This window comes from Seriola dumerili, unplaced genomic scaffold, assembly GCF_002260705.1.
Source record: "Seriola dumerili isolate Sdu_G_001 unplaced genomic scaffold, Sdu_1.0 BDQW01000242.1, whole genome shotgun sequence".
In the NCBI taxonomy this organism is placed as follows: domain Eukaryota; kingdom Metazoa; phylum Chordata; class Actinopteri; order Carangiformes; family Carangidae; genus Seriola; species Seriola dumerili.
The window spans coordinates 6,873,496-6,935,251 of record NW_019174497.1 but is presented as its reverse complement, the minus strand read 5'-3'; the positions used below and the strand labels follow the sequence as shown (position 1 = coordinate 6,935,251).

General features: G+C 41.2%; 1 protein-coding gene and 2 long non-coding RNA genes across 4 annotated transcripts; all 3 read left to right on the top strand.

Annotated features, from left to right (window-relative positions):
* Positions 1-942: 942 nt before the first annotated feature.
* api5 (apoptosis inhibitor 5) lies at positions 943-10,561 on the top strand. 2 transcript variants are annotated; one of them, XM_022756009.1, is made up of 14 exons: positions 943-1,014; positions 2,529-2,690; positions 2,910-3,003; positions 3,810-3,875; positions 4,496-4,647; positions 5,155-5,361; positions 5,750-5,854; positions 7,265-7,354; positions 8,045-8,226; positions 8,371-8,464; positions 8,604-8,660; positions 9,133-9,212; positions 9,324-9,430; positions 9,889-10,561. In XM_022756009.1, exons 1-14 carry the CDS (start codon positions 943-945, stop codon positions 9,963-9,965), a joined length of 1,545 nt encoding a protein of 514 aa, XP_022611730.1. In that variant the 3' UTR covers positions 9,966-10,561. The 2 variants fall into 2 exon arrangements, with proteins under 2 accessions (XP_022611730.1, XP_022611729.1); XM_022756008.1 differs by having other exon boundaries at positions 9,324-9,466.
* Positions 10,562-26,296: 15,735 nt separating this feature from the next.
* LOC111229812 lies at positions 26,297-50,491 on the top strand. Its single transcript, XR_002665418.1, has 4 exons — positions 26,297-26,317; positions 26,747-26,869; positions 32,963-33,231; positions 50,387-50,491. It is a non-coding gene; the product is annotated as an uncharacterized LOC111229812 (long non-coding RNA).
* Positions 50,492-50,548: 57 nt separating this feature from the next.
* Positions 50,549-59,239, top strand: LOC111229811. The gene is made up of 3 exons (XR_002665417.1): positions 50,549-50,633; positions 52,796-52,865; positions 58,615-59,239. It is a non-coding gene; the product is annotated as an uncharacterized LOC111229811 (long non-coding RNA).
* Positions 59,240-61,756: the final 2,517 nt, after the last annotated feature.

Sequence of the window (61,756 nt, the reverse complement as noted above, 5' to 3'; positions counted from 1 at the left end):
GCAAAATCAATAACTGTAAATTTGTCATGCAGGCATACAGACATGCAGCAATGTGCAAATGTTTTAAGCACTTTAGATGTTTAGATTTAGCCATCATGCAATGCCATCAAGGTGTCTGATTAGTCCAGATCCAGAGTCATAAAGAACTATCACCTCATCCCTCATTGAAAGATAGATTGATAAATACATTAAAAACAGGTATAAAAAATTAAATAGAAAAAATCAACTGCACAGCAGCAAGTGTTACCAAGGTAGTGCCAATGTCAAAACACTGGTGTTGCTGGGAGATGTATAACTGTACAACTGTAATTGTGATGTCAGAATGACAAAATGAGCTTTCACATTTTCATGCTTTACAACTAAGCTTTAGGTGGGCATAGAGAAACTACACTTTCAACAGATGAACGTGTAAACAGCCTTCTGGTGACAAAGTATGAACATATGTCATTATGTTTGGTGAAGGTCAAACATCAAAGAGAAGCACAAAACGCATTTCTGAGTGGAGGGGACTCTGAATATGGCGCATAAATAAAGTAAACTGGGTTCTTCTGTCCATGCAAGCCTTGTTCCTGCATCTGTTTACATGTGACTCCTACATAAAGTGAGTGGATTTACTGCGCACTACATCTGAGCAAACTAGTGTCACATGTGGTCAGACTCTGCATGCGATTCGCCAATGTCGCGCATGCGCTGTCCTCATTGTTCCGTAGCATATTAGCCTTGGGAACATTGCTGGAACGCCGACGGTGGGGGGTGTTCATTCACGGGCTTCTCGAAATTTCATCTCCCCGTCCCCTTTCCGCAGAACATATTCCCTGGTAATACATCGTCGGTTTCGTTACGGGCGCCTAAAAGCGGAGAAAAAGTGAACCGAGAGGTGTTTTCATCTGCGGTTTAATCGGCGGTCTTATCTGTGAGCGGCAGGCACCCGGACGCACGCTGATGGCGGTCACTATCGAGGATCTCTACCGTAATTACGGGATCCTTGCTGACGCTAAGGACAACCTAAGCCAGGTAGATAAACCTCAAAATGTTCCCTTTTAAATACCGTCAAGTCGATAGTTTAGTTGCTTTACCACAGGATCTTGTTTTTCTCACATTGTTGATAACTTTGTTGACTTACATAACATTGTTATGTGCGTGCTAGGCTAATTGTAGCTAACGTAGTGACCGGGCTAATGTTAACAGCCTCGCCGTGGCGACCCGTAAGATACTCCGTAGTAACTTGACTATGGATATCCATTATATTTATATCATCCAGGTGGTCATTTACTCATTACTCAACTCGAGGATTGTTGGTTCAAGGTAATGACTTCCTGCAGGTTGATTGGAACTTTTTCCACCCTTGTCATTAGTTTTAATTTGTAAAGCATATAGTTGAAGTTTACAGGGTAGTGAACTGGCGGGTTTTGGTCTGTTGTGTTAGTCGAGCACCAATTGTGCCTCTGAGTGAATCAAACGTGCACACAGTTAGCAGTTTATTAGGTACACCAAGCTCAAACTAATACAGTCAAATACAACAGTCCTGCAATAAATCTTCCCTTCTGAATTTAGGACGTAGTTTGTGGTGCTGTTGTATTGTATTCCTTAATATAGACAGGTGTTTCTATAGTTTTGTACACCACATTTATTTGGTGAGGGTAAGCTAAGTAACAGAAACACCTCTATAATAATTACAGTTAAAAATCAAGGTGGTGCTGCGCTCAGTAAAGTATACCTAGTTGTACTACATGTGTATTTTGGCAAATCGGATTCCAACAGTTGCTTTTATGTTTTGTTTCTTCGGTTGATAAAAAAAAGTATCTTGTGCTTGACATGGCCGAGTCTTCATGCATACCAGAAGCTTAAATGCTCTATCTCTATTGTCCTTTGAGATATCGTGTTTTTAATGAGTAAAGAGGTTTCAGGGAGTACACCTATTTAATTAAGCATTTCCATATTGTTAGGGGACTCATAAAAGACAGAAGACAGAAAGCTCCAGAAAATGCTCAGTCCTACATTGATTACAGTGCAACATCAGTGTCTATTGTCCCTGTTAAAGCAGGGATAAGTGTGATGACACCACTAGGGTTATTTCCTCAGATTTCAGAAAGCTTCCTTCAGAATCGCACAGGATATGGCACGACTGTTTTATAGGGTGAGGGGTATACCCAATGATTTCTAAACTGAGCTTCTGAAAGTCAAAGGTCTGTAAAATCTTTTTAGTGCCCCTGACCATTCTGCCCTCAAACAAGCTAGTTTCAGAGCATTCCTACCTCACTGTAGTGACCATGCAAACACACAGGGGTTTCTAAACAACCAGGTGAACTGGTAACACCCAGGTACATTCAATGTCCAAAGCTAACACCCACTGTTTAGAGGCTCCGTTGTATGCACTCATTCAGGACAGTGCAATAGGACAGTGAGCTTTTGACCAAAGTCACCCCAATCTAGAACTCATGCCATATTATAATGTGAGGTTCACCACTGTCATATATATCTTGCACATGCTAATGGATGTTCTCTCTCTTTTTTTTTTTACTCTGCAGCACAAAGATGCCTACCAAGTAATCCTGGATGGTGTAAAGGGAGGCCCCAAGGAGAAGCGTCTGGCAGCACAGTTTATTCCCAAGTTCTTCAGCAGCTTTCCGGAGCTGGCCGATGCAGCCATTAATGCTCAGCTTGATCTTTGTGAAGATGAAGATGTGTCGGTAAGTATAAAAAGACACAGGTGTGCATGGGTACCTACTACAATTGGTAGTGGGTGCAGAGATTGTCTTGTTTATTAAGTAGTCCTTGAGTTAAATTGCAGGTTCTATATGTTCCTAGGTTGATGTGGGGTTTTCTCCCTTGGCACAGTGGATTTGCAATAGTTATTTTATTCTATCATAACAACTCTGTCTTGTCTATGTGCACTTGTCTTTGTCCAGATTCGGCGGCAGGCCATCAAGGAGCTCCCACGGTTTGCAACTGGAGAGAACATCCTCAGAGTTGCCGATATTCTCACCCAGCTCCTTCAGACAGGTATTGAATGCCTAAAGAAAAACACTTTGGGGCTGCAACTAATGATTATTTTCTTTACCAATTAATTTGTTGATTATTTTTGTGATTAATCAATTCATTTTTTTGCTGACAAATTTCACGAAATTGTGAAAAATATATTGTATAATATATGTGCTTATATTATCTCAAACAATCCAAAGTGACACATTTAAATTGCTTGTTTTGTTGGTTCAGTCAAAAACACGAAAATATTCAGTATTGTATCATACATTACAAAGAACATCAAATTCTCTTGTTTGAGAAGCTGGAAATGCCAATTAATTTTGTGTTGATTGACTAATTGATTTATCGAATAGTTGTTGAAGCTGTAAAACACCCAAGACCTCAAACAACAGGGGTGGTTTCTACTATAAATATAGTCATTTTACTTCAGTCATAGTTGTGATCCACTGTGAATATCATAATCTGTTTTTCAGTTAGTATAATTACCTGAATATCCTGCAAATCAGATTAGCTTTTCAGTCTGAACTGCAACTTGGTCTCTTGATTTTGACGTGATTCTGTGCTTATATTTAATACTCTGATATTGACAAGGGCCGGATGTTGGCTCTGATCTCCCAATACATTTTCAATTCACAAAGTCCAGAATCGATTAATTTCAATTCAATTCTTGATAAGTCAGTTGCATCAGACAAATACCAATGTTGGGTAAAGTGCCTCTTATCCTGGGAACTTCAATTTCTTTTACATTCAACAAGTGATCAACACTGTTGAACCATGAATATAAGAATGTGTAAAGTGCAATCCACATTTTTTTGTGCTTTCAGATGATACTGCAGAATTCAACCAAGTGAACGCAGCGCTAATTTCTATCTTCAAGATAGATGCTAAGGGTAAGTGCTGCTTCCCCCTATTGTTGAGCTAAATATGGCTACTGTATGCTTGTCACGTATTCAGCCTAGTTAAGAGCTGTGGTGAAAAAGGTTGTTTGTCCTCCTTCTCTGGAGTAATTCTAACTCCAGATTGAGATTACTTTCTACTTGTTGAGAAGACTTGTTGTAGCCTGTATTATCTTGTTAAAGGCTGTATCATGGGTCATGTGAAATGAACAATGTGGTTAGGCCCCTTTTTATTTATTTTTCTGTTTTTAAGTAACTGCCCACAGGACAATCCTTTGTACAGATACCTGTGTGATTTGCTGTGTGAACTAACTGCTTCATTATTCATCCATCACAGCCAGTAGATCTGAAGTAGTTTGGTCATTTCCAAAATGAAATAATCATAATATTTGGACTGTGTCTAGAATATCAAGTAGCCCTGTAAATCTTCAGGGTTTCTCAGTCTACTGAAAATGATGTTTGGGTTGTTTTGTTTTGTAAACATGTGATATCATCTTGCTGTGTGTTTAATGATCATTATGTCCCTCGTTCAGATTGGGGTCGGGGTCAGTTGAGTTTGTAATCATTCACTTGCACTGACACAATCCTGTCCGTTGATGTCGTTTGTGGCCCAGGTACACTCGGAGGCCTCTTCTCTCAGATCCTGCAGGGCGAGGACATAGTGCGGGAAAGGGCTATTAAGTTTCTGTCAACCAAACTGAAGACCCTGCCAGAGGACGTCACGACGAAGGAGGTGGAGGAGTACGTCTTTGCAGAGACAAAGAAGGTTAGCATATAATGTAGAATTGATTAGTAATCTTTGATCATTGATGAATGTTCTTTTTCTGTGTCAGTCTGAATGTAGCACATGTCATTTACATCCAACTGCATTACACCATATGGTGCACTGGAATCAGGATGTGTTAAGATTACAACAGACCAGTGCTGATTGTTTTGGCTGTGGCTGGTCATTTTGCTGATTTCTCCATGTAGGTGTAGCCTGAAAATTAGCTTTTGAATTTGTAGGTACATAACCACTCTATAATACATACAATAGATCTGATTTAAAGGCCGTGGATTGGGTTGTTGTTTAAAAAAAATGCTTAACTTGCTACTTTGGCTGAAACTTGGCCGACTTGTTGCCGACTTGTTGCTTCCTTGCGTGGAAAACAAATTTGTCCAGTTTTTATATTGACACTTTTAGAGGAAGTTCAAATAGTAATGTAGCATCCGGTCTTGACAAAGACACGTGTTGATAAAGAGCTTCTTGTCTTTAATTTGCTGCCTGTCTCAGGTGCTGGAGGATGTGACAGGAGAAGAGTTTGTGCTGTTGATGCGTGTGGTGTCAGGCCTGCGGGTGCTGCAGACGGTGCACGGCCGGCAGCAGCTGGTGGAGCTGGTGGTGGAGCAGGCTTTCCTGGAGCAGGCCCTAAACCCGGCCGACCCCGACACCGTTGACCGCCTGCTGCAGTGCACACGCCAGGCCCTGCCCCTGTTCTCTGTGAGTGGAACCAATACACACTTTACATCAACCAAGTTCACTTATCAAACATGTAATAAAAGGTGGTTTTAGTCTGTATCCCTGTTATTTTATTATGTAATTATTTTTTTTGTGCAAACTTGAGTGCAAAAATATTTTTAATAATGGGATTTTTAAATTTGTTAGTATTAAAACAAAGTAAGTATACACATTTCAGTGAATCTGGTTAAACCACTGCTGGATACATATTGGAAAAAAAAAGGATTGGTCTCATAGAATCCCAGGTAGCTTCTTAAAAACATAAAAATTCATATATTCAAACACATTCAAACATGTACATATTAATACAATTAGTCATGGTTTGCTGTATTTTAAGTGTGAATTAATTATAGTTTCTTTTTTCTTGTAGAAAAACGTCCATTCCACACGTTTTGTAACGTACTTCTGTGAACACGTGCTGCCAAACCTCAGCACCCTGACAAGTCCTGTGGCTGAGCTGGACATCCAGTTGGAGGTGAGTTCTTCTTTGTTGCCAAAGTGTAAATCAGCATTTAATTTTTTTTTTCCAATATTCATTGGTGCCTCCTGGATTGACATTATTTGGTTTCTGCACTATGGTGGAATTAGCCAGTTCAGAGTATTTCTTGACTGTCATTAGTACATGTAGTGTTGTGGGGTCGTCAAATAAATTTTATTTATATATCACAAATTTGCCTCAAGGGGCTTTACAATCTTAATAGCATATAACCCCCTCTGTCCTTTGACTTTGGATTTGGATAATGAAGAACTCCCCAAAAAACTTTAACAAGATCCCTTTTCAAGGATAGACACACAATGCTATATATGTCATATTTACAGTAGACCAACATAGTAAGATTGTATGCATGTACAACCAGGATGACAAAATTATAGATAGATTGCAGAACGTATATTAGAAGTCTAATCAAAAGGTAGATATGTAAATGTCCTCGGTCCGGAAGTGAGTTTAAAATAGTGTTGGTGATTTCATGTCATCATATCATATCCTGTTGACACTTGAGTTTTTGTCTATGTTAGATCATCATAACATCTTATCTGTTAGCTATAGCTGCAGAAAGAAACGTACTGGCAACACTTTGCTTTAAGTTCTAGTATAAAAGCATTTATTAAATGGTTTATTACAGATATAAAGACATTTTAAGTGTTTATTGATATGTCAGCATAGTATTTGTCAGCAAGTATAATCTTTCTTATGGAAACATATTTTGTATTATAACAATATATAACATATATTGTCATTCATTTTCTGTTGATATCCCAGTCTTACCTCATGGGTGCCCAATGGAGGAAGTATAGTGTTGACAAATACAGTTAATAAACACTTCAATCTGGGTGTAACACACTACATTATAGTTTATGAACCATTTATTCAATGTTTATATGCTGTTTTTTAAACCCTAAATACAGGCGCTTAGAGTAGTTTTGCCAATTTATTTTATTTGTTAATGACCACAAACCAAATTTCCTGATGAACCCCAGCTGCCTCGTCAGGTTGCAGCTTTAAAGTTTTGTTATATTTCTGCGCAGTTCCACTCTAAAAACGTATGTTTTTAACTGAGAGGGCTTAATCAGTGTTGCAGTTTACAAGCCAGTGTGGCTATTAGACCAAAAAAAGTAGCTACCTGACCTGTATTTATTAAGCCTGAAACAGCACTTCCATTCCTGAGAGTCCTGACAAATATGGCCACTGGTGTGAGGTCGATACTCCTAATGTCTGACATTTGGTGAGCGGTTGTAGTAGTAAACAGAGTCAGCGTGGCAGCCACCTGTCAGAGGTGTCAGCCAACTGCATGTTGTTAATGGGTCATTAGTCTGCACCACGCAACACTGTTTCTCATTAGCAATGCACATTACACTGTGTGTGTGTGTGTCTGTGTGTGTGTAGGTGCTGAAGCTGCTGGCTGAGATGAGTCCGTTCTGTGGAGACATGGAGAAGCTGGAGGCCAACCTCAACATGCTGTTTACCAAGCTGCTGGTGAGAACGGACTGTCCTGTTGTCGTTGGACGTTTAGGAATACAAGTGGAAATGCATTTAAAAATCAAAATACACAAAGAACACACTGGCAGTTTTCCCCCTCTGATCCATTCTGAGATTTCCTGCTCTTTCTTAGCATCACCTTGTTTTACATTCACATTGTTTCATGCACGCATCTGCGATACTGTTGATGACTGGTTCAATTCAGTATCTGCTGTTGTCCCCTTGCCAGCTGAGGATTCATTTAAATCAGAGGATACTTTCATGGTTGTTGTTGGGACCTTCGGGAGCATCACCTTTTTAATTTCCTTATCAAACAGGTGATTGTAATAAACTAGGGAAACTTTAAATAGTTGCCCTAATAGTAATTATAAGTAATAATAAAGAACAGGGTTAAAGTTTTTTCTTTCTTTCTTTCTGATTTATTCATTCAAATATGGTGGCCCATCATTCCTGAAGCGTGCCAATCCTTTCTGTGAATGCTGTATTTTATTTTTTAGATTTTTGTCGACTGTGCATTGTAGAAGTAGCTCCAGTGCAGGATCCACACTAATTGGAAAACCCAGTAGATAAAAGAATAATCCCATATATCCCTTTGTTCTGGTAAACCTTCATGTTCTGAGCTGTTTGTCACTAAAGTTAAAACAAAAAGGTTCCCATCATGATTGTTCATGTTTTCTTCATGTGTAGGAGTTTATGCCGCTGCCACCAGAGGAGGTGGAGAATGGAGAGAATTCGACGAGCGAAGAGCCCAAACTGCAGTTCAGCTACGTAGAGTGCCTCCTCTTCGGCTTCCACCAGCTCGGCAAGAAGCTGCCAGACTTCCTCCTTGACAAGGTGGATGCTGAGCGCCTCAAAGACTTCAAGATCAGGTGAGGGAGTGACAAGCAAACAAAGTCTCAGAGTACATTAAACTGAATTAATAAGCTGATAAGAAAGTGCAATGTTGGATTGTTTAGTACACATTGGTTGACTCTCGACTTTTTACTTTAAATCGACTGTCCTCTGTATTTCAGGTTACAATACTTTGCCAGAGGCCTGCAGGTTTACATCAGACAGCTGCGAGTCGCACTGCAAGGCAAGACGGGAGATGCTCTGAAGACAGAAGAGGTAACAACCACTGTCACTTTACATGAAACAGCTCGCAGAAACTTGATTACTCATCGTATACAGTCAACAAAAATATTCCATGTGCTGGAAGTCCTGTTGTAAAATATCAAAGTCTGACTTATCTTTTGTGTGTAACTAGAACAAGATCAAGGTGGTGGCCCTGAAGATCACAAACAACATCAACGTCCTCATCAAGGTAAGGTGTTGGCCAACTAAAAATACCTGCACAATGTCGTGCATTACAGTCCTGCATTAAATACTGACATACTTAAAATGTTCACTCTAATCTGGGCTACTTTCTCGGTTGTGTGTGCGTATTGACTCAAGTCTGTGGCAGGTTTTCAGGCTGTACTTTGTATCTTGTGTGAAACTGATATTAAAGTGTTTCTAATGTTCTGTTTACTTCATTTATGTGTATGTAGATATCAGGAACACCCCACAGTTGTAGTGCAATCCAGTGTACCAAGTTAAACCAGCACCTTTCTGACATTGTCAACTCAAACTGACAATTGTATTTGTAGTGAGGACTGTTACATTAGATTGCATTGTAACATAATTTGTTTCTATTTTTCTCATCACTTGGTGTATGAGGAGAGCACAAAGTGGACTGTATTATAACCAATAGCTTTTTTTTTTTATTGTGTCTTTAAACTTTACTGTCTTTACAGGATCTCTTCCACAACCCTCCGTCATACAAGAGCACAGTCACTCTGTCCTGGAAACCTGTCCAGAAGACAGAGGCAGTAGCGTAAGTCTGCCCTCAGGCGATACACACACTTTTGATTGAGCCATTCGTGCGGCAGCTGAGTGTCCTTGTTGCCCCGTAACATCTTCTCTCACTTTTCCTGTGTGTGATTAGGCCGAAGCGTCCGTCAGGTGAGGAGATGGGGTCTGGTGGCAGCACAAAAAAACAGATCTCTCCTCTGCCCCGGAGGGATGCACGGCAAATCTACAACCCCCCCAGCGGCAAGTACAGCGCCTCCATTGGCAATTTTAACTATGGTGAGGAGCACATGGTGGCATGGTTTTTTCCTATTTATTTAGTAGTTTTGTATTTATTATAACACTTTTGTGCAGCATGTCCATCTTTATTTAATACTGCACTCTGGTTTATTTGACTGTTATTATTTTCCTACTCAACATCACTCACATCAAACATATTTAAGGGAAACCCTGCACTATTACACTGTTTGTCCACCAGAGAGCACTAGCATGTTTATTTTTAATCTGTGAAGTATCCTGCTCAGTACAGATTCTTTAATGTAAGGGATTATCATAAAAATGATTGTTTAAAAGAAATGAGTATTAGTTGACATTTTATCCAGTTGCTTTTTTAAGTCTTGGTATTGGCCCCAAGCATCCAGTATGGGTTGGGCCCCAGTTATGATATGTCCATACTGACCTGTTTATTTTGTTGCCTCTAGAACGTGGCGGCTTCAGGGGCGGCCGTGGACGAGGCTTCGGAGCCAGAGGCAACAGGAGCCGAGGCCGAATCTACTGAGACACACACACGCACACACAGTACATATTGCTCATTGAGCTGCATCACATCAGGATCTTTTCTGCACCAAGACGGACTATTTGTCACCTCCTCTTCTGTTTTTTTTTTTTTTTAAACCATCTCCACGTCTCTTTCGATTTCAACCTTGCACATACAGGATTTTTTTTTTTTTTTGAAGTGGGGTGGGCTGGGGGGGTTTGGTTTCTTGTTGTCAGAATATCAGGCATTGGGCTCAGACTTTTCTACCTGCCATTTCAACATTTACTCCCTGTTTTCCTCTTGGCCAAGGCTGTAGTTCAAGTAAGACTAAATGTTTTTTTTCCTTAATTTTTTAAAATTATTGTGTATTTTTGTGGAACAAAAGACTGCCAAGTTGTAACTGATAAATATTTTTGTCAGATTGTCGTAGGAAAAGATAAAGATCCTCTTGTTTTGCAACATGTTGATGAATGCATTTCTTTCTACCTTTTTATTTAATCTTGTTTTCTTTTTTTTTTTATTAGATCTTAAGTTGAATTGGCTGATTGTGTTACTTTGTATGAATCAATGATGTTGTTTCATTGGATTTTTATCATAAACTTGTATGGAACTATGAACTTTTGTCCTTCTGTCCAGAATTTTTCAGTGGTTAAAGTTCAAACCATGTCAGGGATCAAGACAAAGATACAACTCTGCAAACCTGACCTACAGGTTTAAAACCATTTTCCAAACTTAACTCTCTCTGCCCCCCCCACCCTTTCCTCTCACTATCCATTCAGTCCCTCACCCACTCATTCATCCCGTTTAACCTGTCTACCCTCAAATCTTTCCTTTCCCTCCAGTTTTCATTTGTACTCACTTATATCTGTACCAAAGCAGTGATGAGAGGGTAATTTTAGCCCACAATCCTGTATGTACATTTAGAATACACACACGTGTGTGTGTGTGTGTGTGTGTGTGTGTGTGTGTGTGTGTGTGTGTGTGTGTGTGTGTGTGTGTGTGTGTCTGCCTGCTTTGAAGTAGAATCAGGCTCTCAGTAATTGAAGGGGCTATAAATAGTGGCTGCCATGTTTAGATCACACTTTATTTTACACACCCTGGTGGCGGTGGTTCTGCTTGCTTTGTGCACGTTCAGTCATGCGCACATTTTCCTACACACAAACACCTTTATGCTAATATACTTGTGAGGACCCATCAACTACATTCATTCCACTTAACTGAAACGCGAGGTAAAGTGAACTTGAAACCTTATAGCAGAGACCAAATCTCCTAATCTTGACTAACATTCCTGAACTACTTCATGTGTTTTAGTGGGATTTATGGATGTAAAGCATGATCAAAATCCACCCTAACAACTTCACTTTTAGCTACAAGCTCCTTTACAGTTTGCGTTCAGTTTAACATCTTCTCTATTCCAACATTCATAACTAATATAAATGTACAAAATAGCAAAACATGTCTCCCTAACCTATAGATGCCAAATTACTTGTATTAATCATTTAGGGACTTTTCAATAGATCTTACTTATACTTGGAGCCCTGCATTTTGTTAAAGTTTTTAAAACTTGAAATGGTAAATAGTGATTGATATTGATATTGTTGGGTTTTGTTATTTTTTTAACAGTTTATATTTGTTCACACAGTTATTTGATGTGAAAGATGCCAATGGTGTTGAATGTCTTACCAAATTAATCCTAACTTAAGTCTTACCCCTGACCTAAACTCAACCTCATCCTGCATATTAAGGTGTAATCCTAAAGTTACATGAGTTTTTACCAAGCCTAATCCTAGACTGTATGCAAATAGAGTAACACGTCCACATGTGCTCCAAAGGGTCTAAAACTGGTTCTCATAAATACAGAGACAAATGCACAGTGATCTGTCAGCGGGAGCTACAGGTCTGCATGTGAAGACACGTGTGTGCTGGTGTGTGTAGGTGGATGCTTTAGAGGAGGAGGAGGAGGAGGGGGCTTAAACTCTGTTTTCTGAATCGACTGTGGCAGTGTTTTTACAGAGAGAGACAACTGAATGGTTTTAAATCTGAAAACAACAACACCCATCCCTCCAAATCATTGACATAAAAGTTACATATTAATGAAATAGCGCAAATGCAACATGACGCTTTGTTTTTTTGTCAGTGCTTCAGCGGCCGCAATATTCACGCAGAAACACTTTATTCATATACATCAACTTTACTATAATAATATAAACCACACAATGAGCTGCAACATGACGCTGGTTTGTTGGATATGCAGAGGAAGATAAACCACATCAACTCTACTTTTATTTGCAAAATAAAATAAATCTATGAATTTAAATAGGATAAACATGTCTAAATATATAATAATGACACGGAGTCATTGTGGATTATTGATTACAAACATAGATTTTTGTATATCTTGGTGAAGGCTTCACGAAACATGAACATTACAGCGCCTTTATTGCAGAATATAAACGCTTAAAGAAGATGCTCCACCGTCCATGTTTTGTCTCATGTCCTGTGTCTTGGCGGACTGTCCCCTCTAGAGGGCGATCCAGACCAGGGTTTTCCTCGCAGAGCAACCAGATCTATTTTTATCCTCACCCAACGAGTCACTTAAAGCTTTCATGATGTCTTTTTGTCTCTTTGTGTTTGTGCTCGGGTTGAGGCGCACGGAGGAAGACTGCGATCCGGCTCAGCAAAGCAAAGAAGAGAAGAAGAAATCTGTCTAAATCACATCCCCTGCTTTTCATGACCCAGACCCAAAATGTTTAGTGATTGAAATCCTGTATTTGTCAGTTACTGGTCCAGTAAATGTGTTGAGTCAAAGCTGCAATGAAGTAAGGCTTGCAACAGCGATGAGGCATCACATTTTCCATTAGCTAGTTGCTTTCGATGCAAATGTTTGTGTTTATTTGATTGTGAACAGCTAGTATTTTCTGTCTTACAGTGACTTTTCAGGGATTTCTGCATATTGCACCAGTTTCTTCTCCTTTTTTCGGTTTCTTTCCCCTTTTTTTTACTAATCTGAGCTTCCTCCCTCACTTGCAGGCTGACGGTGTATTTTTGCAGATGTACTGTACATCTCCTGGCACAAGAACCATGGTGCGTTTAAGGTCTGAGTTCCAGTGCTCGTTTCAGGACAGTAGGGGGCGGCATGCAACCGAGATAAACCCTCTCCTCATTGATCGTGACCAGGTATTTCCCAAACCAGCCTGCCAGTCAGCCAGCCAGCAAGCAAGCAAGCCAGCCAGCCTGCCAGCCAATGCCTGGCTGGCACATGCGTTTGCGCGCACGCACGCACACACACACACACACACACACACACACACACACACACACACACACACACACACACACACACACACACACACACACACACGGCGGAGCTGAAAATAATCAAGTGGTGGAGGAGGAGTGGGCGGCAGCAGCGGGAGAGGAAGCGAAGACGACCCTCAGAGAGAGAAAGAGAAGGAAGGAGCGGCTGTACGAGTCCATGTGAGAGTAGAAGTGAAGGTAAATCAATAGTCCTGAAGCACTTGGTGGAACTCGATGGGTTTCCTCACTTTATTATCAACCTTTGGGAGGGTGGTGGTGATGAACCAAGACCTTCATACTGTCCACCAACACACCGCATGGATGGGTGCCCGCCTCCTGCAAACTAACCTCATGTAAAGGTCCTCAGTTTCAGTGTTTATGATTTTGTTGCCAGTATTGTAGTGATGAAGTTAATGCTGTATGGGGTCAGGCCACACTGCTGTGATTGTAAACTGTGCCTTCACTTGTTAGCCTACTCTAGCTACTGTGTTGCGTTCAGTGCTACTATTTTGTTAGAGAAAAAAACAATCCCAACAACATCAATCAAGTTTGGTGTCTTGAAAAATATGATGTGACTTTGGCTAGCATGCAGCTTGTAGCCTTGTAACACACAGTACTACTGTCATTGAAGTAATTACTCATTTAACCCTGCAGTCCAACAGGCCTACTTGATTTTACATCACAGCTTGTAGCCTGATTGCAAAAGTTTCTCCAGCTTCACTGCCCAACTGTTAAGGGTGTTCACAGGAATTCTCAGGGAATTTTCTTATTAGTTTTCATCAGATAGAGCCTGTGTATACAGTTCTCTTGACAGACAGGGAGCCAATACATGATGGTTGGACTGGACTTTGTCAAAAATGCATGTCAGAAATCATAAGGTGGATTTTTCAAACTGACTCTAAGCTGATACAGCTGCCACTGAAGTTAGGCAGGGACATAAGTGGATGACAACAAACACTCCATAGGCCTACCTCTTTGCCTACCTTTGTCAACTTAATCATTTCCAGATCATGCATGACCTGTATTTCTCTAGACTTGTCTATATGGAAAGACAGGAGGGATTGGTCTCCTAAAGGCCTCTAACTAAATCATCTGTCCTATTACAACCTATATTCTCTTTACTGATAACCAAGTAGTTGTCAGGAAAACAACCTAAGGCTCATCTGAGCTCCATTGCTGGTCAAAGGGAACAGAGTGTACTAAAGCAAAACCAGGGCCACAGTTGAAAAGTGGTTAAGGTTCCTGAGATTAGTGACAATGTTGCACAGTTTTAGCGTCAGTCTCAACTAGAATTACATTAGCGTTTCGTCCAGTGTGAGTGCCGTTGCATTTTCCCAGCACCACTGTTGTTTTTGTCATAGCTTCTCATAAATTCTACTTAACATCCTTCCCTGACCTCATGACGTTTTCCATCAAGGCCCAGGAAAGGTTGTTTGGAGAGGTGAAAGTAGCATACAACAGTATTTAGACCGTAGAAATGTAGGCAAAATGTGCGTTATGTCATGGAGCTATCCATGGTGCTGAACATATATGAGTGGGGATAAGATCTAATGGGAGCTCCCCATGGCGCTGAAAACACAATAGACTTAACTTGGGCATTGTAACTAATACAGGGTTTGCCCAAAATACATCTAAGGAGAGTTTTGCCGAACAAAAGCTTTTAAATGAATTTTAATTACAGCAGAATTCGACTGAAACATAGAGAAACAATTTGCCTTTGGAAAACACACTTGTCATGTCTTTGAACAGATTCAGGTGTATAAGGTGTGAGTTTAGTATGTTCACCAGAATGTGCAGACTTCAACATCTTGAAAATGTTTGTATAAATTTTGATAAGATTCTTGATGTGAGGAAATAGGCCTATTTTTTCTTGCCTGTTGCGTCACAGGGACGTCAGAAGTCAAGGTCAGCTACACAAAACGTAGTGTTTTACTCTTGTAAAAGGGACACTTGTAAAAGGGGGATGGTCGACGTTTACAGTCAGCATTATCATCTATTTCTGTTCAGGGGTTGATTTGCCAACAATTGAAACATCCCTTTTCTCTGACTGTCTATCATTCTTGAAATCGTGATGTGCGTGAACTGCAGCGTCCCTGAAACACAGAGGTATCAGTGGCAGATAGCAGGGTTGGGATGTACGCGGAAAAATAAATCAGTTGTGAAAAGGGAACTTTTTCTACCCTATCATAAAAAAACGCAAAGTCCGCCCCCTCATGTACAATGCTGGGAATAGTAACAGCACTGTGAGGCTGGGCTAAATATAGCAGCCAGTGAGTGTTAACATGTCAACTTCAGCAGGAGTGCAGGGAAGCGGCTGCTGCACGTGTGACCGCTGTGGATGTACACAGTATCGCTATAAATACCAACCAGCCCCCTCTCTACTGCTGTATATTACATGCATATCAAGCCGGGGTTGTTCAAAACAATAATAATGATGATAATAATAACAATAATAAAAACCCGCTTAAATCCTCCGGTCGTGCGACAAAAAAACGAAAACAAATGGCCAAACATACAAAGCCGTGATTCGCAGATTCCGTCTATAAAACCAACGGAGACGAATAATAAGCGCTGTAATCAAGAACAAATGAAAATATTTGAAGAGAAGCGACGATTTACAGCTTCTCCCCCGCTCACAAGGCAGAAATGTACCTCATCTATTTATATCAGCTTTAAAGGAAGCTATTCTGGAAATCAAACCCGGTGATGAAACTGGTTTGTAGACCGGTCTTTGCCCCGTTAGACCCCTGAAATCATCATTAACCCGCACTGCCGATAAAGCGATAAACCTATAAAGATGATCACCCCCCCCCCCCCCCCCCCACCCCGCCCCCCCCCCCCCCCCCCCCCCCCCCCCAGGTATTTACACGACTTCGCTTGATTAAGGACGGGGTTTGAAATTCAGCGTTTCTGAATCTGAGAGTGGATGGGGTGGATCGATGAGGGGGGGGGGGGGGGTAGTTTATTTTTATCACGGCCGCCTTTCAGAAATAGAAGGCAGTCTAAAAAAAACAGACCTCATGTGTTCTTCTCAATCGAAGACGCTTGTGCAGCAAACCGTGCATTTATTTGTGATGGAAGGAGACTTTAAACACCCCCACCACCACCCCTCCAGCTTTAAACTCCACCCCCCGCACCCCCCACCCCTCCCAACTATGTTACGTAATCTAGCATGTGAATGTCAAGAGACAGAAAGAGTCGTGGAGAGAGAGAGAGATGGGAGGAGGGAGGGGGGGGGGGGTTATTTGGTCTATGCATAGCGCTCCCAAAACTCATACCCAGGGAACACTGTGTACTCTGGTGTCCCCTGAGACTTGGCCTGTTAGATGTAACCCCCCCCCCACCCTTCCACGCACGCACACACGCACGCGCACAACTTGGTGATTCCAACTGTATAGGAAAAAACATACAAACAAAGCAAAACTGGAATAACAGCAGCAAATAGTGCAGCAACAGAACAGGTGGCTCCCTGCATTCATCCCATTTATCCGTCCATTCACAGACTTTGAGGGAGGAACTGTGTGAATGAGTGAGTGGGAAAGTGATGAATGAATGAATGAATGACTGCACGAAATGAGTGAATGAAGAAGCAGAAGAAGAAGAATAAGAACGCAGGGGGCGCGCATCGCTCCTGTCCCTCTCAATGGGTTTTCTTTTTCCTTTTTTTTCCTCCTGCAGAGGGAAGTACGGCTGCACGGGCAATAACCAGGCATGGAGAGCAAACACATACAGTACACACACATTAAAGTGTGTGTGTGTGTGTGTGTGTGTGTGTGTGTGTGTGTGTGTGTGTGTGTGGGGGGGGGTGATGGGCAGGGGGCGTGCGCGTATCCGTGCGCGCGCGGTGCACATGTGACAAAGCCGTTCATAAATATTCAGCGGCTCTATTCATGCGGATTCTTCTCTTGAAGTGGTTTATTGTGTGCAGCAGAGCTCCCGACCAAGCAAGTGATGCTGAGGATGGTTGGTGTTGGCTGTGGGGTGGGGGGTGGGGGTACAGGAGTAGGGGGTATGTAAATCTAAGTGGTGGTAGTGGTGGTGTGTGTATTTGTGTGTGTTTATGTGTGTGTATGTGTGCATTTGTGTGTAGTGTAAGGGGGGCGTTCTATAAATAGCACTATAGCTCTGCTTCCATTGACATCATTTAGGCAGGAGAGATGGAAAAATAAATAGGAGGAGGGGAGGGGGAGGGAGGAGAGGGCGCAGGGTTCCTTAATCTGGGCTTGAAATTCAAACAAAACCTGGCCAGCCATCTCTCTGTACACACTCTCAACAAAAATGGTTGTACATAGTAAACCTGGCAAAGGTTCCACTAGACCTGAAACCTGTCATTTCAAGGTGTTCTTGAATTTAGTTGAATGAATTTTTACACACAGTGAACCTAAACTAGAAAACAAATTAGACAAAAGTCAGTCTTAAATTGTCTCACACAGACCTTAACAATGCAACAAGGCAACTACAGGTAAAACATTTTTTTGATTATAGTTAGTGTTTTTTTTTCAATTTAGTATTTAACCAAAACTGTAGAGATGGGGTCACCAGTTTATTAAGCCAATCAGAGAGGAAACAAGAGGCCTCAAAAAATAAATTAAAAAATCACACATTCAACTCGGTGAAATCCACAAAAAACCTTCTCTGTTATTTCTTTGTAGGTATAATGGTTCAGTACGTGAAGTATGAGGATCCACTGAGTCCTTCTCTTTTCAGAGTGTATGCTTGCCCTTGCTGACTGGGGCCCAATAGTAAACATCAGACCAAAACACCCACTGTTTCCTAGAAAGACTCAGCCTACGAGTTGGAATGGAAAGCCACAAGGCAGATGGGAGGGGACATCAAACAAATTAAAAGGACCTGTGTGTATACAACACACACACATACACTCACTCATACACACAAGCAGAGATCCAAGTGGAAAAGACAGGGGCCATCATGCACCCAAGGCAAATGTTTTGGAAGGTATTATTATTGTATTGACATGCTAAGAAAAAAGATAGGGCGGAGGATTGAAGCTCAATAGACCATACGGAGGGAGCGTTATTTTCATTTCGTTATCAAGACTAACATTTCCGCTCAAATAGGCTGACTGACTCATGTGTTTATGTTATTATGGAGGAGGAATGGAGGACAGCACACTGTTTTTCCATGGTCGGAGTGTCTTAGTCACACCCAGGATCTCTCTCTCTCTGTCTCTCTAACTCTGTCGTCAGCTTTGGCACTGACCCCTGAATGCTGCGTGACTTCCACTGGTGCCGGTGACGTCTTCCATGATACATTTCTCCCCATGTGGGTCCCCCCGCCTTGTCCTGCAATCACACATCTCAAAGTCCCACAGCCTGCACCTGCAACAACCCTTGTTTACTTGTCATTGTTTTGTTCCTCTTATTTTTATCTCATTTAATGTGATTTCCTCATTGATTTATGTGGGAATCTTTTTTTTTTTTTTTTTTTTTTACCTCCATCCACAGAGAGGTCAGAGGTCAACTGCAGCTTCAGAGCCTCCAGAGCAGGCTTTCCTTAAGGAAACCCCCACCAGTTTGACCTGCCACCTGTTATTTGCAATAATCTAAGCAGGTCAGTGGCACATTCATGCATCTGGGTGTAGACAGAGCATCTCTCCTGTTTGTTGTTGATCACACACTCCACTTCCTCCTCCCAGGCAGCACTCACACCCTTTTTTTAGTGTGTTTGGCACACACAAAAAAAAAAAACTGAAAGGTGTAGTGCTAAATGGATACCAGACTTGAGATGGAGCATCCTACGACATTCGAAATGTGTGTGTCTCAATTCAAGAGGATGAATCATGAGGCCTAATTTAGTCTTAATGGTGAAATATTTTTTGCCACAGTCTCTCTGCTCTCCTCTCCCCCTCCCTCAATCCTCCTTCACTCATTTCCTCTCCTTCACTTCATATATCACACATAGGAACACAGCCTTGCTTTCTTTCAGTGAGACAGGAGAAAACAAATGGCAGCCAAGCGACTAAAGTAGGTTGGGGTAACTTTTCAAAGGAGCCGGTCTAAAAATTCATAAACAGATGGAAAGGTTCCAAATCAGTTGCCAACATCTGCATGTGTGTGTGAGTGTGTTTGTATGTGTTTGGTAGCCATGCATGCGGTGCAGGAGGCTATACTTTCCAAAACAACATGTCTCATAGTCGTACTAAATTAAAGACGGAAATGACTAAAGTTGCTGGTACATTGTGGATATACAGATAAAAGCCTGCTGTTCTTTAAGGTTCTTTTTCAACCTAATTGAAATAACTGACCACAGAGCGGAGAACACAGAGTGTGAAAGGTTCACTGATGCTGACTTGAAAATTCTCTTTTTGCTTAGGACTCAAAGGTCAGGATCAGAACAACACAGCTCCAGCTTCTTAAGGGATATGTCGGCAGGAGGAGTGAGTATCACTGACACTTGGTATCAAACTAATGGTTGTAAGATTTCCTCCTTAATCACTTTTCATGCAGTCATGTGTGTGAATAGAGTTTAAACAATAATCAGTTAAAACAATGAATTAATCGGCACTTTCTTTTATACTTATACTTATAATTTTTATAATGTAGTATCATAACCTATGCTGGGCACTGAAACAACAAATGAGTCTGTCAACCAACTGAACCACTTAAACATGTTTCTCTTGTAAATAAGTAGATTTAGTGAGTATAAATTATATTGAATAACTACAGTTAGGATAAGCTGACTACATCCACATCTATAGCCTACACACACACACACACACACACACACACACACACACACACACACACACATATATACGTATATATTATATATATATTCCATCTGTCACTTTTATGCATTTGTTTAGATGTTCACTTCAAAGATCATGGTGTGTCGAGATATAACGTTCGATTCCTGGATTTCAGTCTTAAACCTTGGAATTGTATTGTCTTCTGCATTGTGCATATGATGCATGTAATTTCTATATTGAAGCCCATAGCCTGTGAATTAGACATATAAACTGCAGTTCTGTAGTGATTCTGGTGAGTGTATCACCACTTTGCTTCATCAGCTTATTATCAATTGTCAGTCACAATATTTTCCTGGACTGTAGATGAGTTAGAGGGCTTTCAAAAAAAGAGAAGTGAAGAAGTAAAGCGTGTTTTCAAAAATGCGCGTTGAATAAATGAGAAAAAACATGGGCAATAAATGGAGAGGAAAAGGCAAAAGAAAATCAGCTTGTAGTGACATGTCAGCACCAGGGACAGCTCCTAAAGGGAACCCTCAGTACGCCACAGTTAAATAAACTTTCTTCATTAACAGCTTTCCAAACACTGTATGTATGACCTGAAACTAAAACCACCACACTCCTGGTTTATTCATGCTGTATAGAAAAACATCTGAATGGAATCGTTCTTGACTTTGGTATCACCATTCGTTCCAACCCCAGTGGCATTAGCATCGTCCAGTCCACCATCATTTATCTGTTAAAAATGGCCTGAAATGTTCCAATGCAGCAGTGACAACATATCTGTTCATCAAGAACAAGGCGGGGTTCTTTAAATCAAATTTTCTATTTTGTATTTGAAGACCCAGAAGAACCCAGCGGTCTCTGGATGTTCTCATCATCCCTAAAACCTGTAGAATTACAGATGTTGTTTCTCTTCCTACCGGTCTGTCCGTCTGCTCGTCTGTCTGTCTGTTCTAGCTCCCTGGGCTTTAAGAGCTGTGGGTTAAATGGGGAAATGTTTTCAACATAGTCAGCTGGAGGCTGGAGGATATTTTTAGACTGGAAGAGACAGAGAGACAGAAACAAAAAGAGATGAACCTATCTGACCTGACTACTAAAGCTATTACTTATTATCTTTTATCATTACCTTAATCAATGTTTGCTTTCTTTATGCTCTCCTTTCTCATTGATTATGTGTTTATATACTTGCTTTGACAGCTATGACTAATATACATATGCGAAATTCAATTTGAATTTGAGTTATTTTTGTATTGCCCCCCCCTCCAGCGGGACTCCAAGTCTTTACGCTTCAGATATCGATGTGTCTGGGCTGTAGCTCTCCGCCCCAGTCGGCTTAGAAATGGTGGCGGAGGGATGTGAGGGGGTTGTTGGGGTGGGGGGGTGGCGGGGTAAAACATGCTATCCCTCTCCATCCTCACCCATATCTACCAACACACACACCCCTTCACCCCAAACGCCCCAACCCCAAACACTTAAGCCCCACCCCTCTCTCCTTGCCAGCTGAATTAATTTGATACTATTTTTGAAAGTCAGTGTTTCTAAGGGATACCTAATGACGCAATGACGTCAATGCAGGTCAATAGCACACTGCTGGAGAAGAGGACCAGGGGAAGAGAGACAGATAGAGAGACAAACACATAGAGATGGAGAGAGAGAGAGAGAGAGAGAGAGAGAGAGAGAGAGAGAGAGGTGGTTGCAGGTCTCGTCGTCCAGACACTTTTCCAAAGCCATTCCCTGTGCTGTGACATGAATGCATCTCCATACCCGGAGATTTCGTTCTTTTCTTTTATACATACATATACAATGAATTCCCTGTCCCTCCCCGCGAGCTGCATTTGCTTCACCTCACTCCTAGTTCCTTTTTAATTGCGCCCGATTTATTCGTTTCCCGGCGGGTTTGCGCCGATAATAGCGCGGACGCTTCTCCTTCCCCATTCATGCTTTCCGTCTCTGTCTGGGAGTCATTCACACAGACACACACGTACACACACATAGGCACATAGACACACACGCGCACAGAGAGAGAGAGAGAGAGAGAGAGAGAGAGAGAGAGAGAGCGAGCGAGAGGGAGAGACAGAGAGAGAGTCAATGCAGTGAGGTGAATCGTGCGGCGCGCCTCCCCAAATGCGTAAAGTCCCCCTGATTTGGCGGGCTCTTTCTATCAGCTGGCTCACATTTGTAACTCTGTGTACTCTTCCCCCCTCCTCCTCTCCAGCCACCACCACCGCCACCTTTCCACTCCCAAACCCTTCACCCCTCCCAACACCACCACCACCACCCAGCCAACCCACCTTTTATTTGAGCTAGCGCCCTAAATCCTGAATGGCAACACCAAATATTTTAGTCTCCGACCGAACTGGGAGACGACGCACATCGGACTGACCTGCTTTCTCCATCCTGACGCATGAGGAGAGACTGTAGGCTGCCCTGCTTTCACTCTCCCTCTGTCTCCTCTGTCTGTCTCAGCCTGCACAAAGCCCTTCTTTTAAAAAAGAGTTTAAAAAGAGAGAGAGAGAGAAATGAAAAACCGAAAAGGTAAGTGCTTTCTTTTGTAGATGGCGCGAATCCCGACCCAGAATGTGATGTACTAGTCAGGGAAGTTTGACCAGTTTCAGTTAGACCATGCCTAGCCTAGATATTTTTGGGACTGGGAGATTACCGCTTGATCTGGGGGTAATAGCACTCTCCTGAGTAGGAATGTAGTGGCGGGGAAAAGTCATGTTACCCGCCGTTTCTAGTCTGAATCCATCTTTTTGACACAATGATCTAAATTATCTGAGGATGTCGGTCATTAAAGGGGAAACCATACATGTGGCGCTTCTGCGAACATTTTTTTGCTTAACATCGCGGGTGTTTTGCCCCACAGAGACTTCTATCTGAAGCTCATAATTAACACTGTTTCTCATTTGCTGCACATGAGCCTCCCAGAGCGACTTTATTTAGGTTCATCGCGGGGCATGCCGGTGTTTGCGAGCGTTGCTATCACCGGGAAAGATCAGACGAGGCTATAAACACAGCAGCAGTGGAACTGTATTCAGTAAGGGTTTTTCTCTTTTGGGTCTCTCTCTCTCTCTCTCTCTCTCTCTCTCTCTCTCTGTGTGTGTGTATGCATATTGACATCGGAGGGGATTTTGCAGACACTCAAAGAGAGCGGGCTGCGGTAATGCGTAGGAGTATTCACGTGTTGGGGATCCTCTGCTTTAGGCTGCCTGCTCTGCTCAGATGCCTAGTAACAACTGAGGGGGGGGGGAGTTTGGGAAAATCAAAATTTGCTGACCCTGTTTCTTATGTTTCTAACATCTGTCACATGATATATTTTACTGTTTGGGCAACCCTGTGTGCCAGTAAAGCAAATGTGAGTCGGGAGAGGGAGAAAAGGAGAGAGCGAGAGAGCGAGAGAGCGAGAGAGCGAGACAGTCCCTCATTCATGTATATTTGTCAGAGTCAAAGCTCAGATTAGAGCTAAGACTCCTTCAGTTCTCCACTTGTAAACAACTTTCCGCAGCGGACCTGCGTCAGTCCACACGTGTTGCCCGCCACCTCAGAGTTACATGTTGTCCTGTTCCTTTTACACGGCAGCAATAGGCTACAACTGCATCTGTAAATCTCGCATGCATGCTCTCTTCAACTTGGCGCCGAAGCAACATAAGGTTTAGCATCAACATCAACTGTGTGTGCAGTGTGTTGTGTAAATTACCCTGCATGCTCTGGGAGGTTAGGGAGGTGGACACGACAGGCTGAGCGGTTCAGCACCACGGACAGCGCCTCGCTCATCCTGTGGTCGATTCAGCAGAAATTTCAGCGGGAGGTGAATAATGTTAACCACCACCAATAAAGTGGCAAAACAGGTATTTTTCTCCAGAGTTGCATTAGTTTCACAAGATGGTACATCGTGACAATAACAATGGAGAGTTTTTAGAGGAGGTGGTTACAGATGTCCATTTCCGGATTTAACTCATTGCGGCAAAGCGACTTGGTTTGCAAACTGCGATTGCGGTAAAAGTGCGGTATAAGCGCATCTCCTGTAGTGAATCAGTTGTGACAGTGAGAGCTGCGGAGTATTTCGTCCTCTCTCGTTCTGAGGTGACAAAAGCTTCACAAATGAGAGGAAAAAGAGGAGAACTCTGCTGCGGTCTGCAACTTGCTGGAGTCAGGAGTGCATACTTTTTTTAAGGAGGGGGGAGGAGGGGAGAGGGGTGGGGTGGGGTGGGGTGGGAGGTGGGAGGTTGGGGGTAGAATAAGGGGGGATCTGTGGCTGAGTTTGTCGACACCACGCGCTCATGTTGGCGCACTGCACTGAGGAACCTCGGTTGCAACTCCCATTGATACTGCTCCCTCTTTGATTGAATGATTGTGGACTACAGGGAACTGTGAGTGTGTACATGTGTGTCTGTGTGTTTGTGTGTGTGTGTGTGTGTGTGTGTGTGGGGGGGGGGGGGTGGCTAGTGGTTGTTTGTGTGTGGGGTAGATGGGATATTTGACTATTGTCTTATCTTTTCGTACTTTGGCTTGACTGACTTGATGGCTTGGGAAAAAAAAAACAGAGCCAGACTGATGCCAAAATATCCAGAGCATAAATCTCACCGTGTGCTTCTTCTTCCTCTTTTTCTTCTTATCATTGATTTGTTATGCTGGTGATCTTAGGGTAGAGGACATGCTAAATCCGCTCTCTGTGTGTCCCTATACATGCACTCGCCAGCAGTCACGGACATACAGTTGGCCTACAGGCAGGGATAAAAATAGCACAAACCGATGCGTCGGGCGCAGCCCTTTTCCCTTCTCAGAGCCGACTTTTCTAGGTAGCTTCCACTCAGTGCAGCCTCACCACCTCCATCTCTACCCCCCCACCCCCCACCCCCACCCCTACACCATAAACCTTAGCGCACTCCATCCCATCCCGTAAAGTCTCGTGAATCTCCACGCAGCATGAGTGCAGATGGACGGCGTGGGGTGTGTGGAGAGGGTCTTACAGTAAAGGTGTTATAGATATTGAAGGGGAGGTGAGAGACAGAAGGCTGCTGTGGGGGGGTGGCGGGGTATGTGGGGGGTGGGGGTGGGGGTTTGTTTGTGCGCCTTTACACGGACAAGTGTGCGCTCCCCGTGGGTCTATTCCGCGGATGAGCGGGGTCTGGTGCGTGGGCACGGCCAGTGAATATATGAGATGGATGGAGGAGGCAGCGGCTTAGTTCGCCGTGTTTTCCTCTGCCTTATCTGCTTAAAGATGCAGTGTTTTGTCCGCCACATGCACTGTATGCTGGGATAAAAATTCTCCAAGACCAAAACAGCACCAACGCTTGGCGGGGGGATATATAGAGACAAGGGAGCGAGAAGGAGGGGGGGGGGGGCGGGGGGGGGTTGGATGGAAACCCAGATGCTAGAGCATTAGAGGAGGGTTTCTAACAGGAGATAACCTACTCCAAAGCTACAGTTTCCACGACTGCACACCACAAATATCCACCTGTAATATTTTCCTATTCTGGCACTCATTTTTTCCGTGGCACATTTGCCAAGAGCTGATCACAGAGCGGTAGTGTCTTTAATCAGGCTCTACGGGCTGTAAAGTGAGAGAATCTAAACGTGACGTCAATGCCTAGTAACTGACGCAGCCCTTCAACAAAAATGGCTTTTTATTTATTATTTTTTCTTCTTCTCGTCAGCAAAGCTTGATTACTCCAATTTAACAGTGTTTCGTCGACTGAAAAGAAAAGAGAAAATCCCACAAGAAGCGTCGGGTAATCCGCGTTCATCAGTATTTGGACCTATTTTTTACGTTCATGAGTTTGAGCTGCTGAAGTGACACTGGGACGAGAAGCTTCTGAAGAGGGCGACAAGACATCAGATATGTCGATGATATTGGCAGCGACGACGAGTTCCAGATTTTTAGTTGTAGAGGGGAGGAAAGTAGTGAGGTTTACGGATGCGAAGGAGGTGGTGGTGGTGCTGTTGAAGGCACACTGGGTTCCAAAAAAAAAAAAAAAATCACTGCAATGATGCAACGGAGGGGAATCGGGGCTCTTGTGCAGAGTTGGAGAGGCAAAATTAATTTACATTACATGCACTTCACGTAACGTTTCTAAGCGATGCCTTTTGTGAGTGTTTTTTTTCTCCTTCCTCGTACTGTGACCTAAAAATAGCAACATAGTTTTGATCGTGCGCCAGAAATAGACAGACGGGTATCACTTGTATAAAAAGGGAGGCGATCCTGAGCAAACTTGGACGTGCCACTGTAAGCCTACATAATAACAAATGGAGGACTTAATCTGTTGCATTTCTTCCACACTCTTGTTGCGGCTTTGCCCTAAAATCTCAATCTTTCTCTCTGTGTTTCTCTTCCTCCAGTTTAGGACCGGGACGTGCCTGCACCATGGTGAGTGAGACATTTGCACATGCAACGTTTAATTCTGTGTACTTTTGTGTCTTTTCAGTAGTGCATGCTCCTGAGTGCCTGTGCTGTTTCTTTTCTCCCCATTTTTTGCCTCCTCCTCTGTCTCATGCACGCAAAAAAACAAAAAACACTTGACTCCCGGTCCCAGGCATGGATTTAATTGGCATGCTTTACGAGCCATGTTTAACTGTAGAACCGAAGCATAGAGCAACCCTTCCTGCAGAGTAGGAATCACCCTTTTTGGTAAATAAGCAAGTGCAAAAACTCCCTTTGTCTGTTGGCGCTGTTGAGTCTCTATCACATATTTATTTTTTTCCCTCCCATCTCACTGCTTAACCGCGAAAGCGAGGGGAACCCTTCTCTGATGAGCGCTTAAGGACGCCTTTCCCTCCGTTTTTTCTTGCTTTTAAGAGGAGTCGTACTGGCAGAGAAGCGGCGGTGGAGGAGGAAGAGAGGAGTGAAGTGAGGAGCTGTTGCTGCAGCAGAGACCAGGCGCACCGCATGGGGAAACCCGGGAGCTGTCCAGCAGCAATGGTGCTGAAACCACACCAAGTGGCGGTAGTGGGCTGTTACTGGCGGTGGTGTGTTTGTTCATGTGCATGTGTGTGGGGTGGTGGGGGTGGTGGTGGCTGGTGTTGTTCCTGGCAGCCAAAAGCTTTATTTACTCCTGTTTGAAAACCAGCAGCATCTATTCTGAGTGAATCCTCTTTCCTGAAGCGACGTTGGAGGATAAATACTAAGCCCCCCCCCCTCCTTAAAATTCCTGAGGGGAGACATTTGGCTCGAAAAGATGTTATAACAGAGCTTTTCCCGCCCGTACAGTTTGAACGGCCTCTTCGGATGCCATAGGCAGCCAGACAGAGAGAGAGAGAGAGAGAGAGAGAGAGAGAGAAAGAGAGAGAGAGAGAGAGAGAGAGCAGCCGGACCGACTTGGATCAGCTTTTCTTCTGCTCACGTCAGTCCCGTCATTTCCTCCCGTGCCTGACCAACTTTCCTCCCGTGCCTGTCAACCGTGCCTTACAAATCCTTTTTTTTTTTTTTTTTTTTGTGAAGTGAAGCTACTTTGTAATCGCGTTAAAAATGAATAGAAGAAGGTGTCAAGTTCGTTGTATGTTTAGGAAATGTTTGGAAAAAAGTAGCAAAAATAGTTGAGATTTTCAGTGTTTGAATTCAGCAAGACGCGTGTGACTTCAGTGTCTTTTTCGGTTCAAGAGCTCTGTTCACAATAACTTTGCGTCCTCGCGACCAGGAGGGCGCTCAAGAGGCGAAGTGGAGCGTCGCTATTGTCTCCCAGAAAGAGTTTGAAGGAATCACCCTTTCAATTAAGGTAGCCTATCAGTGCTGAATTAGCGACCCGGACCGGGAAGATGATGAATAGGCTACAGGCGTCTGCACAGTTCTGCAGCCCGACTGGGACACAGGACCCGCAATCGACCCCCCCAACCCCATTCCCGCCCGCCGCCAACCGGCCCTTGTTAGTCCCAGTCTGTGCACGACTTTGGCCAATTCTTCCCAGTATTTTTGCATGCAGGCTACGAGGCTACCGTGCCACAGATGGAAAGAAAAAAAAACACACACATCGACCACCTGTCTTTGTCATGAAAAATCCCGATTGCACTTCACCTGCGATAGGCTACATTCCTTCACCTCCCCCAAACACCAAAAAATAGCAACTCTGTAATTCTTCGTCGGTCAAAACGCGTAAATAGCGACTCGAGGGGCGAGATCTTGCTCAATAATTCAATACCGAGCGTGTAATTTCGGTGGAAACAACACGGATTCCCGAGTCGTGACTGCTAAAGTGAGTAATGTGCGCGTTGGCTGCGTCAGGAGAGGCAGTCACTGTGCAGTGCAGACGGTGGGGGAGAATCGTGACTGACTGGGTTGCAAATGAAAAGACCACCCAAAAAAAAAAAATACCCACACCGGGGTGGGGGGGTGGGGAGGGGGGTCTGAGGTCTGGGGTGTGCTTAAGACTCTGGGTTTGCACTAACCATTTCCCTAACACCCCCCTCCCTCCCTCACTCCCCCCTTCAATCCCAAATATCTCCTTTCTCCCCAAAGCTTGTTTTTAGTGTGAGCCCTGCTGCTTGCTGGCAGCCAACTTGAATGCAGACGAGTTTCATCAGTGATAGTGGGGCGGTGTTGATGGAGAGAGAGAGAGGAAGGGGAGGAAGAGGAGGAGGGGAGAAGGGGGGGGGTAGAGGGGTAGGGGGGTATGTTGGTTTGAAGTCAAGCCTGGTACAAACAAGAAGGGGGGGGGCAGAGAGAGAGGGGGGTCCGGATTCAGATCGTGACCCGGCCTCCACCTCGGTATACAGTAACTTGCAGCTCCAGAGGGGGAAGTTGAGGGTTGTTTATAGGGGTGAGATGTTGCAATGGCTTCTGAAAAACTAACGGAACTGTTGCAGGAAAAATAAAAAACAGGTAAGTTTTTTTCCTCTCTATTTAACTATCTCGTTGCTAAATTTTGACGAAAAAAGAAAACACATTAAAGATGGTTTGAACTCAGAGTGTGTGAGAATGAGTGGTTTACGGTCGTGATGAACTCTTTAACTCTTAATGTGATGCTCAGCACTGTGTTGTTGTTTTGTTAAGTTGTACACTGCCGCTGTATAAGCTGTAAACTGTTGCAGTATGTAGTAGTAGCGGTGATATAATAGTCATGCTGCTGTGGTTCAAACCTTAAAAACACCCGCTTGAAATGACTGAAACATCGGCTCCGGACTGAGATTCCAGTCCGGAGACCCCCGTGTCGTTTTCGCAATGGTACCCTCCGGTGAACTGTATAGGTGACCATGAGTCGCCTCAGATGCTTCTTGCTATGTTGTGATGCGACTTGGAGGGGCTGCGCGAGGCTCCCCACACTTTGTCGACATGCACTTGTTATTTTTTTGTTATTATATTTCTGCTCGCTGTGTTTGCATTTGCCATTATTTGATGTCGCTTGTAGCTGGCTTGTGTAAGAAAGGGAAGGGGGGGGGGGGGGGGGGGGGTATTTGTGATGAGGTGAAAACTGCTCATCCTCGCTGTCACATTTCTTGTTTATTATTATTGTCATCATAATTTAGTTTTGTTTATCACGATATGAACCATTCAGAGCGACGGTTGGTTTCGCAGCCTCGCGAGACGCCCTGCTAACGCAAAAAAATAAAAGAAAATGTTCATTAAAAAATAGCCGCATCAAAATGCTCATATCCCTATATGAGTGCATATAAGTATACACTCTCTCTGGTATAGATCACAATTTGGTTAGCCCTGTCTATTTTTTTCAAAAAGGGGGGTCCCTATATGAGCGAGACACCGATTGGTTGATGACGAGGTTTGGTTTGCTCCAATAAGATCCCTCCCTGCTCTCTATTTATTGCCAGCAGTTTACAGCCTTGCTCCCTCCTCACCCAGAGCTCTGGAGCGGCTGCAGAGAGCCAGCGCTTCACTATAGGGAGACACACCACGGACCAGGGAATATAATACAGAGAGAGAGCGCACACTGACAACAAAACGCATCGATGCACAGCTCCCAATGATCACACGGGCTTTGCACATCCGAGCGTTTGGATAAAAAAAAAAAGAAAAGAAAGAAAAGCAAGGAGAGGAAAATATGAGATAAAGACAGAGAGGGAGAGAGAAAGAGAGAGAGAGAGAGAGGGGAAGGGGGATATGAGAAACGAATGGATGAGGGAGGAGAGACGAGAGGGGAGATAGAGGAGAATTCAAACTGGAGAAGGAGTGGGGAATCAAAGCGAAAGGACCTTGGACAGCTCTCAGTTGCAGCAGCAGCCTTGGCATCCGGAGACCCCCCCCCCCCTCTCCTTCTTTCTCTCTGTCTCTTCCTCTCCATCCTCCGTCCATCCTCTCCTCCTCCTAGCGCGCGTGTGTGTTAGTGTGTCTGTGTGTATGTTGGAGGGACTCACTCGCCTCGGGTTGCCGATGGCTGGAGATACAATCAACCGAGCCGGGATGGGAGATAAATTCACGGAAGCGAAAAGAGAGCAGGCTCCCCGTGTCACGGAGTCTCCGTCGGACGGCGGCATCAGCGGCAGCGGCAGCAGATGATGATAATGTCCTTCACGAATCTTTTTGCGGTCTGGGCTTGCTGTTCATAACTATTAATCTGGGAAGCCCTTACCCCAAAAAGCATTTGCGGAGGGCGCAATCGCCGCGCCGACACATCGACATCGGAAGAGGCTCCACTCGTGGAATTTTACAATCTTTATTTTTTTAAGGGCTTGTTCCTTTTTCTGCTCGAATTTGCTTTTTGCTATGTTGTTGTCATTATTTACTCTTGTTATTTTCGCCATTGCTATAGCAGGGGCGTTTTTGTCATGGTTTCTTTTCAGCCCTTACGTGTGTCATTTTTTTTTCTAGTCAACAGTTTTCTTCTTTGTTAGAAATTGTGGCGAAGCTCTGCAGCCACGTCGCACCCAAGTTTTGCTCAAACTCTTGCGAGCTTCAGTGTCCTGAAAAAAAGATTATTTTGGTATTTCTGTCAACAAACATGTCGTCAGACCCAAAACTTTGAGCCATGCAAGATTAAGTCATAATTTTAGCCAAACACACACACCCCCGGCCCCCGCCCCTCCAGCCCCCCGTCCCACACTGAACAAGAGACAGTGGCCCCTAGCAGAGCAGAGTGTAAACACGGGGAGACCCTTGCAATGAACAAGTTGCACGTGGGCAAACCAGTGGAGGGTGGTGTGTGTGTGTGTGTGTGTGTGTGTGTGTGGGTGTGTGTGTGTGTGGGTGTGTGTGTGTGTGGGTGTGTGTGTGTGTGGGTGTGTGTGTGTGTGGGTGTGTGTGTGTGTGGGTGTGTGTGTGTGTGGGTGTGTGTGTGTGTATGTGTGTGTGTGTGTTTTGGAGGGGGGGGGTGCCACTTTTCTTGGACGTCAGTGAACCCCTAACCCCGTGTAAATGAATGTTAGATACACACACACACACACACACACACACACACACCCCAAAGTGCATATGCAAGGGATTCCCCAACAAGCCCATCCTAACATAGGGAGAAGCCCAGATTGGCAGATGGAGAGGGATGAGGAACAGCTGCAATCGCTGCCTCATACACTGACCGAGTAGTGACTCTGTGTGTGTGTGTGCGTGTGTGGCCTTCGTGCGAACATCCACGCACCCTCCCTTTTAACACAAGCACACTGGAAACGCACACGTGTCTCCCTCCCAGTTTTGTGAGTAGTAGTTAATCCACCTCAAGCATCGCCCACCACTGTTCCCTGTCAACGTTCCCCGCAAAGAGCACACAGAGAACCGGACACGACCACGTCCTTTCAGCCTGACCCACCACATTCAAAACAAAACAGGAGAAGGAAAAAAAAAAGATCAAACCCAAATTTTTGCAGCTTAACGACTCAATCAATATACTCACAAGTTCTGCAGCGCAGCAAAACTCTGGCTTCCAGAGCTGTATATGTGAATGAGGCGTGACGTGTGCACGCAAAGTGATCATACAGATGAAAACAAAACCGGGAGAAGAGCACTGCCTGTCTTAAAAGACAGAGTAAAAAGAGGCAAAGAGGATGCAATTCAATTTAGCCTCGAGAAGAAAAACACATGCAACTTTATTCTCAGTTTGTTCTCTGCTGTCCCAACACAGTTTCAGGAAGCATCAGTGTGAATAATCATAATTCATGTCAGAGTATATATGCAGTATGAGGCCAAAAAAAGGAGCCAGGTGTAGGAAGCGTAGGTCCACTCATTAATGACCTCCAGCATGAAATGATAGCCCCTCCTTTTACGCCGCAAGACCTGCAAGTTACAGGCCTGACGCCTGGCAAGAAAATATATTTGTCAGGATGGAAAAAGTGCACGTCAGAGAGCTGAAAGTGACGTAACTGCAGTCACCATTAAAGCGTTTAGATGGCCGGTCACTGTATGTTCTGGCCACGATGTAGAGATACCCCAAAAGTAAACTAGGGAGTTAAACAAAAGCGAGCAAGGTGAACACACGTTGCTAAAGAAAATCCCAGCATGTGTCTCAGTAATTTCCGAGAGTGACATTTAACCCAGCCCATGAGCAAAGCCCTGGAACCCGGTGAGGCCCGTGCAGGCTGCGGGTGCGTGTACGACCCTGCTCCTCTCTGGTCACCAGAAAAAACGCCATCGTGCAGGTTTCATTACAAACTCTGAGGCGTGTGTTAGAGCAGGACACACGTGCCGTCAATGGATTTTAATGGACAAAGCAAATCAACACACCCGGAAACGACAAAATTAGACACAAGTGACGTTATTTTCAATAAGTAAACGGCTTGACCTCTGACCTGTGGAGCTGCCATGAGTTTCTCAGCGTCAGCCACAGCTGTGTGCAGGACGCGGTTCTCTGTTGTTGTGTGTGTGGATGTAACTGGAGGTAAACTTACCTGTGCATCTCTAAAGGGTGACGTAATTATTACACTTTTTTCCATGTATGGATTTGTATCAATCTGGCGTTGTAAACAGTTTATGTTTGTGACTGTGTGGCGCCGTCTCATCACCACCGGCTGCAGGTCGTAAAGTTCCCCCACCTCTCCCCAAATCCCCTCTTACACCCTCTGTCCTGTCCGTGTAGGTCCTCAGACTAACTTTACAGACGGTTAAATCTCACCACGCGTGTCTTGTCTTTCTGTCTTGCAGGAGGGAACAATGACAACTACAAAATACAAGATGGAAACGAGGTGACTTGTGTGCCCGGGTGGACCCCCCACCGCCCCTGCTGCTGCTGCTGCTGATGGTGATGATGCTGATGCTGTTGGAGCCCCCAGCTGTGCGCCAGAGAAAAAGGGGGGACCCACGTTTTGGATGTTTTCACTGAGGAGTGCACAGACAGAAGGAGAGACACCGACCGAGCGCCCGGCCGATCTTCCTCCTTCTCGTCCTCCTCCCTCTTCCTCATCCCGACAAAGGTAATTGCACGGCCTGAGATGTGTTAGAGGATGAGGATGACGTCAAACCCAAATCACCCTTTAAATTGCATTTTGCGTAAGGCTCGTAATGACTGCTGGGTGCATGCGAGCAGGAGTTGTGTCTGCGCAGGGGCTTGTGGCGCTGGATTATCTTCTCTTCTTCTTTTATGTCTTCTTATCACAGGCCTTTAAATTATCCAGAAACCTGCTTTGTCTGCTGTATGTTCAATGTCTGTCTTAAACGTAGAGGATTCATGTTCTCATGATGGTTTGAGACGCTCGGTAAAAACACAACAGGCCGCGTAATATTCCTCTGAAATATCTGTTGGAAGGTCTTGTGGTGTGTATTAGTGAGTTAAGAGTCTTTTCATGTCAGTATAATATTGGGTTGTAGTTTTGTTGTGACACAGAAGATGACCCCGGCGACATTTTGCTTGTTATAATCCGGAACTTTGAATCGTGCTTTGCTGTTGTCCTGGATCTTCAACATACGTCCATCATGGATCATATGAATAGCCTATATATGTTATTATATTTTATAACAATATTATAATATTATAGTTGTCACGTCTAAAATCAGCCATCTGGTTGCAGTTGAACTTTTGTTGTTACTGGGTCATTGAGCTGTATTTCAGTCTATGTGATGGCCTTTAAGTTATCCAGTGATTACTATAAATGTCTGTTGAGCAGGCGTGCACGTATGACTGACTGTAACATGCACTTTATAGCTACTCTTTGTTTTTGGCACCAGGAGCTGTAGAGTCCCCGTTCTCCCCCACTCCGTCCCCCCAAATACCTGCTATGTCACCTCTCAGTGTGAGTCATCATATCGTAGACAGTTCAGGCAACACATCGACGTTACGTTAGAGTTACTTGCCCTTGTAATAACGCTGTAGTTACCAGCACGAGCAGAGGAGAAATAATTCAGGCCAAAATGTTCTGTAGGCTATTGTAATAAAACAGAAAGTGTTTCTTTACATTAGGGTTTTTATTATTGCAGTAATGATCAGTTTCCACTGTAAATCCATGAGTGAGATAAAATATAAATTTATGGCAAATAAGATCATGTTGATGTTGGCTGATGGGGTCGCCAGGCTCGTCCTGACCTGCTCCCTCCAGACGCAGTTGGAGACATGTCATGGCAGCCAGTTTGCATCCCTGTTTCAAAGCATTTGATGGTGCATTCAGGTGCTCCTAAACCCTCTCTTCTAAGACAGGAAGTGATAAGGACAGTGGCTTTGACAATCACTTTGCCCGGGAACAGCAACAAAATGGATGCTATAGATGTTTTAGCACGTGTGTGTGTGTGTGTGTGTGTGATGTGTGAGTGAAAACACCAGTTGATATCCTACAAAAAAAACATGATTTTTTTTTAAATTGTACAGTGAAAAATAGTACAACATTTATTTTTGTAACATGCTGTGAATTTGCATTTTCAATTCATACCCTGCTGTAAATATAGAACCTTATGACAGCAGGTTTGGGTCATTTTTTTGTGTTCTCAAAATGATCAAGTCTAAAGTCAGGGTGACTTATTTTGGGTTATTTTGAGACAATTCACCTAAATTAGTAAAACATAATCATTTTCTTACATACACCTGGTGGCCTGTAGTGTAGCCATGCGGATATTCTGGTTTTATTTGTCCAGGTTTTGAAATTTCCATCTCTGATATTTTTGCCTATACCCCAACACAATGGAGGTGAATGGGATTTTGTGGTGAGTCCTCATTTATCAGGATAATCCACCAAACACGCTGTCAACAGTTGTCTCTGGGATTATTTCTTCAGTAGAAAGTAGTTCCAATGGAAACTGTTGACAGTGAGGTCTGTTTATTATCCAAAGAAAGATAAATTGCTGTTAAATTTCAAAATACATTTTTCCAATGTTGAAAGCACTGCAAACCAAACTCCATTCACCTCCATTGTTTTGGGCTGGTGGAAGAAATCTCAGAGACGGATGCTCAAATTACCAGAGATACATGAGAAAACATGCTTAATTTGAATTTTGGGGGAAGTAGTCCTTTAACTGTACATAAAATAACTGGCCATGTAGAATCATCACAGTTGTCATTTTTTACATCAATTATAAGAAAAAGGGAAATTTCTTTTTGATAAAAAATAAGTGTAATTTTTCTTGTGTTTGTATCATGTCACAGCACAGAGCTGTGATGTTTATGGGCTATTTAGGGCTTCATTGAAATCATTTGCTGTTGTTCTGGTGTTTTATGTCATTGTGGTGATAGATTATTCTCCCTGACTTGTGTCACTTCATTGTGTGTCTTTAAACGTGATGGTCACATTGTTGCTTCCTTCTTGTAAACTGAGCTCAGAATAATGATATTTCTCACTCCGTGACTCAAGTGGGGATGCAAAATGGTCAACTATCAAATTGAGGGGGTTATTTGGTGTGTATTTTATATCAGTGGCTACAGTTCAAGCTTTTGATGCTATGTGGTGTCATGTGTGTGTTGTGAAATAAGATGCTTTTTTTTTGGCTGTTTTAACTCGTACATTTAAAACTGCTAATAGACTGACTACAGCTCAAAGCACAGTAACGCTCTGCCTAGAGGATGTACCCATAATCTCATCATAAGTGTCCATAATGATGTATATGTCTCATGACGTTAGATTATTTACCTGCTACAGCTCTAAATATACTGAATGAATAATTACTGCTGTAAATCACAGCATTGGTGGAACCTTTTAATAGCATACTATCTTAAATATCACGCAGTGTGTTTTACTTGAAACAGAGTTTGAAGAGAGGGCGTATCTGCCCTGACGTCACCCCACCTGTGTATGATAAATCACAGCATGCTCCTAAATATCCACTGACAATCTTTTCCTCTTGTTTAACACGAGCTACCAGTCCAAAGCTATATTTAGGGAGATGACGTCATGGTTAAAACTGAGACCAAGGGGCTTTGAAGATGCAGGCTACAAAAAGTCAGGAGTTACAATCAACTCTGTGTGCTAATAACACAACACACACGCACATAATGCACTGCATTATAACTTATTATCAAAAATATCAAATATTTATTCATGCATTCAACTTTAAGGAATATACATGTGTTTCCTACAGAGGTGCTTACATCTGCTGTCTCATGAAGACCATATGTTGATGCAGCCAAAATTCCTGTGGTTGACTTAATCCTAACATTTATCTTTGAGGGACTTACCATAGATTCCATTTTTTCCAATTAACTTGACCAATATCATCAATAGACAATATATAAATACAAATGATAATCATGGAACGCTTAGCTTCAATTATTTGTTGATCAGTGAGTGGAACCCATTACATTTTTTTAGAGAGGGAATTAATGTTTGCACAGCTCTTCACCCAAGTGGAAAAAAGTCATGCGTTGACTTAATGTCTAACTAATATGTTTTTTTTTCACAAGCCCTGTAAATGACAGCACATTTGTTCAGTCCACCTCAATCCTCCATGTTGAATTGAAGTTGTATTAGTATCACCTAATCATTTATTGTTTGTGGGGGAGGTTGTTTGTTTCATTTTCATTTAGTTTTTGTGCTATAGAAGGAGAGAGACATCATTGGTGTGTGCAGGTGGGCTATAATGTTACAATCAATCCACCTTCCATTTGGTCTTCAGTGTGTAATATACTAGTGAGCTACTAAAGCTGACCTAGCAAAACATTATTATTATCATGTTTTATTATGTATAATGTATTATAATGTATTATTATTTTTTCAGGTGCTTGAAAATGTGATTTTAAAGTCTGGTAAAATCGGTCAATATATACAATGAAAAGACCAACGCCCACAGTGTGTTCTTACTAATAAGTATCATCTGTGTTGCCAAAGCCTCATATATCTTATTTCCCGGTGTTATAGAGCTCAATTGTTGTACTAAATGTATTAAAAACACACCAGTGAGCCACACTGTTACAGTGAGTGACGTGTTCCTTCATTACAATGAACATGTTCACTGTAATTTATTTTGTGTCAATCCCACATAAACAATTGTGCTGCTGGAAATACTCTATAGTGAACCAGATGTATATCAATCCGCAACTGAAAATAGACCTCAACAAATGCAATATTTATTCCTCTTTGAGTCCCATTTTTTAAAAACTACAGTGCTGTGTTGATTTAAGAAATCACTGAGACTTTCAAAAAATTAAAATATATATGAAATATATATGGGATTGATGCTGTGTGTAACAAGCAGGGTAGAGAACTAACTGACACAGTGCTGACTTTGGTCTTTTCAATGGATTTGTTAGCAATTAGAAAAGATGTTATAATCCTAATCCTTGTTCTTTAAGAATCTTAAAATGACAATGAAGTGAGGCATTTATCATAATAATCTGTAATTTATTTTATAGGTGCATCAATATTTCTCAGTGTCAGAAGTTCCAGTGCAAAATTCATAATTCTTTTTGATGTACGTGTTTTAGATTACAGTACATTATTACAGTTAACTCTAGTTAATTAGTTCATTAACTCTAGTTTGTACATATTCTACCAAAGCCCCAAATCTTTATATCACAATCCAAAGAAAGTGATCGCCATACTTTTCATATCCATCTTGAAAGTTTTTACTTTTTGTTTAATAACAGCCAAAATGCTGCTGTGATAATTTACACAGTTTACACCCTGATTAAATGATTTTAGGTAAGGTTAGGTTAAAGCTGTGGTCATGGTTTTACTACTTTTCTATTAATGAGCTATTTGTAAGTTTTGCTATTTCTACAAAGCCAACGTGAGCATTAACAGCTGTTTACTTACCAGCCTACAAGAAATGCTGTGAGTTCAGCACAGGGGGGAACGTCCAGGGTTGAAAAATGAAGCCAACACTGAAGTACCAAAAACTGCTGTTCCTCTAATGACCACTAGAGTCTGGCTCCAAAAGCGAGTCAGTCCCCATTCACTCTCATGTTAAAATGTCCAACTTTACAGCAGAAGTAAACATGTTTACAGCCTGGTACAAAATACTGTTTTAGTCTCTATAGCTAATTCCCTCCTTCATGACAACTGTATGGGGGGCGAATTTTTATATAACTCACCTGTTTAAATTTTACTAAGGTTTAAAGTAAAGTTTATGCTTGCCACAAACCTGCATGCACCCAAGTCTCAGCTTCACACACATCCCACTTCTTTGCCCATTTTTGAATTAGCGAGGAGTTAGATGGAGTCAGACACTGCCAAGATGGATGCATGCAGTCCGGGGCTACATTGTTGTCTGTAACTTCTAAGGAAGTATAGCGCTGCTCAGAGGACATATTCTAACCTCTTGTTTTGCAAATGCAACAATGCCTGAAACTCTTGGCAAGACTGGTAATTAAACAGCTGTTAATGCTAACTTTAGCTACGTAGCAATAGCAAAACTTACAAATAGGTCTTTTAAAAACATCCATCCATCCATTAGCTAAACCGCTTATCCTTATAGGGTCACGGGGGAGATGGAGCCAAAAAATCCCAGCTGATATTAGGCGAGGGCGGGTTACACCCTGGACAGGTCACCAGCCTATCACAGGGTTGACATATAGAGACTAAACAACCACTCACGCCCACATTCACACCTATGGATGCTTTAAAAAAAAACTAGGTCAAAACCTAGTATATGGCTGGACCGTGTATGATTAATGAGCAAAATTACGGATGTAGTTGAAAACTTGTTAAGGATTCGCTGCAGCTGACATCATCACGTCGTACTTGCATTCTGCCTAATGTCAGCCGGTTTTAGCCCTTTATCTGTTTGCTTATCTCACATATACAGTATTTTCATTCAGTCAAATTAGCAATAACGCTGTTCTCATTTACATGTTTTTCTGTTTATGTTGTCAGACACCTGAACAAGTATGAAATAGTCACTGAAACACGGCCCATTAAGATTACATGTTAACAAGTGACAGAATATGTTTCTTGTTTTGTCTCTCACACAATGCACAGCCTCCCTATAGGTAACAAAGCACTCCTCTGCAACTCATTGAACAGAGTAGACACAAAGAGAGGTGTGCCTCTCACTTGCGATGCAGTACTGGCGACTCTTTTCTATGGAAAATAGTTAAGGTTTGTCCGACAAATGTTTCTAAATCTAAATGTTTCTGAAGTTTTTAAATCTAGTGACAAAAGCAATGCAGGCTGCACATGCCACCTAATAGAAACTGTTTCAGCCAGTTCATTTTGAAAGAGAAGTGGCCAATGGGGAAACCTTACACTTGACCAGCTGACCATTGGTGTAACTTGATCACTCACGTCTGTCACTCATTCAATCACAAACTCATCATCATCAAAATCACATTTATAGGGCTGGCCCCCCTGTTGTGGGGTCGCATGGCCATTCCTGTGAGGGTGTCTTTTCTTATAGATGTAGCTCCTGTAAGTCAGACTTTTTGTTATACTCAAATAATTGTTTTACTCTAGCCTCATGATCTAGCAAGCCCTTGAAAGTCTGGGAAGTATCCACTGAGAATGGATTGATAGATTGATTGATGGTGAACCTAAACTTAGAACTGTTACAATTAGGTGTGAATGAATCACAAAGCACATTTGTGCAACTATCATCATACCATGTCTTTTCACTGATTGCACTTAAAATATATTAAGAAACTGATTTGTGGATAGTTTATAAGAAAAGCCGATAACTCTCTCCCAGTCTAAAAATTTATAAAGACTGACAGCCAATCAAGTTGGAAAGAGTTCAGGATTTTGATGAAACCCTACTTTGTCATTTTTCAGCCAAGTACAATGGTCCATTCCCTTCACACTGTAGTCCTTGTTTCTACTAACTCCCGCTGTTGGCCTGAGCGTCCTGTAGACTCTTAAACACAGTGAGGCATCAGCCACTTCTTGTCACCGTTTGGGGGTTCACCGTCAGTAACTTGTGCTGAGGTTCATGCTCATATATCGGACCACACCACCATCTTCTCTGTCTCCCCAGCCAACCACCAGGAATCACTAGTGCAGCAGCAGGGACCTGATCCCTCACTGGCCTCCCACCCGTGAGCGCTGCCCATGTTCTCTAGAACAACACATAGAAGCGTTTTCTGATCTGATGCCACATTATTTGTCAGTGCCTTCCAAAAGCATTACAAATCACTGTTGAAAAATAAACACGTTTTATAATTTGACAGTGCTACCGTTAAGGTTGGATTAGGTTTAGGCACAAAAATGACTTGGTTATAGGTTTAGGGAATGATCATGATTCGAGGTAGAATAAGTACTTGGTTAAGGCTGGGGAAACATTGTAGTTTGGGTTAAATCAATAATTCATTAAGGCTATAGTGGATCTTTGTTGTCATGGTTATAATAATAAATATATGAGTAATGTTAAAGTGGCAATCTCGAAGATTTCACTCATGGTCATTGATCACCTGTAGTTACTGGTGGTAACAGCTAATGTGGTTTAATACTAGTGGTCACAAAATTGTCGTATTAATAAAGAATTCAGGCAATAATTGGCCTTTATCCATCATTTAGTGAGCAAGCGTGATTTGATTTTATATGCTACACATAGCACGAGTATGCAAATAGCAGGGCACAGTGAAAGATGGTTACCTCGCTGAGAAGTTGGTGGTGTGCAGCCTGTCGCTTGCAGCTCTTCATCTTACAGCTGACTGTGGCTGCTTGTCCTTCTTCCACAACTCCCTGCAATATCTCAAACGGATCCACCGTCTAAAAAATTGCAAAAATGACCGTTGTCTTGTTTTGTAGACACATTTTTGATCAACGACAACAGTGAGTGCTAAGCTCACTGACAAACACATTGCATTTCCTGTGACTACTACATAATAAAAGTGAACTCATGTTTCGACAGTTTAATACTTTTAATGTAAAACTGCAACAGTAGGAAATGTATGGTTTCCATTAGCAGCAACTTAATACAGCAATTTTTCCATTGCTAAAATATAAATATTGCAATACTTTCATCAGTGGGCTATAGGCTCAAAAACCATTGTGTTACCCCATTCTGCGATTGACAGTGACTTAACAGACATTTTTTCAATCAAAATCTATGAGATTTCCACTTTAAGTAAAGACCGTGTTCATACTTTAACAAGAAACAACGTTGAGTGTGGGTTGAAAATGGGAAACCAGCTGGGGGCCCCTGTGTTAAAGTTTGATGTTTTGATGACCTATTCATCTTCCCCAATCTCCTCCCTATACACTGACTTTGCCACTCTATAATAAAATCACCTGACTCCCTTGCTGTCTGTTTTCTGAGTGACGAACAGCCAGGCCAACCACACTGTAGCTTGGTAAAACTCACTGGTAAATGCAAATAGCCATGGTCAGTCAGCGCTGAGATGAGCTGAACAGATGGTCAAATTCTGACAGTATTTCATAAAAAATAAACTTCAGCCACTGGCCTCTAATATTACTATCCTTAGGGAGGCTGGCTGCCTGATGTCCAACGGTTATGCTACGGTTCCCCAACATTTTTGTGTCTTGTAGCTTCCTACCTTAGTGGAATGACCACTGGGTGTTGTGTTGTTAATAAAGTTGAAACAGCAACAACAACAAAAAAAGTTTGGTCCAGGGGTCCAGGTGGGCCGTGCTGGGGGCATAGCTGAGGGCAGTGACTATAGTAAAGCTCAGTTTCTCAGTACACGCTGTGTGCATTTCTGTGTGGACTGAGGGTTTTGATACTTTCACAGTATTAATATACTCTGCTCAAAAAAATGAAGGGAACACTTAATCATCACAGCAAGTCAGTTAAACTTCAGGGATATCAATCTGTCCATTCAGGAAGCACAAGTGATTGTGAATCAGTTTCACCTGCTTTGGTGCAAATGAAGGTGACAACAGGTGCAATGGAGAGGCAAAAGCAAGACAACACCAAAAGGGAACGGTTTTGCATGTGGTGACCACAGACACTTGCTCTCTCCTGATCCTCCCTGACTGATTCTTCTCTAGTTTTGTGTTTTGCTGGTGTCCTTGTCACTGCTGGCAGCATGAGGAGGTACCTGCAGCCCAAACAGTTAGTCCAGCTCCTCCAGGATGGCACATCCATACATGTGGTCGCATGAAGGTTTGCTGTGTCTCCTAGCACAGTCTCAGGAGCATGGAGGAGATGCCAGGAGACCGGCCGTTACACGAGGAGAGCTGGACAGGGCCGTAGAAGGGCATCAACCCAGCTGCAGGACCGGTACCTGCTCCTTTGTGTGAGGAGGAACAGGAGGAGCACTGCCAGAGCCCTACAACCTGCAGCAGGCTCCTGGTGTGCATGTTTCTGACCAAACTGTCAGAAACAGACTCCATGAGGGTGGCGTGAGGGCCCCATGTCCTCTAGTGAGACCTGTGCTCACAGCCCAGCACCGTGCAGCTTGAGAACACCAGAATTGGCAGGTCGGCCATTGGCGCCCTGTTCTCTTCACAGACGAGAGCAGGTTCACACTGAGCACACGTGACAGACGTGAAAGAGTCTGGAGACGCCGTGGTGAATGTTATGCTGCCTGTAACATCATCCAGTATGATCGGTTGGCGGTGGGTCAGTGATGGTCTGGGGAGGCAGATCCTTGGAGGGTCTCACAGACCTCCATGTCACAGCCAACGGTACCCTGACTGCTGTTGGGTACGGGGATGAAATCCTCCGAGCGATTGTCAGACCTTACGCTGCAGTGGGCCCTGGGTTCCTCCTGGTCCTGGACAATGCCTGGCCTCATGTGGCCAGAGTGTGTAGGCAGTTCCTGGATGGTGAAGGCATTGATGCCATTGACTGGCCCTCACGTTCCCCTGACCTAAATCCAACTGATCACTTATGGGACGTTATGTATCAATTCATCCGAGTTCACTGATGCCCTGATCCAGGTCTGGATCCCCCAGGACACCATCCACCGACTCATCAGTAGCATGCCCAGTAGTTGGGGGCCATACACACTACTGAGTCACATGATAAGTTGCTGTGATGAAATTCAAGCAAGTTGGATCAGCCTGTGATTTCAATTTTTCACTTTGATTTTCGGTGTGATTGTGAATCCAGCCCTTCAGCGGGTTAATGATTTTGGTTTCCATTGACCGTTGTTACGTCATTTTGTCTCAGCAAATTATACAATGAACATCAGTAAAGCAGTAGAACCTAGATCTGCTTTATAAAAAAAAAGACATGGAAATCTCACTTTCTACAATAAGTGACCTTTAAACATAACATATGTCATTTTGGGACACTGATGCTGATGATGACTCTAGAAGAAGCCAGGAGCACTGCTGTGGTTGCAGTGAGTGAGGGCTTTTTCCTACACATCACCCATGTGCTCAAAATGTTTAACCCAACTGAAATAGCATCTGTGCAGATCAAAACCACAATGAGCAAAGTGAAACATTCAAGGCTCATTTTGCTTTGATATAGATATTATCCTTCAAAATAAAAGTTGAGCTGTTACAATTGGCTCCTTTGGTGGAAACATGAAACTAATTGTACACAGAAACACTTACAGTTCATTTACTCGGTGATCATGAGGATTTTTAAACCCCTGAAAATTTGACAGTTGAGATGCATGAGGTTAAGCTTAAAAAAATATACAAAGGTAGTTGTGTCATATAATATTCAGATAGTTACATCCCCCAGCATTGGTTCAGGATGGATATAGATTTATTACTTTTTTTAATTACTCCTAAAGATCCAAAAGATTTGAAGGTAGAGACCTAGTATTTATATATACCCACATATCCAAATATAGTGTTACATCCTTCACTACAAACACTGAATGTGACGTGGAGGTAAAGCTTCAATGAACCATTGCTGCTACAGTATCAGTGGGAAACACTGGCTCCTCTCTCACAAAATGATCCACTGGAATTAAAATCTGATCGTAGTGATGATAGTGAGTCATTACTATCAAAGTTTCTATCTTTAGCTCACAGCTTCAAAATCAGTTTAGATCCTCATTAAGGCTTACCTAAATCTAAATTTGACACAGCAGTACAACAGGATATGCAATAGAAATTTCTAATGGTTATTCATATATTATGGTGTGCATAATGTAGAATCAGGGTTGCGCAATTTGTTACTTAGAACACATGCAGTACATATACATACATTTATATGTATGTTAACATGTTAGTTATGTCAGATACAATGACTGCTGTAGTTGCTTTTTGATGCAATCCGAGGGGAGAGTTTCAACATTTATCTCCAACTGATCTGAAAACGTTTTGAGGGAAACGTAACTCTGGCTGGATTATGGTTTTCGTCAACATAACAAGGAAATATTTTTAATTAGTGTATCTGGTAAACCTCTAAAATTCAGCATCAATACAAAGATTATTGACAGGCATACCAAGTAAGCACAACGTCATTCCCTCTCTCTCAATTGTTGTGTCCTGCCTCTCTCTGGACTGACAAATAAAGACCAAAAACTAATATTAAAAGCAAAGATTATTGACAACATATTTCATTTGTTTTCTGCCAAAATATCTAATCTTGCAATAGAATACAGCATTATTAAGCTTTGTGTATTGTTGTGTTTAGGAACTCACAGCATTCAGTTAAAGTATTATGGTCTGGTTTAATACAGAAAAAAGTTCACAGTGACTTGGACTGCAAGACAGGATGTGTTTATTCACATTTAACCAAAACCTAAAACGTTGCCCCTGATCCAAATCCAAGCAACACTTCAGTTTGCCATCACAACATTAGTGGTTTAGTGATATAAAAACATAATTTCTAGGGGACAATGTTGAAAATTCTATATGTAATCTCAAATACTCTGGTATTACAATCTATTTTTCTGATGTGATGATAAAGTCCAGGGGTTGGACACAATAAAGTCAGCAGCTGTGCAATGTGATGTATTCTAATACAACACCTCTGCATCAGATCCAAACTTTGTTGAGCTTAGAATGCTTTATATTTGTTGAGACTGTGAGACAGGTGTTGATTCAACACTAGGGCCATTTGTAGGTCCAGGGTCACATCTATCTCACATCCATCATTTTTCCAACCTAGTTTAGATGAAACCACGCCCACTTCCATGTGACGAAAGCCTCGACAGACGGACAAAGCCCTAATCCTATCCCCAACCTCAACCAATACGGAAGTGGGCGTGTTGGCGCCAGGGTCAGAGGTGGCGTTGTTATGGACAGCATTATATTAGGTAGCCTGTTGCTGTAAATGACATTTGATGTACTTAAACTACTTCAGTTATATACCACTTGTTACACTTTGTTTTTAAATAATAGATATACTTTAGTATTTCTCTGATTGGCTACTTAGATGAGCACATGAGTGATTTCACCCATTTACATACTTACTTATACCAGTGCAATGCAAAGCAGAACATTAGAGTAGAAGCTTTTTATCAAACATATCAAAACAGATTTTAAGCATACAACAAAACCGTTTAAAACAGGTTCACGTGGAATGAAAACATTGAGCTAGTTAGTGTTCAGTGTGTCTTACCATTGTTTTTGCCTTAAGAACAGAGACTAATAACTAGATTTTGTCTCACAGGTACAAAACTTTTGTGCACACCAATCGTCAGCTTGTCGTCGTGAGTTCAAGCACAAATTTTAAAGAATACATGCTGTAAATTGAGGTATATGATTTGCTGGCACGACTTTTTTGAGGTTAGCTCCGTGTGTTGGGGCTGTAACAGCTGTGAACGCATCACATGTGAACTTACTCCTGATTGGCTCCCTCACAAAGCTGTTGGACTGAAAATTCACCACTCAGCTGGTTTACATCCTTTGAATTAGATGAGGTGCTGATGCCGGCACTAAGTCTGGAAATTCACTCAGTTTAACTCTTTTAGTTCAGGTTGTAACGAAGCAGTATTTATTTGCAGGAATAAGCAGAGCATTCGTTTTTATCCTAAATCTCCATATGATCAAAATTACATGGAAACTGAATAAAATGGCCCCTTTGAGAAGATGTAAAAATCAATTTATTAGCTGTATAGTCAGGACTATGTTGAATCAGGCAGATCTTGACTCAGATAATGTGTGTGTCTCGTGTTTGAACCTGTGAATGTGTGAAATAAAGCATTCATCTCTATTTCATTTTTCAGGCTGTAACTGGTGGAGGTATCTTCCTTTAGTTAGTGGTTGGAGTTAAAAGTTTTAGTTTGGAGAGAAAAACACAGATGTTGGAGGGAATGGAGAATTATCTCAACTGGCTTTCTAAAGCTGAAATAAAGATGTTTACACACATGTAAACATTAGCATAACTGACATTAAAAGGATGGAAAATGTTTTTAAAAAAACCCAGATCCCGCTGGTGTTTTCATGTGCATGCTGACAAATACGGAGTGATCTGTCCTCGACCACAGGAATAACTGAGAAATAAATGAGTTCTTCATGCATGTGGGTATTTCCCACTTAAAGCACAGTATAGAATGTTCACTCTGAAGTAAAGGTTTGTAGTCACAGGGCATGACATTTTTTTCATGAGTCTGACATTAACCAAACCCGGGATAATTAAGGATTAAGATTTTAGTCAGTCACATAAGGTTACTGACTAGTTATCCTTTTTCTTTTTTATTCTCCAGGGAGAAGAACAGCATCATTTGACTGTGCTCTCAAAATCTTCTCTAATATGGTAAAAAAAAACCAAAAAAAAAAACTCTGTCACACCTTTGTGGAAAGTACGAGTGACAAGGCTCTAGATTCCATTTACTATTTAACTTTTACACCGCTCTGAAGTTGTTAACCTTCAGTCAAAAATTTTCCTCTTGCTGCTGTGACTACATCGTTACCATGACCTCAACTTCAACAGTTTTATCTGTTCAGACCTGAAACAAAGTTGTCTGCGTGCATCTTCATCTTCGATCCACAGAAGGTGATCTGTGGTTTTGAGCTTTGTCCCATTTCATGTCATTTTTGTGATCCCAGGTAACCAATACCTGTCTGTTAACCAGATATCAGCAATCAATACTGTGTTATATTAATTAGTAAAAGAGACATGTTAAATTAAAAGCAAAGCTAGTGGGATTTCACTTTAATGACAACACAGTAAATCAGGATATAGCATGATAATTACACGTTTGAATTATAGACATACTGTATATTGTCTTGCAGTAGTCAGATACTGAATGTGACTCATCCTCTGTGGGAGTAATTTTGGGCCATAAACAGGACGTACACAATAATGTTGTGGGGAGTAAACCCACCAAAGTCCAGATATCACACCATTTTTTTTTTTGTTGAAGACAGTTGATCCATTTTTTTTATCTGTTTAATGTAAAAATGATTTTATGAATCATTAAGTAGCATAAAAGTCTTGATCTCTCTGTGTTGAGAACTGGATGGTACTCTCCCTCTCCCTTTGAATGGGGAGGAGAAGGTGTAATTGTGTGTGTGTGTGTGTGTGTGTGTGTGTGTGTGGTGGGGGGAGTGTATCGTCACCACCACTCCTGGTCGTGACTCACAGCGCACAATGCTTTTCGCTCCTCTCCCGAGCATTTTATTTATTTTTAGCTGAGCAACGTTTTATACGCCCGAGCTGTAGGCCTGCACAGAAGATGACACACACACACACACACACACACACACACACACACACACACACACACACACACACACTGAAGAACATGAGCAGAAAATATGTCCGTTCATCCAGACATTCTTATTTCTTTGATATTGTTTTTGTCCGTCAGAGGTCAATCAGATTTCTTTTTGTCATTTACCAAAGTTCATATTACTGAGATGTCAAAGTGTGTGTGTGCTGTCTTTTGCAATGTCTTTGCATTGTCTGCAGATAACAGAGTCTGATGCAGTTTGTTTATGTTGGATAATATTTTCTTATGGTGATATTTGCTTGTATTTCTTCAGTATTACTTAGGAATGACTCCGAAATTGTCGTTGTGGCCCAAATGCAGAGAGCTAACATGACCAGAGTCAGTATCTTAAGACGCAAAGTGCTTTGCTCAGTTTGACAAAGAACAGCTCAAAATAATTTACATAAACGAAAACATCACTCAATGAAAGATTTAGAAGACAACACACACATGTGATGCCTAACTTCAGATTGTAGGTGGTGACTTTCTGCTGTCAAAGTCAGCTTTTGCCTGATGTTGTTGGAACTCTAAAGCTACACATCAGCTTTACACAGTTTTGTGTTTGATCTGACCATGCCATCCGTGAGACATGTGACATACAGGGATCTTACATACTGTTGCTTGCAGCTACATTTCCCCAACACCGATTTTGTATTTGATGGTTTCTTAATGCCAATGCTTCTTCCTGCTTATCTCTGCTATTGGCACGGGAGGGGATACTCAATTGTTTGTGTCATGTTGGGAAATAAAAAAAGATGTCTTCATGTCAAATCAGGTTAAATTGAAAACTAAAGTCCTTTGCACTGAAATAGACGTTTGATTCGTTAGTTGCTGTCGTTACAGCAGTTATATGGGACCCAGACTTCTAAAAAAAACCTTTCTGTCATATTGACGTGCAAATCACCAAATCAATGCTCAGTGGGCTAGTCTCTGTGTTCGTACTGCTTTACATTAACCAGCTCACACTTTGATTTGCCCTCAGCACTTTTGTGTGTTTGATCTGAGCCTTGATATAATCAGAAGGCAGAGAATCTGAAGCCCAGACACAATACATGATAACGTGCAGCAGAGGCCAGTTCAGTTCAGTTCAGTTCCACAATGTGAAAACCACCAAATTAGTCACGGTCAACCACACAACTATAAAAAAATAAAATAAAAAGGCTGTTAGAGGAGCAGTACAACTATTTTAAAATATTTTTTTAAAACAGCATTTTGGTCACTATAGGCTTTGTAAACTAGTGTCTGACACCAAGTTTCAGGTTGGGCTGCATTTGAGAACTTAATGTGTTGAAAATTTTGCAAAGTTTTTTAGGCCAATTGTTCTGGGTTTGATCACTTCAGTACCAACTATCCTCAATTACTCTTTATCTACTGCTTTCTCTTTATAGTTTGAAGGAACAACTTATTTTCTCACTCATCTCTAATACAGAGAGTCTTGGTTTTATTTGACCGGGTTTCATCCCAAAGCAGTGGAGGTAAACGGAGATGTTTGTTTTTGGAAAAATGACATTTAAATATCAAACAGCAGAATGTCTTTATAGAATCACAGTATTTTTTTTGTTTAATTTTCTTTGCTTTAACCACAAAAAAAAATTCCATTCATCTCACCTCACCTCATTGTGTTGGGGAGCAATGAGGCAGAAATCAGAACTCTGACATTGGAAAACCTGGACAAATAAAATAAAACATATGAGATATGTGAGAAAACATTTTCTCTTAAAATATGGGTGAACTGACCCTTTAATTCCAACTTCACCTGCACACTTGCAAAAGCAAGAGCTCAGAGAGCTGATCTCAAGTCTGCCAATTTATCCAGATGGCAAATTCAGAAAAAGTAACAGTCGTGCAAACAAGCCACTTCCTTCCTTTTAGCAAATGGGAAACATGAAGCATACAGTGTTGAGATTATCAAATGAAAAACCGTCTGGAAATTTAGAATAAGACTTTTGTAAAGATTTCGGAATTCATGGATAATTGGGGAACTGGTTTAAGTCATAATCCTTACGATTTTTGTCGATTTGGCGACACCCGTGGTTACCGTGGTAACAGCAAGTCCAGTTCTATACAACAGCAAACAATCAGCTACTTTGTCAGAAATAAGAGAAGCTGGTGAATCAGTTGACATCAGCCAAACCAGTTTATGTTGCTTTATTTCTTCCTTGCAAAATGTTGTTTTGTTTTGTTCACACATTTTTGATGAATAGTCGTGGTTAACACTAACTGTAACAAATACTCTGTTTCCTGTGGCTGCCTCACGATTAAAACACGGTCTTGTGTAACAAAGTAAAAGCAAAGACAAAAATAAAGTACACCTCTAATGTGGTCATCAGTGAGATAAAAACTACTTTACAGAGACATTTACACAATCCAAATACATTGGATGCCAACCATACATATTATCAAAAATAGTGGTTGATTTCATGAAATTCTTATGACTTAAAGTTAGAAAAGAGACATTATTTCATATTGCACTGATACTGACTGCAACTCTCATCTGATCCATTTTTCTTGCTGGTTTCTTATTTCCTTTTTGTTTTTTTTTCCCTCAGTTTTTCTGCATTTTCATCTTCATCCCTCGTCTCTCCCTCTGTCTGTTTTCTCTGTCTCACTTGTGATTCTTTTCTGACTCTGTCTCTCCCTCTCTCTCCCTCTTTATCCTCCTCTCTCATTCACTCTGTCTCTCTCAGGGGCCCGAGGTGAGGATTGACAGAGGGGAAATCCTGACTGACTGAAACCCGGCTGATGACGTCTCCTCTTCCTCCTCCTCAGTTTTTTACCTCCTCTTCCTTCAGTTTCTCCTCTTCCTTCTCTCCACTTTTTGCTTTCTTCTCCCTCCTTCACCCCCTTCTCCTTCTTCTCTCCAGTCTGTTTTTCTCCTCCTCTTCCTCCTCCTCCTCCTCCTCATGCTCCCCCCTCTCGTGCTGTAGGATTAAGGTACATCCACACTTCCCCCGGCAGAAGCTCTCTCTCAGATGCATGCATGTGACATGGAGGACTAAATGTGACACAACCACACTCTTTAGCCTCCACTTTTTGTTAAATTAACATAATAAAACATCTGCTTTGACACTTCTATAATCACATTTATTGTCACCTGAAATGTGTCACAAAGATGTTAAAAGCATCAAAAGAGACATAAGAACAGGAGAAGAAATGTTTAAAAAGTGTAAAAATCTGTAGATTGGACTTCATTGTCAGAGAACTGGCTGCATAGCATGCGTTTCATCTAAAGACACGTTCCCAAAATTACATTTCTTTGTTCTTCGTACACGTGTACCTGAAGAAAAAGAATGATTCATCACAAATTAAATTTCAGAGTGTCACCAAATGTGGTCTTTTCAAATTTAACAAGAGTCAAATAGAAGTTTTCTGTTCATTCATAGGGCTGATGTGGCAGTTGAGTGTTAAACTTTGTTCATTTGAAGGAGAATGAAAAAATGATATCTGATAAACTTAACTGATGAAATTCAGAGTCCAGCAGCCACAGGTTTGAAAACGTGAGACCCACACTGCCCTTCACTGGGTCCATCTGCACTGTGTATTATAGTCCGATTCAACAGCTCTGCCAGAATGTCTGTCCTTACAAAGTTTATTGTGTTCAGCTCAAATACGTAATTATTGAGGTCATAGTTAGTCTTGTACCGGACTACATTAAGTGAGAAGTGTTTCTAATTCTTTGTCCTTTTGTGAATTTCCATACATGAGAGGAAAGTCCAGTACAACACCTGCACTAACTACAACCTCAGCAGTGTAAAGCATTTGATTTAATCAACACCGCTTTGACCGTGTCGAAAAAAAACGAACATTGTAGGCATTAAAAGAGTCAAGTGTTTATGGCAAAACAGTTGTACTGGAACTATGTGACTGGTTGTTGTGTTGTTAGTGGGTGTTTCCTGTCCGTTCCCTTCCAGCTGTGTTTTCAGAGGCATCTTTTAGATATTTAGATCTTAAATGGACAGGCAAATTCAGGGAAGAATGAAAAGTGAAGAGTCTTTGGCAGTTAGACCCCGTTGTGATGTCATCATAAGGAAAGAGGGAGAAGATGCTGTGCGTCGTGTAGGACCCCCCCCCCCGCCATGCAGGGTCTAGACACTGGTGTGGTCCTAGTGATGAGTGAGGATCTGGATGAAGAGGAATGGCTTCTGATGACCTCCAGTAAATTAAGAAATTATTACAAATAAATAGAAAATTGTATTTGTTAGGATAGTGAGTTGGTTCAGACACATTAATCACATATTTTACTGGTGCACATGTGATTTAGATTAGACAGTTAATCAATTAGATGAAAATTAATCAGCATCTATTCAAATAATTATTTAAGCATAAACAGGAAACATTTGTTGGTTCAAGCTTCTCACATGTGAGGATTTGATGCTTTTCTTGGCCATAGTAAACTGAAGGTTTTTGGGTTTGGGGCTGTTGGTTGGAGAAAACAAGACATTTGAAAATATTCACCTTGGAAATTACAATGAGCATTTTTCACTATTATGTCATAGACTGAATGATTAATTGAGGAAATAATTAGTTAAATTAATTGTTAGTTGCAGTCTCATTGTGATTTGAGCTTGGCTGAAAGAGCCAGTCTCAGCTCATGTTGGTTTGGCGACCAACACACAATTCACAAGATATTTAACCAGTCACAACACAGAGTTGAACCCACTTAGCTCAATGTAGTCTACATCCACACACTACAAGAACCTGGTGTTAAGACCACAGTGAGACAATGTCCTTCACACTCCTCTGTGTGTAAACAACCCAAAAAAAGTTTGTTCTAACCCAAAAAAACACATTTTGTTCCACCATGTTGTCAACAACTAAAATAAATAGAAATGTAAAATATTTCATCACCTCTAACTCCATGTTCAGTTCTTACTCTTTTGAGCTTTTTGTCTGGCTTTAGTGAGTATGGAGCAGTTTTGAAGTCAAAATGAAAAAAAAGAATTAAAGCATGAACTTAGAGAGTGGGATCATTCTATGCATTTTACTGTGGAGTTGATAAAAGTTGATGATATATTGAGATAAGTTAATATCTCAGTCTCACATAAATTACAAAATGATTTTTACATTTTGATTTTATTTTCTGTGCTCTTTCACAGAGGACCTGGTGAGTGCAATTCAATGGCCCTGAAGTGACAACAAGACTTGGTCTGTGGACCACAGCTGCAGGTACGACACTGGTGCTGCACGTATGACAGACAATCAAAGGTTTTTATTCTTGCTGATTGGACCTTCCCATTTTCATTCCAGAGCTGAATTAGTTGTTTTCATAATCTGTTAATTGTCATTTGTCAAATGAAAATGCCAAACATTCGCTGGTTCTAGCTTTGTGATATTTGATAGTAAAGTGGATATGTTTAGGTTTTGGTTGCCGGACAAGACCAGGTTTTTGAGGTTGACTGTGGGAAATTACAACAGCCTTTTCATTATTTTCTGAAATTTTATAGTCCAAATGAGGAAGATTAATTAAGAATGCAATCAGCAGATTTACTGATGATGAAAGTAATTGTTCCTTGCAGCCCTAATTGAATCATCTGTAAAGGAGCAAAGTGGGTGGAGACGCTGGTTGTGGAAAGTGTTCTCCACTGTAAAATTTTATTTTGAAAGTTTAGGATAACTTTAGTGTTACTCATCAGAATGAGACTCCCATACATCAGTTAGAACCATTTCTTCTCACACCAGCATGCTCAAAAGTAATACTACAGTACCCATGAGCCTCACTAGTAGTTGCTGTGGAGATAAAGCCAGAAGAAAGGCACCAAACTATATAACTATGGTCATACAGTATGAACTAGTTCTGTTCAAGCATAACCCGACCTGTAGAGGCTCATAGAGCGAGTAACAAATTATTGTATGTGCGCCAGTTTTACATTTTGAGTGAAATATGGCAGAGAGTAAGCTGAGAAGATTGATACCACTCTAAAACATAAGGCCACAGCCAGCAGCCAGTTAGCTTAGCTTAGCACAAAGGCTGGAAGTAGAGAGAAACAGTTAGCCTGAATCAGCCAAAAAGTGACAAAATCTTCCTACCGGTGTGTCTAAAGATCCCTAATGATGATGCTGTATCTCATTTCTTTAATCTTTACTAAAATTTAGTGTAAAAATGACAATTTGCTATTTTGTGTGGGGTATGTGCCAGAATATTTCCCTGCTTGCTATTTTTACACCTCAGTTTTTGTATGGATTAAACAAACAAGATATAATGTGTTAATTATTTAGCTTTAGAGGGGCTGGTAGGCTGACTTTGTTACCTTTAGATGAAGCCAGGCTACAGTTGCTGTTTCCCCCGGTTTTCAGTCTTTGTGCTAAGCTTGTATAACTGGCCGTTGGCTTCATATTCAGCAGACAGTTGACTGTTGAGAAAGCAAATTAGGAAATTAAGAAAACAATCAGATCCTCAGGCTTTGTTGAGATGATGACCTGATGACTCCTGACATGGCTGAAAACCCTGTATTGTTTGCCTACTTTGAGTTACAGAAGCTATTTGTAACTTTTGCTATTGCTACATAGCTAGCGTTAGCATTAACAACTGTTTACTTACCAGTCTAGAAGAAACATTGCGAGTTCAGCATCAAACTTCATTCCTTTACTCACCAACAGCTGTTTCCAGCGGTGGAAAGCAACGTCAATGTTAACTCTTGTCTCTATCACGTCTTTTCTTCTACTGAAGTTAGCATGTTAACTAGCTAGCCTTGTCACTTTCCGATAGCGACTCACTGTAGCCTCCAGTCTGCCCTGAAGAGGTAGCGCTGCTCAGAGGACGAATTATAACCTCTTGTCTTGTAAACGCAACGATGGCTGAAGCTTTTGTCAAGCAACAATCACCCCTACCCACTAACCTTGACTTGTGAACAGCCCCTTAAGTTAAATCTGTCAGTAGATAAACAACTACTGTAAGATGTTAAATATAATTTAGTGACCAGATATTCTGAGTACAGGAGACAGTGCCTGTCCCATCCAAAGCCTCCCAAGAAATGTATGAAACACATTAATATGTCCCAGGTTCAGCTGCCTGTCTCAAACTTGTTTTAAGAACCAGTGCTTTTCATTTTTCCACATGAGCTATCTCACTAAAACCACAAATGTTGAGTGTTTTAAATTTGTCAGTCTCACGCATTGTTTTAGTTACCATAACAACAAAGCAACCATTCACTTTTTACATGTTTTTTTTTTTTTTTAACTTTCTAACACTTTAGGTACTTTACTTTAGGAAAAGTTTGAATTTTTTGTCATAAATGCCACGTTTTCTTTTGCACACTTTTTGTTTTTACTGAGACTCCTCTTCCTGATATCATTTGATACCAATTAGTAGTTCTATTTATTTCAGTGGTTATGGTTTCATGTATGAGTTGAAAAGAACAAATGAAGTCTACAGTTACTGTCATTCATCTAAGTGAAAACAGAGCAGATTCATATTTTCCACTGTCTGGTTTAATTTTGTATGTTGTTTCATGACATCATGGAAGTTGTTTCTTACATGTTGTCAGTGCTCTATGGATAGTTCAGTGATCTTATGTAATGGTTTAGCTGCTGTCCTCTTGACTTGATGAGACTTGCCTTCTGGTTTTGTGATGCAGAATACGTGGCTTAAACCTTTGTTTTAATAATGAATACACACAAAGAGTTTCATTCAGTAAGCAAAGCCAACTCAGCCTAGTTTAAGTTTATAATAAGTTGATTATTTCATTATCTGTTGAGACCTGGGATTTGCAACCATATCTATCTGTTTACACACATCTCACATGTTCATTTAAATTTTTTGTATTTTAATGGTCTCTTATTTATTTTTATGAATTTATGAAATATTCTAAGTTACCTTAGGTGTGTTTGTGTGTGCACCATAAGTGAATAAGTTTACCAGAATATAAATTAAATGTTTTTTGTATGAAGAGAATGGAAGAGATATCATCATATACTCAATGTGGCAGAATGTCTTGGTGAGTGTTTGCTTCCCTGGATTTAAAGTTACCATCCACACCTTCAAAACCCACATCATTAGATTTGAACCTGCTATCACTCTGAAGTTGACTGAGAGTTAACAGCAGACAATAGGTAATGCTTTAGTTTACAGGTCTAATCTCCTCAGAAGTTTCCTGCAAAGAGCCATATAATTTGGTTCTAATCACAATTCTGTAATGAAATAAAACAGAAAGTGATCAGTTTGTACACTTCCAGATAAAATGCTAAGCTAAGCACAACCTTGATATTTTTATTCACTGGACAGTAGGTGAGCTGAACATGCAACATGTGAAATGGGTCTACAAACAAACAAGTTTCCAATATTAAGTGAATGACTGATATATATCCATTGAGGTTACTGGAAATTCATCTGGAAGTCAATAATGAACTCAATACAACTAACTATGCTAAAAGCGCTTTGTTTCTGTTTTTCATGTAATTAGCACCAAGTTATTAAGAAACCTTAAAAACCTTTAAAATAAAACATTACAGACAAATAAATCAGATTTGTCTGTTTTTTCTCTTCAAATTATTAGGGTCAAAATGTAATATTTGCTCCCTTGTTATTTTTTCAGACAAAACTCAGTGTTTTACAGCCGAGCATGAAAACCAATGTACCTGTTATTTTGCCGAGCTCTGCACCAAAGTATCAAGTGGTGTGGTGGGAGCACATTTTTGGATGGAAGTGTGGCACAGTGTGTGTGCGTGTGTGTGTGTGTGTGTGTGTGTGTGTGTGTGCTACCAGAGGGCAAAATGCCATCACTTTGGAGGTTCCTCTCCTCTGTCAGGATGTCCTGTAGCAGACTCCACCCTCCTGGTTATGGCAGCATCTCTCCACACTTTTACCCCGGACGTATATATGCTTTGAATCTGACCCTTGTACCTGTCACTTAACCTCCCCTAACCAACACACACATGCACACACACACACACACTCACGCATTTTTTTTTGCGTATGAGTCAAAAGAAAGCCGGCTCGTCCCATAGGTGGTGGTGGAAAATTATTCAGGAAAGTAGGAAGGAGGGAGGTGAAGGTTTGGTAAGGGGTAACTCTGTGGCCCTTGATGTGGGGAAAACATACACATACACACACGTACACATACAAGCGCAGATAAATAGACACACACTTGCTCAGAGAAAAACACACACAGCAGTCCATGTACACATGCACATCATCACTGCTGTGAGGTCTGCTTCTTTGGCTCCATAGACGTAGGTGAATGAAGCATCACAGCATACAGCACATTTAACACACACACACACACACACACACACACGCACACACACACACACACACACACACACGCGCGCACACACACACACACACACACACACACGCGCGCACACACACACACACACACACACACACGGGCGCACACACACACACACACACACACGCATACACAAATATAAAAAGACAATATTTCACATCCTGCTCTTTCTTCTTGTAACCCTGTGCGCACATACAAACGGTTAAGTGTATTTCCTGGGGTATTTCTTTGACGTCGTTGGCCAAAACATCAACAGACAGACTCACACGTGTACATGCATGCACATTAACACACACATGCACATTAACACACACAAGCACATTAACACACACAAGCACACACACACACACACAAGTGCAGTGCAGGACTAATAACTGTTTCTCCTGTTTTGTGGTTGTTGCTTTAAGTTCAACGACCTCAACCTGTCCATGAGACAAAACAACCTATTAACTTGCTTCACTTGACTTTTAATTCAGTTAATTCAAACTATAAAGTGAAACCATTTATGTGTTTTACCTTAAATGGTTTAAATTAAGGTGACTCTTCTATCTGTTTTCTCCTTTTTTTTTCTTTTAAATTTTCAAGAAGAAGAATTTTTCATGAACAAGTTGAAGTGACAGTGATTTCAAACTCTGCTCCTCACTTTACTTTTGTCTTTATACTTAATGGACTAACATACACACATATAGGAACATAATTCATGCAGAGAAAAACGCACCATCACACACACACACACACACACACACACTTGCATATGTCAGGATTACACAATTTCACAAGTAAGTTCTCACTCGTATGCTGACGCACTCATGCTGACACTTTCTGACTCACTCTCACACTTTCTCTTTTTCCTTGATCTCTCTTGAGTCTGTCTCACACACACACACGCATGCATGCGCGCGCGCACGCACGCACACATTGTTCTTACTAAAGTTGTAAGGACATTCATTGACATAATGCATTCCCTAGTCCCTTACCCGAAACCATAACCATCACCATCCGAACCCTACCCTAAACCTGGGTCTGATCTGAACCCTGCAACCTAAAGTCTCACCCCTCAAACAGCCAAAATGTCCTCACTGTGATGGTTTTGAAAAAAACAAACAAATCACAATCTTACACAATCCTGTTCAACTTTTTCCAAACACATTCTCACCGTTGATTTGTCTTTTTACACTCAACTTACAAATTTAAATGTAAATAATGTTTATATACTGTGCATGAACACACACACACACACACCACACACACACACACACACACACACACACACACACACACACACACACTCACACACGCAGTGTCTGAACATCAAAATTAGTCTGAACATCAAAATTAAACCTGTGAAATTTATAAACAACACAAAATGTCATCATTGCTCATTCGTCACATTTATTTGACTTGAATTTCCAAATAACAGAGACGAGAAGTTATCACCATGTTTCATTTATCATTATCTCAAATAAACAACATTTTCCTCACAATTTTTTTTCACTGGTTCTTTTTCTCTTTTTTCTAATTGTAAAAAAACCCTTCTGGATGTGAATAAGCTCTGCAGTTTTTTGGATGAGATTTGAATTTTCCTTAGTGCACCTTGATTCTTCTCTTTAATTTTTAAATGAATTAACATGGAGTTCTTCTAAAATGCAGCATTCTCTGCAACATAACATTATTTTTATGATCCACAGGGACGACTGATTCAGATGTGATGGACATTTCAGAAGCTGAATCACAGTGAAACATACACACACAGTACGACGCAGTGTACGCAGTGTACGCAGTGTAGATGAATCATCACACTGAAAAACCAGCGAAAAGCATCTGTACAACTTTCAGAAAACTTGTCCAGCTTTCTTTTTTACAAACTGTAAGAAAACATCTGGATCTGAATCCACAAGTTTTTGTTAATGAGATTTAAATTTTCCAAAGGCCACTTTCATTTTCATATTTAACTTTAAGTGTATTCATGTCAGACTCATTTGAATAGAATGCTGCATTTTAAAAAACATATTTTTACGATCCACAGGAAGAAGTAATTCAGATTTGGTGCAACATTTAGAAGCAGCATGACATGTGTTTTAAGTGAAACACACATAAAGACAATACATAAATGTGTAGATGGATAATTACACTGAAACACCAGTGAATAGCATCTGTGAGACTTTCAGAAGACTTTTTCAGATGTATGATTTTCCAATTTGGATAAAAGATGTTTTAGATCTGAATAAAGTCTGCAGTTTTTTGTTGATGAGATTTAAACTTCCCTCAGAGCACCCTGATTCTCTTCTTCAGCTGCACAACTTTCACAAACCATCAAAAACTGTCACTTCAGAATAAAATACAAAGATCTAACGTGTGATAAATCATTGCCATGTATGACTGTGTGTGTGTGTGTGTGTGTGTGTGTGTGTGTGTGTGTGTGCGTGTGTGTGTGTGTGTGTGTGTGTAATTTGATAGACACTGAAAAGCATGACATCTCTTTCCCTCTAAAATTTAAATGATCATTTAAAACCAAATGCAGCAAATGTAAAATCACAAATATGTGAATACACCCAAATATACAAGCACACACATAACTAACACTATATTTACCTTTTATAAGCACTATCTAGACAGTTAATAAATGGTTTATAACACACTATAATTTAATTGTATACATGTGCATATGCTTGTCATTCATTATATGTGTAGACACCAGCCTTCACTTCTGGGTGTCCACAGCAGCTGTTGCAGTTGTTGGCAAATACATTAAGATAAACACTTTAAACCACTTTAAATTATAGTGTGTTAAAAAAACCCATATATTATTATTATTATCATTATAAAATGTTACTCTAATGAGAAATAAAACACAAAATAATCTAACTACAAAAAGACAGAAGTCCATCAGTGCTTGAAAAATGTATTGGCTTTTGCCTTATTATATTTACCGTGCACCTCTAAAACTCACACAACATGATATCACTGATCAGCTGATTCACATAAACACATATGACTCATATTTTCAGCAGCTCACACAACATACATTTCATTAACCCCTCTAATTATCACAGGCTTTGAAAAGTACAGGTTCCTCAGTCATAGTAGCATCACAGTAAAGGACCTAACCTGTACTATTTTCTTTTTTTAAACTTTAAAGCACTTATTAGTTAAAAAAAAAAGAAAACCAAACAGAGTTGATGACTGAGGGACTTCTTTTCTGTTCATGTGCACCATATATCAAAAGGTGTGATCCTCGTAGTCGGCTGCTAATGTAGCATATACAAACTTACTTATTAAGCCAATTTAAAGAAATTAATATTAAACAAAACTTCTATCGTCATGGTTTTTTACATTTGCCCAACACCAAACAACCTCCGTTCATTACCACACCATAGGTAATACTGACAGTGTTTGGGCAGTTAGCATTCAAGAAAACCCTATTTTATCACACTATCTTTTATCAGTTAGTGTACAGGAAATAATGCAATTAAAGGTTTTGTCCCACCTGGAAATGACATGCTGCCTGCAGAGAGGATGTCAAACTTTGCAGCTTTAAAAACTGACAGATAACCTCCCAAATTTTTAAATTTCAATAAATATCAAATATTTTAAGGATTCATTGCTTCATTTATCAAGAACGAATCAAATTTTTTCAACAGAGAGACACATGATGAGTTTAAGACTTGATGGTTGCTCAGGCAGCCCTGGTGGGATTCAGCCATGTTAATGGATTTAATGTGTTTTAAAGCTGAGGTTATGGGATATACAGAATATCACAACCTGAATACTGAAAACAGTTTTATCTTTTAGAATAAACATCTGTGCAACTGAAACACAACTGTGGATTTTCTACTATTTTGCAGCTCATACAGGTTCATCCTGACTCAAGTGAGGCAAAATTTTTAATTTCAAAATGAATTCATGCAGCATTTTGGTGTAAAAAAAATCTTTTTTTCTAATATATCTGATAAGACACAAGTTATAGTCATTTTAAAACAATTCACAATCTTACTTCTAGTGTCATGTTTGACACTTTCCAACAACAGGACAGAAAGACATTAAGCAAAGTCATAAAAGAAACTAAAGGTTATATTAAAAGACACACATCAATGAAAAAAAGTTAAAATAGAATAAGACGGATCAAACAGTATAAGAATTACAGTGCAGAGCAAGATAGAAATAAATAGTCCCAAGTTTAACTTAATAGACGCAGAAGAACATAAAAAGTTTCTTCTGCTAATTTATGTTTTGTCTTGACTCAGTTGTTTTCCTGTTTACCTGCTGTTTACCTGTCAGACTAAACCTGATAACACACATCAGTCATGTCGACTGCTGCTGCCTGTGTGAAGGTGACAACACTGAACATCTTCAGATCAGGAAACTGATGCAAAACATTTTTCTAGTTCTCACCATGTTTTGGACAGATCTGTCTTCTTAAACATTCATTTCATTATGCTGAAATAGATTATGTATAAAATAATCAATTTAAAAGCTGATGAATCACTAGTTTCAGTTAAAAATATAAAACACAAATTTCAGTCAGTCTTAGATCGTGTTTAGATTTTCTGTAGAACAACAAGGAAGTCACAGTTTTACAGTTACACAGCTCTAGAAAGTTCAAAAATGTACCTTTTTAAAAGAAAGCACAATTATACAGACAGTTAAGCTACATGCATCTAAACAGATTCCTACAGTTTACTCCATTTATATCTTTCTGTCTGACGTAGTTCATGAAAACTGGCTGAGCAGGAAGCAGAAAAAGAGTCAAGATAGTTTAAACAAATGAAAGACAAAAGTAAAAGAAACTTCAGATACACAGCTGTTGTTAAGAATGGTGTGTGCACCGAG

Coding starts and splice junctions, on each gene's coding strand:
- api5 (XM_022756008.1), top strand. CDS start 943: ATGGCGGTCACTATCGAGGATCTCTACCGTAATTACGGGATCCTTGCT. Junction 1,015..2,528: donor CTAAGGACAACCTAAGCCAG/GTAGATAAACCT, acceptor TTTACTCTGCAG/CACAAAGATGCCTACCAAGT. Junction 3,876..4,495: donor CTTCAAGATAGATGCTAAGG/GTAAGTGCTGCT, acceptor TTTGTGGCCCAG/GTACACTCGGAGGCCTCTTC.